The 72,089-nt window shown below is 38.3% G+C and overlaps 1 protein-coding gene across 1 annotated transcript; it reads left to right on the top strand.

Annotated features, from left to right (window-relative positions):
- Positions 1 to 35,699: 35,699 nt before the first annotated feature.
- SEM1 (SEM1 26S proteasome subunit) lies at positions 35,700 to 59,295 on the top strand. The gene is made up of 3 exons (XM_069587472.1): positions 35,700 to 35,911; positions 54,107 to 54,200; positions 59,098 to 59,295. Exons 1-3 carry the CDS (start codon positions 35,836 to 35,838, stop codon positions 59,138 to 59,140), a joined length of 213 nt encoding a protein of 70 aa, XP_069443573.1. The 5' UTR covers positions 35,700 to 35,835; the 3' UTR covers positions 59,141 to 59,295.
- The last annotated feature ends 12,794 nt before the right edge of the window (positions 59,296 to 72,089 follow it).

The following is a 72,089-nucleotide window of genomic DNA, read 5'->3' as shown; positions in this document are numbered from 1 at the left end:
AGGCTGTACATTAGATGATTAGAACTTATTCATAACTGGATGCTTGTACCCTTTGACCACCATCTCCCTTTCCCTCATTACTCTAGCATGTAGTCCCCACTCTACTCTTTGTTGGTATGAATACAGCTTTTTTAGATTTCATGTATATAATTGAAGTCACACATAATTTGTCTTTCTCTCTCTGACTTATTTTACTTGACATCCATGTTGTCAAGTGGCAGAATTTTCTTCCTCCCTTTATTTGTTCCCTCTTCCCAAGACTCCTGTTCCATAGATCTCAACTTTTTAAACAAATTTCTCTCTTCTGTATCTTATGCCTTTGCTTTATACCTTCCTGCCTGTGCTTCCTGGGAGAGTTCTCTATCCGATCTTCCAGTTCACTAAATCATCTTCAAGTGTATCGAGCTCTTTATTTTAACTCGTACGTTCTGATGTCCAAGTTTCTTCCACTGATTCATTCTTATAAAGATCTGTGTGTGTTTTGTGTTCCTAATAACCTCCCTTAATTTCTTCGAGGATTTTTATTTGGCTTCATCTTTCTCTTCTTCTCTCTAGTGCATTAGTTGTACTTTATCTAGTGCCAGTTGCTCAGTTTCTCTTCTTTTGAGGCTTACACCTCAAAAAATTACTACTTTAGCTGGCAACATCTCCAAACTGAAGGAGCAAAAGCCTAGACCCTACCTAGAACCTCACAGAGTGTATTTGGCACCAGGAAGGAGACATTTCTCAAGGAAGGTCTATGGCGTTATGTTACCCTCCTATCACTCACTCGGCTTGCTCTCCTGACCATCAAGCAGGCAGACTGCTCTGAAATCTTCCTGTGCCTTGGCTGATGGAGCTGCCTCTCTGAATTGCAATCACCTATTCTATGGAGAAGGCAATGGCAATCCACTCCAGTACTCTCGCCTGGAAAATCCCATGGATGGAGAAGCCTGGTGGGCTGCAGTCCATGGGGTCGCTAAGAGTCGGATACAGCTGAGCGACTTCACTTTCATTTTTCCTTTCATGCACTGGAGAAGGAAATGGCAACCCACTCCAGTGTTCTTGCCTGGAGAATCCCAGGGATGGGAGAGCCTGATGGCTGCCGTCTATGGGGTCACACAGTCAGACACGAATGAAGCGACTTAGTAGTAGTATTCTATGGGAAATAGGAAGTGGAGAGGGAGGAAAGAATATCAGCGTCCACCCTCAGCTGACTCTGATTCAGAGGACAGAATGGTCTTCTGCTCTAGGCTACCATGCTCCTCTTACCTAGGCCTAACCTCCCTCTGTCCTCCCAGGAGTTTCTCACACTTTGAATGTCGGGTTCTAGAATTCCTCAATCTTTTTCTTCTCCCTTGGTATCCTCAGGAGTGGGTCAGGGAACTTAGAGCTAGATCAATTTCTTGACCAGTACCAGCCAAGTACTTTCTGGGAACTCCCAACTGTATCCTCATTTATAAAATGTGTCTAAGAAAACATTTCTCCCAGAAATACATTCAGGCTGTCTTTCACCCAAGAAGTTTTACAGAGGTGACAGTTTTATGCCAAGGTGTTGGTTTCAGAAAGAATAGAGCCAGAGCAAGATGGTAGGCCTTGACAAGGCCTCAACCATATGAATTGGCTTCCAGAACCTCTGCAGAGAATTTCATTCATTTCCCCTTTTCATTCCTTCTTTTTCCCTTCTTCTCTCCCTGACCCCCACATCTCTCTCCCTCCCTCCCTCTCTCTCCTTTCCAGCCACCCCCCACCCCCTGAATGTAAAATAATCATTTTTTATTATTATTTTGCCTGGCAACATGAATCCACACAGTAGGACTCAGGTAAAAGCAGAGCTGCAGCAGGAAGTTTGGTGGAAGGGCAAAGAGAAACACTTTTGTCAGATGAGGGTGACTGATTTGACCAGAATTAAGGTGTTACAATATAAGTTCCCCAACAATAGGTGATTCTTATAAGGAGAGCATTATATGGTTCTTCTTTGCTCTTCTAATTATAATGTCCCCTCTGATTTCTACCCATTAATGTGTTTCTTGCCAGAAGCAAGCCAGATGATTGAGTAACGACAGCTGGATTAGTCACTCCAAATTACTTAATAGTTTATAAAAGAAAAATACCAGAAATCTGTAGTCAATTTTTATTTTCTCCCCAAGTGCTAAGTTGCATGGGGCTATCCAGAAAATGTTATTTTGTTTGCATTCTACATTTATGTAAATTTACAAGAGTAAATGTTTCTAATGATATTATCTTCCCTCCTTTGTAAGTAGATAATTGACTGTTACACTTTCCAAAGAAGGGATTTCACCAAATAAGGGCCTTTGCAAATGCAAGTAGCACACACTCGCTGAATAAAAAATAAATCCACCCCCAAAGAGAAAGTAACTGCTTCTCAGTAATGATAATGTTATTCATTTATCTCAGATTTTTTTCTTCAGATATTTTCAATTCATTCAATATAGAAAAAGGCTTTTAGAGTCAAGGTTTTGTTTTTTTTTGTTTGTTTGTTTTTGCAGTTTTTGACATCTAAATTTATTTCATTATGGCCAGAACCTGTTCTACCTATTAATCTGGCTTTCTAAGTATGTCATAGTCATTCCCTGCCTACTTTCTGTACCGCTATCACATCCTGCGGGCTTCCCTGGTGGTGCAGTGGTAAAGAATCCACCTCCGAATGCAGGAGACGCAAGGGACTCAGGTTTAATCTCTGGCTGGGGAAGAAATAACACCGGGAAAAAGACCCTGTTCCTGTCCAACATGACAATTTCTTAGGGCATGTTAGAGTGTGATAGAACTGTAGAGAGATGAACATAGTGGGTGCAGGAGTTCCCAGGACAGGCATTTAATCTTGTCTTGGGGGGACTATGGAAAGATATTTGAAGAACAAATTGTCTATTGTTAAATCAGTATGATTATAGGGAGTTATTCAGGTGAAAAAGGATTGGTAGGTAGCATTAAGGGTAGAAGGAACTAAGATGAGCAAGAAAGAGTCAGAATATTTGGAGAGTTGCCTGCAGTTCAGCGTGGCTGAGGCATTGAATGTGAGACAAAGAGGAGGGAGATAAGGCTGGAGAGGAAAGCTGTGTATATGAGCTGAAACTCATCTTGAAGGCAGCAGGGAAGTAAGTAGTATCTTTAAGCAAGGGCATGACAAATCAGATTATTGTCGGAGGCCTTATTTTTTTTTTTAAATTAAGATAGAATTGAAACATAAATATATTAGTTTCAGGTATACAACATAGTGATTCAATATTTGTATATATTGTGGAATAATCACTGCAAGTCTAATTAACATCCATCACCACACGTAGTTACAGTTTCCTTTTAGAATGAGAACTTTTAAAACCTACGCTCGTAGTAACTTTCAAATATATAACATGGTATTATTAACTATAGGCACCATGCTGGATATTACACCCCCAGAAATTGTTTAGCTCATAACTAGGAGTTTGCACTTCTCGGCTACCTTCATACATTTTGTAGCCCTTCTGGCAACCACCAATCTATTCTCTACGAGTTTGGCTTTTTAAAAAATTCAGATTCTACATATAAAAAAGGTTTGGTAGAAACCAACGCAATAGTGAAAACAATCATCCTTCAATTAAAATTAAATAAATTTCAAAAAAAAAAAAGGTCAGATGAAATTTGTCTTTGTCTTATTTCACTTAGCATGATGCCCTCAGGGTTTACTCAAGGTTTGTAAATGGTAGGATTTCCTTTTTTGTGGCTGAATAATATTACATTGTGTGTATATGATGTTATATAATTATATACTATACAATAATATAGTATATATATTTTTCCTTATTGATTTATCCATCAATGGACACTTAAGTTGTTTCCATGTCTTATCTATTATAAATAATGCTGCAATGAACGTGGAGGAGCAGATATCTTTTTGAGTTACTGTTTTCATTTTCTTCAGATAAGTTCCCAGAAGCAGAATGCTGAATCATATGGTAGTTCTATTTTTAATTTTTTGAGGAAATTCCATACTGTTTTCCATAGTGGCTGTACCAATATATACTCCCACTGTTAGGGGAAGCACACTGAAACCTCCCACCCTGGCCAGGCACCATAGTAACCATTTGCATGAGTTGTTTTATGACAGGAGATCCTGATAAGGAATATGGAACTAATAAGCCACCACCAACCGGAAGAGTTCGGGAAAGGTCGAAAGGAGACACCGTGTGTCTGTCCACTTCCCAGAATCCCTCTCGCTAGCATCCATCTTGGCTGAGCGATGCGTGTGCCACCAGGAAAGACTCTGAATTACAATGATTGGCCAAAGACCACCGGAAACTAATCCCATCACCATAAAACCCGAGGCCATTTCCCAATAAAATCTCTTGCTTTGTCAGCACATGTGTCTCCTCAGACAATTCACTTATGAGCGTTAGACAAGAGCCCAGTTTCCGGCCCTGGAAGGGGTCCCCCTTCCTGCAACACCACCAGTAGTGCACAAGTGTTCCCTTTTCTCCATATTCTCTCCTGTTTTAAATCTCTTAAAACGGATTAATTTTTTAAAAGATCACCTTGGCTACTCTATGGACCATAGGTTAAAGGGAGACACAAAGAGATGCAAGGAGACCAGTTCAGGAGGCTGTTGTAATAATCCAAGAGAGAGATGAGTGTGGATCAGACTAAGGTGGTGGAGAAAAGTAGATGATTTTCAGAGATATTTGGAAGTGAATTTAACAGGTTTTGGCTATTAAGTGAAATAAGGGTACAAAGCAAATATTAGTGTCACTAGTTTGGGGAACCTGGGAGGAAAAAGAGGAGAGAGAGGGAAGAGAAGAGTAGACAGGCGCTGGATGAAGACGTGGATGATGAAGGGTGGTCGGGAAAGGATGCCACACCTTGATGCTAATTAAACAAAAACGCTTGTACATATCACCAACCAGGCATGTAAGAAGGACCTTCCCAGGACCCTGAAATCACTCCACCATCGTGGCCATCTAGCCTGTTCATGTGATGTGATGGGTGTGGGGGCTAAATTCAAGCTGGAATGGGCCTAGGCGGAGTGCTAAGGCTCAGTGTTGCTTGAGACACAGATCAACCCAGCTGTGGTTACTACAGGCAGGACACAAAGCTGCTAAAAATAAGACTTTGGGTCTCTGTGCATTCTCTCCTAATTGAGCTTAGTATAGTGATAGTTGTTGCTGCTGCTGCTAAGTCGCTTCAGTTGTGTCCGACTCTGTGTGACCCCATAACAACTCCTTGTTCCTAAATACACAGCCACTGGTGGGGTTCCTGAGAGATGCAGCTCATCCCTACTTATTTGATGTTGCCAAACTTCCAATACTTCATTAAAAAATGAAAGAATTGAGTCTGAGAAGATTCAAGTCAGTTTAGCATTAAAAGAATTATCTTCCTGAACACAGAGTGATGATAAAGGACGCAGAGACTGCAGTAACGCAGCTGCAAGCCAAGGAACACAAGCATTTCTGGCCACTGCAAGATGCTAGAGAGAGGCATGAGGCAGGTTCTCCCTCAGTGCAGTCGCGCAGTCGTGTCTGAGTCTTTCAGACCCCATGGACTGTAGCCTACCAGGCTCCTCTGTCCATGGAATTTTCCAGGCAATAGTACTGGAGTGGATTGCCATTTCCTTCTCCAGGGAATCTTCCCAACCCAGGGCTCAAACCCGGGTCCCCCACATTGTAGACAGATGCTTTACCGTCTGAGCCACCAGGGAAGATTCTCCCTCAGAAGCCCGCAAAGAAAATCAGCCTTGCCAACACCTGGATTTTAGACTTCTGGACCCCTAAACCGAGAATATAAACTTCTGTTGTTTTAAACACTCTCTCTAAAAAAAAAATGATCTTCCTTTTGAGGAGACTGAAATTGATATTTAATCTGTATATCTTGAGAAATAAAGTTTCCTTTGCTGGAAGAAGAGTGAAAATATGTTCTTCATATTATTTCTTCATAACAACTGAAAACAAAGACAGACTTACAGAATGTTTATGTTAATATCAGTGATACTGGAAGGTCGCCCCGAAAGAAAATAGTGCCCACAGGAATGACAACTACATAGCTCAAGAAAAGCAACTGTGTACTTGATGGTTTGCCATGCGTTCAGTTCCTGGGTAGATCGGCAACTCAAAGTCCTTAGCAGTGCAAAGGGTATTAGATCACGCACCGCTTCTCAACTCCCCCAACCAGGGCAGGATTCTTTTCTCTGGTATGTTCATAAGGACTCTGTTCAGTCTCGTTTTAAAGGTCTTAAGCTTAGAGGTTTTAATCATCTCTTTTAAAAGACTCTTCCCTCCTATCATAGGAAGTATGTCCTTAAGGGAAATTCACTGATACTTAACCCATATTTTACTTGTTATAATTTCCTATTACCCTAATTAATACCTTTCTCTGAGCCTTTCCTTGTGACTCATTCAGCAGGTATCATCTCTTCCTCTGCGGAGTTTTTACCGTTCAGATCCCTTGCATGTGGACAGTTATCCCAAGTCTGTAGTCAGCTTTAATAGTTAGGAAATGTTTAAGCCTGTAGTACTAATAAATCAGCTCAAAGTATAATTAGAGGCTTAACTCTGTGAAGAGAAGATGTAACCCATTTGTTAATAACATCACTTAGGTCTTTTGAAAACATTCTTGCCTAAAATAACTGAGTCAAATTAAGAATGAGCCTTTAACAAAATGTCAAAATGATGGCCTTCTAGGAGAGTATGAGCCCAGTCCCTTCACTGAAAGTACAGCTAAGAACGCTCTGTAGCTTTCTGCTAGTTATTCCAGAGGCAAGTTGACTCAGCATCTCCAAAGCTGATTAAAATTCATATGAAATTAATATTCATTGATGTGCTGGATGCTTTTGTTTAATCCCCACATTACACTCATTGTATAGAGTACAAGGCTAAGAGATGTGAAGAAATGTGCCTGATGCCACACAGTTGGAAGTGACAGATTCAAGGTATAGACTCAGGTCTTTTGACTCCAAATCCTGAGCTCCTAAAGTGTCATTCACCTAACTGTGGGATGATAAGATGATTACTTAGTGGGCTTGAGTCTCTCCACCACACACAAGGCCTCAGCAAAATATCTGCTTTGTATTTTCTGTTGTGCCATAAAGTATATGGACATTAAGAACAAACATTTTTACAGATGTATAAGAGCCATGTAATTCATATTTTTCACCTTGTAGTAATCCATGTCTCCTTGCGCAACCTATTTCGCATTGCTCATTTTGTTTTCTTATACATATAGTCACTGACACTTTTATAGCCCAGGTGCTCCAAAAAGTTTTCCCAAAGAGTAGAAAGTGGCCAAATTCAAAATCATACACAAGTCTCTCTGACTCCAAATCTCTTCCTTTATTTATTTGTTGGAAGTGAATGAAGGAAGCCCTAGTTTGCTTTCTTATTAGGAGTGTTGTGGGGGAAAAAAAAAAAACAAAGAATGATTGCAACTTGTTTTCCAAAGTAAAACAGACCAGTGAAGAACCGAGAGTGTTGACCCATTCCTAGGTATAGTGCACGTGATGAACTGTCAGATTCACTAAACTGGTTTTTCTGTTGTGTAAATCCTCCCTCTGTCACTGTCTTAAATATGCAATGCCATCTCTTATGTATTGTAATCTGTACAGCTAGTTCTAATTCTATTGCTACTCAGATAAATTCTGGTTTAAAATTGAAGCCAATAATTTTTAATGAAGAGATCACTCTGTATAATCAAATAATATTTCAAAAGAGCGTGTAACCTGACAAACACTACCTCAGCCAGGGTGATCAAGGTCAACGTTAATGGTGATGTTATGTTGATAGCACGTTTGATGTCATGGGATGAAAATGGCACCTTATCACTGTGGTCTTGCTCTCAAAGGTGCTAATCCTAGTCTAATTATGAGAAAAACATTAAAAAAAATATCAAAAGAGAGACATTGTTAAAATATTAACATAAATATGCTGCTGCTGCTGCTGCTGCTGCTGCTCAGTCGCTTCAGTTGTGTCCGACTCTGTGCCACCCCATGGATGGCAGCCCACCAGGCTCCCCCGTCCCTGGGATTCTCCAGGCAAGAACACTGGAGTGGGTTGCCATTTCCTTCTCCGATGCAGGAAAGTGAAAAGTGAAAGGGAAGTCGCTCAGTTGTGTCCAACTCTTTGCGACCCCATGGACTGCAGCCTACCAGGCTCCTCCGTCCATGGGATTTTCCAGGCAAGAGTGCTGGGGTGGGGTGCCATTGCCTTCTCCGAACATAAATATAGATATAGTGAAAACCAAAAACTAAGCACTCCTCAAAATTATCAAGGTCATCAAACACTTAGAAAGTCTAAGTAGTTGTCCCTCTCAAAGAGGAGTCTAAGGAGACATGATGACTAAATACAACGTAATATCCTGGACGGGATCCTGGAACAGAAGAAGAATAGTTGGTAAGAACTAACGAAATTTCAATAAAATGTGGACTTTAATTAGCAATAAATGTATTATAATATCCATAATGTATTGATAAGGGTTCATTAATTATGACAACTATACCATACTAAGGTAAGATGTTAATGATAGGGGAAACTAGGTATGGGGTATATGAGACTCTCCTTAGTATCCTCATAATTTTTCTATAAATTTAAAATTGTTCTAAAAAAGGTTTACTTAAAATTAATACAAAAGAGCATGTACGTAGGTTCTTGCTTTGAACAAATTCCTTAAAATATGTATTCTCCTTCTCTTGTCTTCGTGTTTTTTAAAAAATTCTAAGAACACAGAAAGAATATCATCTTTTTTAATTCATAGGAAATAAGTTTATCATGGAAGTGTAATAAATTAGACTATTCCCATCCTTCTATCATGAACAGACATTAAGAAATTCAGGGCCATTTTTCTTTAACTTTATTGCTAATTAATTATGATTATAAAAAATCATTTTTTCCATTTGTAAAACAGATAAAATTCTGCCATGCGGGAGACTTATAAAATTTAATGAGATGAAATAAATAGATAGTGCATGAAAAGAATTACTTTAAGCACTGAAACATACACATTACCATATATAAAATAAATAGCTAATGGGAAGTTGCTGTATGATGCAGGGATCTCAACCCAGTGCTCTGCCACAGTCTAGAGGGGTGGGATTGTCGAGAGGTGGGAGGGAGGCTCAGGAAGGAGGGGACACACGTATACTTATGGCTGATTTACATAGTTGTATGGCAGAAACCAACACAACACTGTAAAGCAATTATCCTCCAATTAAAAAAAATTATTACTTTAGTGCATTCTAATATCAGAGCTTTTAAAAATAAACAGTTTTCATCCATTTCTACAGCTGACCAAAGGATTTTACTTTGCTGTCAGCAAAGAAGCCTATAATGATTTTATTCCTCTGTTGGATTTTCTTCACACAAATGAGCATGCACTTACACTGCTTAAATACCAGGACATGCTGACACAAGGATTGCATGGGCAATCCACACCCTGGCTCCTGCTCAGTTTTTAAAATCCAGGACACAGTGTAACCCAGCAAGGCACTGTTTCATGAATCAGCCCCTTGATGCGAGGGAAAAGTCCTTGGCCACCTGGCTGTGCTGTTCTAAGGTAAGAGAAGTGATTGCCTAGGGAGAAGATATCAAGGCCACCACATGTACACGCTTACTCTGCCCAGGAAATGGGGAATTTTGCTTTGCTTAGAATCAGCTCTAGAATTCAGAATTAAGCTAACTACAACTTACTTTTCTAATATCCTAAAAATGCATGCTTTTCATAAGACCCTAGGTGCTGGCTTTCGTATTTGTGCTTACTTCGCCTCTTCTCACCAGCCCGGTGCCCTTGAAGTTGATACACCATTGCTTGATCTCATCAGGCAATACGAGGTAGAGTGAGGCAATCAGCTGTTCAATTCAGTCACAGGTATGAGTGTGGAAACAACCCCATGTGTAATCAGAAGTCACAAGACAGTAAGGGCAACTGCAGGTTCTGAAAGGAGACCTGATTGGATCTATGCCAGAAACGAGGCAGCCTAGTTTCTGGGGTAGGGTATGGTCATCAATTCTATGCTGTCTGTTGTTCTTAGGGTTTCTGCTACCACTGCCTGATTCAAGAGAACATCACCTGGTGGGACCAACCAACAAATTACCTCCAGTCTCTGGCCCACAGTAATTTGCAAGTGCACTTTTTGTTCCTCATGTAGGCCTGTGGAACTCACGCTGATAAAGACTCATGACTCATGGTAGCTACTGACAAGAATTCTATGGAAAATAAATTCACCCAGTTTGGTGGCTTAAGTTTTAGTGTTACATGACTTGAAAGTTATAATACTGAATTCTACAGCCTGCATTTCTTTAATACTGTTCTTACCCATCTAGAGACTCCTCTCTCTTCTCATCTCCAAGACTTCGAGTCTGTGAGTGAATCATGTACTCTTTTGTACTTTTTTGTGAACTGTATAGACAATGGACACCATTTCTGCTTTAAAAGTTTAGACTAAGTACTACAGGAATGATGCCACCAGAAAAGAATGTAATAAGCATGGAGAAAGTTGTAAAAACTAATAAATTATATCAAATTCTTCCAGTCAAAGTCCCTTTGGCTATGATTACACTATTTGGCTTTCAGTTCTTATTTATAAGAATCAGGTTCAGAAGAAATAAGGAAAAGTATTGACTGAGTTCCTATTTGTGGGTAATAGTTATTTTTCAGGAAATCTCATATGTATATTACCAAACTCAGTGGGCATTTTCACAACACAGGAATCAAGTCCTATGAACATACTGGGATACTCACATCCCTTCCCAGAATTTTCTGAATGCTAAGGAGTTATTCAATCAATATACTGAATAAAGAAGAATTTGACTTCAAATTTTATTTTTATCATTTGACTCATAAGAGCAACTAACCAGAATTTTATTAAATATAAATGTGATTCTGAAACAAATGCACAAGACTGCATGGCTTGGTTTCCAATTTCATTATCATATCTCTGCTCAGCAATGTTATGTGGGCTCAAAGATGGTCTAGGATCTTCTTCTTCACTTAGTCCTTAGATTCAGAATGCCATTTAACAGAGGCTTATGTTCCATAAAGTCACCAGATAATGCAAAATATTTACACTAAGAAAGTTTATTTTTTTCCTCTAGATATGGAACCCATGAACTAAGGACAACCTTGGGTTTAATGACTATGGAATCAGAGAACAAAGCAAAGAGAATGTTTTGAAGCTGAGACAGCTAGCTGAAACTTCCTCTCACAATTGTGACATGACAGAGTTATATCTGCCCAGGATCCTAAACAATATCATCAATGGTCCAGGAGTTCTTGGTTTAAGGATATACCAAAAAATTCATACTTTACAATTTTCATTTTTCCAGCTGCCTTATGAACCCACATCTTTTGAATTCTATAGTTTCAATCCCACTGCAACTCTCTTTATAACATTTGGATAATGTGTTTTACATTCCATTTACCTGAAGGAAGTATCTATGTATATTCATTTCTGTTAGTCCACAATAGGACCCACCTTTTTTCCCCAATTACTTTCTAGTTTATTTTGGTCTGTTTTGTAGATCCAGTTACTTTAATAGCATATAAGAATAACTCACCACATTTCAAATTTGTATTTATATCATCAGTTGAATGGGTGTGATAAGCACAAATGAGGAAAATAGTGTTATAAAATCACAAAGAACCAGCATCTAGGATAAGCATTGCTTTGGTCCTCATCCTATATGTGTGAATGGGAGAATCAATATAGGATAATTACACTATCCTTAGTACTTTAATATACAACAATAAGTGAGGGTGTATAGTTGAACAAACCTATCTTGTGGTCAGTCATTATTGACTTGAGGTTTTAATTCAGAAGACATTTGTTTTGTTCTAAGTACAGTGTTTACAAAGCGTTGATAGATTGGCAGGAAAGCACCCAGAGAGGAAAAATTGTATTATAACATTAATAAATATATTGGAATAAACATAGCCTCTGAAGTATTTTTACCTAAATTTTAAAGCGCTCCTAGAATCAAGAAATGGTGCTGGGATAACTGCATATGCATGTTTTTAAAAGAGAATGAAGTTAGACCCTTATTTTACACCAGATACAAAAATTAACTCAAAATGGATCATAGACCTAAATTTTCATGACCTTGGATTAAACAATGGTTTCTAGATGAGACTCAAAAGCACAAGAGACAAAAGGAAAGAAAAAGATAAATTGGACTTCATTAAGATCAAAACCTTTTTAATGGTAACTATATGAGATGATATGCTAATAAACTTACCTGTGGTAATCATGTCAAAATGTGTGTGTATATATATATATATATATGTATATATATATATATATGTAAAATCATCACTTTGTGCACCTTAAACATATACAGCTTTTATATTAAAATTTACAAATAAGGAAGATTTAAAACTTGGCTTCAGTGGAATCATCAAGAAAATGAAAAGACAATCCACAGAATGGGAGAAATTGCAGATCATATATCTAATAAGTGACTTTTCTCAGAATATAGAAAGAACTCATAACAATAAAAAAGAACTTAAAAAGCTTTTGGCAAAGTTCAACACCCATTTATGACAAAAAAAAATCTCCAGAAAGTGGGCATAGAGGAAATATACCTCAATATAATAAAAGCTATATATGACAAGTCTACAGCTAACATTATACTCAGGGTATTGGAGAAACATTTCCTCCAAGATCCACTCTTGCCATTTTTATTCAACATAGTTTTGAAAGTCATAGCCATGCAACAGAGAAGAAAAAGAAAGAAATGGAGTCTAAATTGGAAAAGAAGTAAGACTGTCAATGTTTGCAGATGACACAATATTATACATAGACAATCTTAATGAGGCTCTAAGGAAACTACTAGAGCTCATCCATGCATTTGGTTGAGTTGCAGGATACAAAATTAATACACAGAAATCTGTTGCACTACTATACATTAACAACAAAAGATAAGAAAGAGAAATTAAATAAACAATCTCATTTACCATCACATCAAAAAGAATAAATTATCTAGGAATAAACCTACCTAAGGAGACAAAAGACCTGTATTCTGAAAACTATAAGATGCTGATGAAAGAAATCAAAGATGACACAAAGACATGGAAAGATATACCATGTTCTTAGATTGGAAGAATGAATATTGTCAAAATGACTATACAGCCCAAGGCAATCTACAGGTTCAATGCAACTCCTATCAAATTACCAACTGACATTTTTCATAGAACTGGAAGAAAAAAAATCTTAAAATTTGTATGGAGACACAAAAGACCCCAAATAGTCAAAGCAATCTGGAGAAAGAAAAACGAAGTTGGAGGAATCAGATTCCCTGACTTCAGACTATACCACAAAGCTACAGTCATCAAAACTGTATGATGCCATCATAAAAAGAGAAATATAGATCAATGGAACAGAATAGAAAGCCCAGAGATAAAACCATCCACATCTAATCTATGACAAAGGAGGCAAGTATGTACAATGGAGAAAAGAGAGTCTCTTCAACAAGTGGTCCTGGGCAGGGAACTCTACTCAATATTATGTGGCAGCCTGGAAGGAAGGGGAATTTTAGGGGGAGAATAGATACATGTATATGTATGGCTGAGTCCTTTTGCCGTGTATCTGAAATTATCACAGCATTGTTAACTGGCTATAATTCAATATGAAATAAAATGTTAAAAAAAAAAAAGTGGTGCTGGGGATTTCCTTGGAAGTCCAGTGGTTAAGACTCTCTTTTTCCAGTGCAGGGGGTATGGGTTTAGTCTCTGATCAGGGAACTTAGATCCCACGTGCTGCGGTGCAGCCTAAAAAACAAATGGTGCTGGGAAAATGAGACAACTACATGTAAAAGAATGAAATTACAACATTCTCTAATATCAAGCTCAAAAATAAACTCAAAATGGATTAAAGACCTATGTAAGGCTGGACACTGTTTGACATAAATTACAGCAAGACCTTTTTCAAGCAGTCTCCTAGAGTAAGGGAAATAAAAATAAACAAATGGGACCTAATTAAACTCAAAAGCTCTTGAAGAGCCAAGGAAACCATAGACAAAACAAAAAGACAACCCTCAGACTAGGAGAAATATTTGCAAATGATGCGACCAATAAGCGATTAGCCTCCAAAATTTACAAACAGTTCATGAGGCTCGATATCAAAAATCAAACAACCCAATCAAAAAACGATCAGAAGACCTAGATAGACATTTATCCAGAGAAGACATACAGATAGCCAAGAGGCGCATGAAAAGATGCTTAACGTTGCTAATTATTAGAGAAATGTAAATCAAAACTACAATGAGATATTACCTCATACCAGTCAGAATGACCATCATCAAAAAATCTACAAACAAAATGCTGGAGAGAGTGTGGAGAAAAGAGAACCCTCCTACACTGTTGGTGAGAAGATAAATTGGTACAACCACTATGGAGAATACTATGGAGATTCCTTAAAAAACTAAAAATAGACCTATCATATGATCCACTAATTCCACTCCTGGGCATACATCCAGAGAAAAATGAGGTTTGAAAGAACACATGCACCTCAATGTTCATTGTAGCGCTGTTTACAAAAACCAAGACATGAAAGCAGCCTAAATGTCCATCAACAGATGAATGGATAAAGATGTGTTACATATATACAATGGAATATTACTCAGCCATTAAAAAGCATGGAAATAATGCCATCTGCAGCACCATGGGTGAACCTGGAGATTATCATAAGTAAGTGAAGTAAGTCAGAAAGAAAAAACAAATATCATATGATAATGCTTATATGAAGAATCTTAAAAAATGATACAAATGAACTTATTTACAAAATGGAAACAGACTCACAAATTTAGAGAACAACCTTATGGTTACCAGTAGAGAAGAATGATGGGAGATAGATTGGGAGTTTGGGATTGACATGTACACACTACTACATTTAAGATAGATAACCAACAAGAACTGACTCTATAGCACAGGAAAATCTGCTCAATATTCTATAAAAACCTAAATGGGAAAAGCATTTGAAAAAGCATAGATATGTATAACTGAATCATTCTGCTGTATACCTGAAACTAACATAACATTCTTTTTATTAATTGTTTTCTGTCAAACCTCAAAATGAATCAGCCATAGATATACATCTATCCCCTCCCTTTTGAACCTCCCTCCAGTCTCCCTCCCCACCCCACCCCTCTAGGTTGATACAGAGCCCCTGTTTGAGTTTCCTGAGCCATACAGCAAATTCCTGTTGGCTATCTATTTTACATATGGTAATGTAATTCAAACTAACATAATATTCTTAATCAACTATGCTCCAATATAAAATTTTAAAAAAACTTACTGATCAATAAATGTCTAATCTGAAAAGCTAAAAATAAAGATAACTCAATTTTAAAATGGAGAAAGGATTTGAATAGATATTTCTCCAAAGAAGATATCCAAATGTCCAATAAGCATTTGAACAAGTGAACATTATTAATCATTAGGGAAATGCAAATCAAAACCATAATGAGATACTACATCAAAACCATGAGAATGACTATAATCAAAATGACAATGACGAGTGCTGCCAAGATTGTGAATAAACTGGAACCCTCAAACATGGCTGATCGGAATGTAAAATGGTACTACCCTTTAGAAACAGTTTGATAGTTCCTCAATAAGTTAAAGAAAGAGTTACTACATGAGTCAACAAACCTACCCCTACAGAATCCACTCCTAGTTATATCCCAAGAGAAATGGAAACATAAATCCACATAAATTTATAACACCCCAAAAGTGAAAAACAACACAAATGAGCATCAATTGATGAATGGATAAACACAATGTGTTGTGCTCAAGCAATGTTATATTTTTGACCATACAACGGCAGAAAGTACTGATACATGTTATAACATGGATGAACCTTGAAAATGTTATGCGAAGGGAAAGAAGTCAGACCAAAACCCATACACTGTATGACTCCGTTTGTATGAAAAGTCTAAAATAGGCAAATCTATAGAGAAAGGATTAGTGGTTGCCAGGGCCTGGTGGAAGGGGAAATGGGAGTAACTGCTAACAGGTATTGGGTTTCTTTTTGGAGTGATGCAAATGTTCTGAAATTAGTGGTGATAGTTGCGCAACTGTGACTATACTAAAAACTTGTGAACTGTACACCTTAAAATGGTAACCTTTGTGGTATGAGATAGGTGTACAAAGTCCCCACACTTTAAGGTAAAGAAATTATGGTTTAAAAAGGTTGAGAACTTTAAGACTGATTAAACCCATAGGTCTCAAAATGTAGCCTGCAAGTCACCAGCGTCAACATCACCTGGCAACTTGTTAGCGATGCACGTTCTTAGGTTCCATGCAGGTCAAATGAGTCAGAACCTCCGAAGGCTGGGTTCAGGACTCTTGTTTTAACGAGCTCTGCAGGTGTTTCTGATGAACACTCAGGTTTGAAAGCCACTGGGTTAGTTACAATTGTAAGGCCTCATTGCTCTTCCACTCATCAGATTCGTAAACTTTGTTTTGGCAAGTTTCTTGACCTTTCTGTGCCTCAAATTATTCATCTGGAGAAATGGTTCCTAACGAAGTTATTATGAAGATAAAATATTTAAATACAAGTAATGTGCTTGGAAGACAGCTTGCCACTTAATGAGTTGAATACTCGGTAAGAATCAGCTATTATTCTATCAATCAAATGCAGATCCCCTAATTTGGTGGAATTGAGCCACATACATGTTTAAATTTTCTAGCAGCGACATAAAAAGGTAAAAACAAAATAATAATAATATAATTTATTTCACCCAATGTATTAAAAATATTAGCGTTTCAACAAGCAATCAATGTAAAAAATGTTTAGGATAGTTTACATTCTCTGTTCCAAACAGAGTCAACAAAATCCAGTGTATTTTATACTTAGAGCATTTTTCGATACAGACTAGCCACATTTCAGTTGCTCAATAGTCACCTGTGGCTGGCGACTATCATACTGGACAATACCATTCTGACACAAATGCTGAGCGGTTTATCCTCTCTAAAGTTCCTATGCCTTCAGCACATAGTCTCTGCCCGAGGATTTTCAAGGAATGGATGGCCAGGTGGGGACAGGTCAAGAAGCATCTTTTCCTGACCATGTCTCATCTTAACAGGTGATGCTGGGTTGCAGATAAGCCTTCAACACATGCTTTTTGCCCAAAGGTGGGCACAATAAAGGACAGAAATGGTAGAGACCTTGTAGATGTAGAAGAGATCAAGAAGAGATGGGAAGAATACACAGAAGAACTGTTCAAAAAAGATCTTAATGAACTGGATAACTATGATGGTGTGGTCAGTCACCCAGAGCCAGACATTCTGGAGTGTGAAGTCAAGCGGGCCTTAAAAAGCACTGCTGTCAACAAAGCTAGTGGATGTGTTGGAATTCCAGGAGAGCTATTCAAAACCCTAAAAAATGGTGTTATCACAGTGTTGCACTCAATATGTCAGCAAATCTGGAAGACCCAGCAGTGGGTCTTTTCCACTTGACTGGAAAAGGTAAATCCTCATCCTAATTCCCAAGAAGAGTAATACTAAAGAATGTTCAATTCATCAGACAGTTGCACTCATCTCCCATGCTAGTAAGATCATGCTCAAAAGATTCCAGACTAGGCATCAGCATTATGTGAACCAAGAACTTCTAGATGTCCAAGCTGGGTTTAGAAAAGGCAGAGGAACCAAAGATCAAATTGCCAACATTTGCTGAATCATGGGCTTCCCTGGTGGCTCAGAGGTTAAAGCATCTGCCTGCAATGTGGGAGACCTGGGTTTGATCCCTGGGTCGGGGAGACACCTGGAGAAGGAAATGGCAACCCACTCCAGTATTCTTGCCTGGAGAACCCCATGGACGGAGGAGCCTGGTGGGCTACAGTCCACGGGATCGCAAAGAGTCGGACACAACTGAGTGAGTGACTTAACTTGAGAAAGCAAGAGAATTCCAGAAAAACATCTATCTCTGTTTCATAGACTACGCTAAAGCCTTTGACTATGTGGATCATAACAAACTGCGGAAAGCTCTTAAAGAGAAGGGAATACCAGACCATCTTACCTGTCTCCTGAGAAAACTGTATGTGACTCCAGAAGCAACAGTTAGAACCCTGTATGGAACAACTGATTGGCTCAGGATTGAAAAGGATCATGACAGCGTTGTCTGTTGTCACCCTGTTTATTTAACCTATATGCTGGGCACATCATGAGAAATGCTGGGCTGGATGAATTACAAGCTGGAATCAAGATAGGTGGGAGAAATCAACAATCTCAGATATGTGGAAGATAGCACTCTAATGGCAGAAAGCAAAGAGAAACTAAAGAACCTCCTGATGAGGGTGAAAGAAGAGAGTGAAAAAGTGGGCTTAAAACCAAATATTAAAAAAACTAAGATCATGGCATCCAGCCCTGTTACTTCATGGCAAATAGAAGGGGAAAAAGTGGAAGTAGTGACAGCTTTCCTTTTCTTGAACTTTAAAATCTCTGTGGATGGTGACTGCAGCCATAAAAATCAGAAGACAATTCCTTCTTGGCAGGAAAGCTATGACAAACCTAGACAGTGTCTTGAAAAGCATAGACGTTACTCTGCCTACAAAGGTCTGTAGAGTTAAGACTATGGTCTTCCCAGTGGTCATGTACAGTTATGAGAACTGGACCATAAAGAAGACAGAAAGCCAAAGAATCGATGCTTTCAAACTGCGGTGCTAGAGAAGACTCCTAAGAGTCCCTTGGACAGTAAGGTCAAACCAGTCGATCTTAAAGTAAATCAACCCTGAATACTCATTGGAAGGACTGATGTGAAGTTGAAGCTCCAGGATTTTGGTCACCTGATCCAAACAGCTGACTCATTGGAAAAGTCCCTGATGCTGGGAAAGATTGAGGGCAGAAGGAGAAGAGAGTGTCAGAGGATGAGATGGCTGGATGGCATCACCAATGCAATGGATTTGAACTTGGGAAAATTTCAGGAGATGGTGAGGGACAGGGAGGCCTGGCATGCTGCAGTCCATGGGGTCCCAAAGAGTTGGACACAACTGGGTGACTCAACAACAACAACAACAAGTTCTCAACTACATATTATTATACAAGAATGATCATGTAAACTGCCTGAGGAGAATCTTAATAGAGTGGCAGATTACAGCTTTTTGCATGTTATTTGCTGTGGTATTCACAGCGTCTAGAAAACTGGCACAGAGCAGGCACTCAACAGATTTTTTTTTTTTAAACTAATAAGTGAACAATGCTTTTCTAACTTAACCTTTTAATTTTATTACCATTTTTTCCAAATATCTGAAAATATCTAATAATTCCTTTAATATGCCCTTATTTCTCACAAAGCAGATCCACTTTCATCTTCTAAATTGATTTTTAAGCTCTTCCTTATTTTAAAATATTTATCAAGCCCCTAGTAAAGATCAGGTTTCTTAGAGTATGAGCCCATAATAGAATTGCTGATACTAGGAGTTTATTTTCCATACCAGAATACATATTTCATATATGTACAGACATCATACAAAAATTACAAACAGAATTTTGTTTGGATTTTTCTATTGCTGGCCTAAGAACAAATGGAAGCAAGGAAGCAAATGTCTTAGAGTTTCAATATTGATGAGCGTTCTTTATTCTTAGTATAATCTAGGACATATTTACACATTAAGGGCCCACACAGCTGGATAATGCTGACGTTATTATAAATGTATAGAAACACTGTGGATGTGGTTGGGGTGGAGTGGTTTCCCAGGGAGACCAGTATCTGCTCTGAATTAGTTTCTTCTCTGAGTTCCTAGGAGTCATGAAGCAAGTTGGTGTGTGAAGTTTACTCAGAGTAAAAGATGAGGTCCTAAAAACAACCTATAAGGCCTCCCAGACCTCTCTGCAGTAATCTTCTTTAAGCTCACTCCCCTCCAGCCACACTAGCTTCCTTCCTGCTACTCAGACACACCAAGTTTGCTGCAACCTTCCTCCTGTGCTTTAGGCTCCCTTAGACTGTACTGCTCTTCCCCCAGTATCCACTTAGCTGCCGCCTTTTCTTCCTTCAAGTCTTGTTCGGACGTATTTCCTTCACAAATTCTACCCGAGTTTACACATTGAGTACAGTAAGCGCCTGGATTCCACCTCTGCCGCTCATTTTCCTTACCCTACGTTTCATCCCCCTTAGCACCTACCAATCTTTAACTTATATCATACTATGTTGTTCATTGTTCCTCACACTACTATGTATTAATAAAAGCCACAGGAGCAGAGATCTTGTTTTTTTGTTGTTGTTATTTGCTGATGTACCCTATCCTGGAGCAGTGGCTAGCCTACAGTAGGGGCTCATATCCTTGTAGAATGAGTAAATGAATTAGTTCTCTCATAGACCAGGCTCTTTAATAGATTTCCTTTTCAATTTTTGAGGCTGCTCTAGCATTAAGATCAGCTGGGAGGTTTTGCGAGCCTGTCTGAAAAGTTGAACTCTCCCAACCTGTTGGCTGGGCTTACTCACTGAAATTGTCTCTGAAATTTTTTCTGTTGGGCAAGTTGCCAGAGCCTGAATTTGTCCATCTTAGGTTCTTTTTCTCTTTTTTCTTTTTTTTCTTTTTGGATGGGCCTGTTTCAATTTTGACTGACTTTACTGTTTTGTCTGGGGCTTTATTCTTCTATTGAGTTTTATTTTTCTGTGTTGATCAAGCAATTTAGCAACTATTCTTCTCAGGGCTATGGAATAGTAGAAATTAGAGATGGAAAAGAACTCACAGTTGATCCAGTCTATCCCCCTTGCCATTGAAGTCTTGCTTACCACAATACAATGTCCACAGCTTTGTTGAATGAGGTTTTAAATGTCCTCAGAGATTCCTTTGGGCGCCTACTCAATTAACCTAATACTCCTAACAATTAACAAAAATTCTCAATGTTTGTCTAAACTTTCCCTTTCATATTTTCATTTTATTTTTCCTATTGGTAGTCCAAGGTAGCAAGCCCTTTCTCTTTGGGGATTTTATACCTTTCAGAGAAGTGTAGACTTACATTTCTGCTCTGTTCCTTAGCCAATCTAATACAAGTGTCCCTCCCTTAATCTTTTTTATATTCTCTTTAATTGTATTTTTGCTTACTGAACTCCTTCAAACTCTTCATCTTAATTATTAGTATGTGTACTTTCACTAGTCATCCATTGAACTACTGTAACAATGCTTTTCCTTCTGAAACCTGGAAGACAAAGCGCTGCCATCTACCATGTGAAATTACAAATATATACAATTCATTGCCATAATCAACTAGGGTGTATTTATTTCCCAGAATATTAAATAATTTCTGTGCAATGCTGTTCACTTGACTTTAAAATTTTGATGATAATTGTGCAATATCAGATATCTCATTGAAGCCCTTTGAACTTTTGTTTTCATATCTGCAAAAGGAGAGAATGTCTGCTTTAGCCTCCTTTGCCATAATCTTATAATAGTAAATATATGACTATAGGACTAGAAAGAGATCTTTCAGAGATAAAAAAGCTTTCATTTCCCAGCTTTCAGACATAGTCACACAGGTTAAATTATTTTCATTACTATGAAGTTCAAATGGCACTCTTTTTTTTTTATTTGTTTACAGTAATTTATGCTAGATCAATGTATCTGTAACTAATTCTACTAAAGTGAAAATTTTTTAAATTGCCAAATGCCATGGACTGAGTTTTGTAAAATATAAAATTACAGGTTGGGTGAAGTAGTAATGTCAACTGCTCTAAAATTTTCAAATTTATACTCTGTTTTTATCTTGTCTCAGATGGGCGCTGGTCCCTGGACCTCATTTTGAGTAGCCTTGATGAACAATTATACTCCTTACATTTAGATTCTGATGCTTTTCAACATAAATATGTCTCTTCTGATGGTTAACATAATACTTGCTTGTACTATTCAGCTTGTCTGTTGCTTCCCTTCAAATTCAACTTTTAAAAAATAGAAGAGTCAATTATTTCCCCCAAACATCCGGTAATGTGTTTTCCATTTATTTGTGTTACTTTTTCAACATGTAGTAATCCTGAATTTATTTCATAAAATCAAATCTGAATGAAAAATACCTTTAAGAAAGAAAAAAGCAATTTCTTGGAGTTTATTCCAGGTCAGTGAGTTATAGGATGGTCTCTTGGTCACAAATGCAAGTAGCTTCATTTTCTGTAACTCTCACTAGTCTCTAGCAGTCCTGACCAAGGCCACACTGATAGTGGGCAGAAATCCATCGATCCAGGAAAGATTAAAAAACACTCTCACTTATTTCACCCTGTCTGGCACTCTGCCATCAATCTGTACCTTTTGGATTTAAGACACAGATTATATGTCAGCAATAACCAGAGTAGCTATTACATAAGCTGGTTATGGGATGCCATGTGCTTTCAACTGGCATCTTATACAGTTTGGGTATAACAAAAATTTAGTTTTAGCACACTTTTCTGAAATAAACTTCTCTTACTTTTAGTGGGTTTTAATTGCTTTTAGAGGGAATTAAATAAAAATATACTAAACTATCATTTTGCCAGGGAATTAAAAAAATAAAATTTATGGGAAAGCATGAAATGTGGGGAAATATTACAGTAAACTGCACAAATGTAATGCATAAGTTAGACACTGAGCTTTTTAGGATCTAAGAATCTATTCCAAGAAAAAGAAAACTGAAATTTGAAGACTTATGAGCTTGTTTGAAAAACAGTAAAAAATAAGTTTCAGCTGGTCTGAGAACACAGGAAAGGCACAATACAGCACCAGGGTAAATAATAGCAAAGGATGAGTGAGGTCCTGGCAGTGGAAACCTTTAAATACAGGACATTTTATACTTCTTTTTTAAAGGGATTTTTACAAAGGTAAGGAAAAAGTACACACACATAATATATATCAATATCAGAAAAGTGAATTAAAACAATGTATCAGATGAAGTTTTCTTTACACAGTTTTCTAAGAGCAAGCATATGGCTAATGTGGATTAATTACTAATGAATTTAATAAAGTGAACAGATTATTAGCTCTTAAAGCTAGTTATTTTGTTTTCAAATGTTCCAATGTGCCAGATGTTTCATAAAAATAGTTTTCATTATTTAAAATGATTTATGAAGCTAGATGCCTAACTTTTATTTCTGTGTTAAAATTTAAGAGTTAAAAACCATTTAACAGACAAACGGAATTTGCAGTTCAGTTAGCAGTCACTGAATGTGAAAAGAGTTCTTAAAATGCTCCTCTTCACAGCCATTCTCGTTCCCATAGAAACCAATGTGAGATCCAGGAAAACAAGGTAAGTTCTAAAATAATCACCATTATAAATACCCATTATATAAATGTAAATACAGGCAATTGAAATGATTTAGATGATTTTGAAATTGCATATCATTTCCCAAACCATAATGATTCCTTCAGAGTGGTTCTTGTCTGTCATATAAATACAGCATTTACAAAATTTTAAAAATTCTTATGATTTACTTGTGAGACCATAATTGCCTTTTCAAACAAGTCTTGGGCATGCAAATATCAATTTTTTAACATGTATTTTGGTGCAGGACGGATCTTTTATTGGCTAGGCCTTTTTCTTTATGGTAGATTAAGTACTTATCATTACCAGCATTTGAATTTTACGTAACCATTTCTCTATTCATTATTAATTGCTCGACAACGAGATCTAGATATTTTAGAGAGTTATTTTACAACTACGATTTTTCACGTTTTTATTCGTCCAAGAATTTTGTCATGATAAAAGAATCAAGAAATCTTTTATTGGAATTGTAATTCTTCTCAAAGTCCAGAACCAATCCTTGAGTATAGAGTACTCATAATATTAATGAAGATGCGAATGTGAGCTGTTCACAGAGATATACCTCCCTCTAAGAAGAGCTAAGTCTCCTAGTGTTTAAGGAGCAAGAAAATTTCAGAGGGAAAGTCCCAACAATGAGAAGGAAACACTTGAATTTAGTGTAGCTGTTGAAGGAGTTCTGGACATAACACCGTAAAATATGCTGCTGCTTTGGTATATTGATTTTAAGCTTGAAGTCACATGAAAAATGACAAGACAATGGAGAAGCTTTCTTTGAACTTTACCTGCCTAAAGACACATCCTCCAAAAGGAATTCAACTGTCATAAATCTTCTCCCTAGGATTGACTCTCATCACCTGGGAAGAGACTAGATGTCCAATTCAAACCCAGACAAATTGTCACAAACTATATCTCCCATCTATTCTTCAAAAGCCCATTTATCATTCTTAAAAATCATTTATTCTCTCCTTGGTTGCCTATGTCCCCCACTTTCCCCTACTATAATAAGACAGTATGCTGCTGCTGCTGCTGCTAAGTCGCTTCAGTCGTGTGTGACCCCATAGATGGCAGCCCACCAGGCTCCCCCATACCTGGGATTCTCTAGGCAAGAACACTGGAGTGTAAGCTCTCAAATCTCAGTGCTTTTTGAGGTGTTCCTTTTTTTCCCTGTGATGCCCTGCTGTGTGTTATAATAAAAAATAATAATTTTGTTTATCTTTAATGCTATTAAGCTGCCTGTCATAAATTTATTTTATAGACCCAGCTATTGAACCTAGGAGAGTAAAGGGAAATTTTTTTCTCTCCTACGAAGTTAAAGACACCACAACAAGTTATGGACTAGTCACACAGTATTGATAACTGGATCAATTTTCAGAAACTTAGATATTTTCCCTTACATTTCACTGAAACACTTGATTCTTAAAAGGTGGCTCCCAAACCAGCAACACTGACATTGCCCGTGAGCTTGTTAAAAATGTAGACTCTCAGGCCCTAGGCAGACAAGATTAACACAGCTAGTCCACGTATTTGCTCCAGAAAAATTTAGTTTTATTCTAGTGGACTGATGGAAGCTACTGAACAGGATGCAAATCTAACAGAGGAAAGACCATGTCTGCAAGTGGCATCTGCATAGCAGGTAGCTCAGAGCAGAATCCATAACCAAAATTAAATAAGTTTGATAAAAGAGAGTGGAAATTATCTCCTTAATTTTGAAACTGGCAAAACTCCTTAATTTTGAAAATTTCAAAAAAATTCTCAAGTTTTGTTTTTAAAAGAAAACATTCTCTTATTTTCACCCACTCCCCATAAGCCAAGCCATTAAAATATATTATGCATACAAATCAATTCAAAATGGATTAAAGATTTAAATGTAAGACCTGAAGCTATAAAAAACTCCTAGAAGAAAACATAGGGAAGAGCATCATGACATTGGTCTAGACAGTTTCTTGGATATCACATCAAAAAACACAGCCAACAAAAGCAAAAATAGACGAGTGGTACTGCATTGAACTAAAAAATTCTGTACAGCAAAATAAAGAGTAGAGTGAAACCACAACCTACAGAATGGGAGAAAATATGTGCAAACTATATATAACTAACAAGGGGTGACTCTCCAAAGCATACAAGGAACTCCTACAACCCAACAGCAAAAAACCCCAAATAACCCAATTTAAAAATGGGCAAATGACTTGAGCAGACATTTCTCCAAAGAAGACATACAAAAGAGTGACAGGTATGTGAAAAGGTACTCAACATAATAAATTATAAAGTAAATTCAAATCAAAACCACAATGAAATATTCTCTCATATCTGTCAAGATGGCTCTTATTTAAAAACCCTCAAAAAGTAACTTGTATTGACAAAGTTGTGAAGAAATTGTAACCCTTATATAATACTGGTGGGAATGTAAAAGCTGCATCCACTCGGAAAAAGAGAATGGACATTTCTTTAAAAAATTACAAATAGACCTACTATATGATCCAGCAATCCCACCTGAGGACATTTATCTGAAAGAATAAAAAATCAGGATCTGGAAAAGATAGCTGCACTTCCACGTTTACTGCATTAACCACAATAGCCAAGATATGGAAACAACCTAGACGTCTATTGATGAATGGAAGAATAAAGAAAGTGTAGTATATATGCACAATGGAGTATTATTCAGCCTTAAAAAAGAAATTCTGCCATATTTGACAACATGGATGAATCAGGAAGATATTCATGCTAAGTGAAATAAACTAGTCTTAGAAGGACAAACACTGAATGATTCCACTTATATGAGGTACCTAAAATAGTCACACTCATAAAAACAGAGAATAGGTGGTTGCCAGGAGCTGGGAGGAGACGGAAATGAGGAATTGCTTTTCAATCACAAAATTTCAGTTATACAAAATCAGTAAGTTCTAGAGGTCTGCTGAATAACACTGTGGCAATAGTTAACAATACTGTATTGTGCATTTAAAATTGTGTTAAGTTAAACAAAAACACCCAACATAGATCACAGCAGGGTTCAGAGCTAGCTGCAAGTGTCCAGTGTTGTAACCCAGAGATATCCTCATCTTTATTTTCTAATATCTCATCCTTTCTACACTTCCCTTGCTTTATTTCCATGGCTGCAAGTGGTTTGGTTTGACCCACCTCCTTTTATATTTTCGTTTTCTCATAGAGTTACATTTGCATTTATTACCAATGTATGTAAAATTTCATATATTATGAATTTGGTGGGGAGAGGAGGGTCCTAAAGGTGTGTTTCATAGATTTAATCTCATCTAGAACCTGCCTTTTGAAGACAGGGAGAAGCTGCAGCAAACGGCTGTGTTCTGGTGGTTAGAAAAGGCAGGTAAAAAGATAGCTACAACAAGGCAAAAGTTCATTACTGAACTTTGATGTCAAACATGGATGCTGTTTGAAATAAACTTTTCTTCTAACCTTGAGGAGTTTTATGCATTGATATAAGATGGGAATCAGCATTATTCTCCTTTCTACTTCAAACGATTACTATTTATTGTCTATATACCATATGCCAGGCACTCTTCTGAGTATTCTGTATGAAATAGATCATTTAATCCTTACCACAACCTTATGGGGAAGGTAATATATTACTCCCACTTCCAAGATGGGTAAACTGAGACTCAAGAAGGAAAGTAATTTTCTAGGACCTCTCGACTGATAAGTAGCAGAGCTTGAGTTTGAACTAAGTTAGGGTGACCTTGTAGCCAAAGCTTTTTGCATACTTTGAACGGACGTCATAGACTTGAAGTATATGTTGGCCTCTTCAGTTCTTCATGGCTGGTCACTTAGCTGTTATTTCCTAAAATCAAAAGGAAAGTGCCTTTGAAATCGGTCCTTCCTTTAAATATTAGCCATTTGATGATCCCTCACCTGGAAGGAAATACAAAAGGACAATCTTGATGATCCATTCTGCCCCGTTACTGGTCAACTCCACAGCAGACTTAGGCATTCAGGTATTTGTGATTTAACTTTTATAATGTGCATCCCATTTGCTTCTCCAGTGGACCACATTTGTTAGAACTCTCCACCATGACCTGTCCATCTTGGGTGAGACAGACTGAAAACCACAATCACAGAAAACTAACCAATCTTATCACATGGACCACAGCCTTGTCTAACTCAATGAAACTATGAGTCTCATCTCATTCTCCTCAAATTTCCTAAATTGTTGGTCATGTGCTGAATATGTTAGCTTCTTCTGATATTAGTCAATTTCCGGTTCCAAGTGATTTAATCACTGTCTAAGGATCAGTTTGGTGTTCCAGTCATACAATGTCACGGTGGAAAGACAGTATCATTTAAGCCAACTCACACTTATTATGAAATTCCTAAAGACCACATATCCAAGAAGATGAAACATATTATTTTGTACTCATTTCTCAGCACTCACTTCTTTTGAAAGATTTCCTTGGCCTTGTTGAGGTCCCCAGAACAAGCCACCAAGCTGTGTTGCCCTGTCTACCCAACTCGGCCCCATCTCATCCAAACACTGAAGTTTCTCTGGGCATCATCTTCTAACAGCTGAATCAGATTAATACTCGCTGTTGAACTGGAGATAAGTCTGATTGGGCATGACATCATAGACACCATTTCCTTCACAGTATACATGGGCCTTTCCCACACTGGCTGTGCACTCTGGGTCCACCAGAGCTTTGCCCTTTAACAGCAAGCTCTTCAAAGACTCTTGCTTGTCTTCAGTCCTGTCATTACTTGCCTTTCCTTCAGCCACAGACTCCTTTTTCACTCTGTGACATTTCTGAATTTTCTTTGCAGGAGGGTCTTCTGTAACTGTTTTGCCGTTATTAACACTTTCAGCTTGCGATCTGCCGCCAGCAGTCCCCCTCAGCTGAGCTGCCATGGATTATACAGTGGAAGTAAGAAATAGATTCAAGGGATTAGATCTGATAGACAGAATGCCTGGAGAAGTATGGACAGAGGTTCGTGACATTGTACAGGAGACAGGGATTAAGATCATCCCCAAGAAAAAGAAATGCAAAAAAGCAAAATGTCTGTCTGAAGAGGCCTTATAAATAGCTGTGAAAAGAAGAGAAGTGAAAAGCAAAGGAAAAGGAAAGATATACCCATTTGAATGCAGAGTTCCAAAGAATAGCAAGGAGATATAAGAAAGCCTTCCTCAGTGACCAATGCAAAGAAATAGAGGAAAACAATGGAATGGGAAGGACTAGATATCTCTTCAAGAAAATTAAAGATACCAAGGGAACATTTCATGCAAAGATGGGCTCAATAAAGGACAGAAATGGTGTGGACCTAACAGAGGCAGAAAATATTAAGAAGAGGTGGTAAGAACACATGGCAGAACTACAAAAAAGATCTTCATGATCCAGATAATCATGATGGTGTGATCACTCACCTAGAGCCAGACATCCTGGAATGTGAAGTCAAGTGGGCCTTAGAAAGCATCACTGTGAACAAAGCTAGCGGAGGTGATGGAATTCCAGTTGAGCTACTTCAAATCCTAAAAGATGATGCTGTGAAAGTGCTGCACTCAATATGCAAGCAAATTTGGAGAACTCAGCAGTGGCCACAGGGTGGGAAAAGGTCAGTTTTCATTCCAATCCCAAAGAAAGGCAATGCCAAAGAATGCTCAAACTACCGCACAATTGCACTCATCTCACACATTGCTGCTGCTGCTAAGTCATGTCAGTCATGTCCTGACTCTGTGCGACCCCACAGATGACAGCCCAAAAGGTTCTGCCATCCCTGGGATTCTCCAGGCAAGAACACTGGAGTGGGTTGCCATTTCCTTCTCCAATGCATGAAAGTGAAAAGGGAAAGTGAAGTCACTCAGTCGTGTCTGACCCTCAGCGACTCCATGGACTGTAGCCTTCCAGGCTCCTCCGTCCATAGGATTTTCCAGGCAAGAGTACTGGAGTAGGGTGCCATTGCCTTCTCACACACTAGTAATGCTCAAAATTCTCCAAGCCAGGGCTCAACAGTACGTGAACCGTGAACTTCCAGATGTTCAAGCTGGTTTTAGAAAAGGCAGAAAAACCAAAGATCAAATTGCCAACATCTGTTGGATTATCAAAAAAGCGAGAGTCCAGAAAAACATCTATTTCTGCTTTATTGACTATGCTAAAGCATAGTGTGTGATCCACTGTGTGGAAACTGTAGAAAATTCTTAATGAGATGGGAATATCAGATTACCTGATCTGCCTCTTGAGAAATCTGTATGCAGGTCAGGAAGCAACAATTAGAACTGGACATGGAACAACAGACTGGTTCCAAATAGGGAAAAGAGTATGTCAAGGCTGTATGTTGTAACCCTGCTTATTTAACTTATATACAGAGCACATCATGAGAAAGGCTGGGCTGGATGAAGCACAAGCTGGAATCAAGATTGCCGGGAGAAATATCAATAACCTCAGACCTGCAGATGACACCACTCTTATGCCAGAAAGAGAAGAAGAACTAAAGAGCCTCTGATGAAAGCGAAAGAGGAGAGTGAAAAAGTTGGCTTAAAGCTCAATATTCAGAAAACTAGGATCATGGCATCTGGTCCCATCACTTCATGGCAAATAGATGGGGAAACAGTGGAAACAGTGAAAGACTTTGTTTTTGGGGCTCCAAAATCACTGCAGATGGTGCCTGCAGCCATGAAATTAAAAGATGCTTACTCCTTGGAAGAAAAGTTATGACCAACCTAGACGGCATATTAAAAAGCAGAGACATTACTTTGCCAACAAAAGTCCATCTAGTCAAGGCTATGATTTTTCTGGTAGTCATGTATGGATGTGAGAGTTGGACTATAAAGTAAGCTGAGGGCTGAATAACTGATGCTTTTGAACTGTGGTGTTGGAGAAGACTCTTGAGAGTCTCTTGGACTGAAAGGAGATCCAACCAGTTCATCCTAAAGGGAATCAGTTGAATACTCATTGGAAGGACTGATGTTGAAGTTGAAACTCCAATACTTTGCCCACCTGATGCAAAGAACTGACTCATTTGAAAAGATCCTGATACTGGGAAAGATTGAGGCGGGGGAGGAGAAGGGGACGACAGAGGACAAGATGGTTGGATGGCATCACCGATGTGATGGACGTGAGTCTGAGTAGGCTCTGGGAGGTGGTGATGGACAGGGAGGCCTGGCATGCTGCAGTCCATGCAGAGTAAGACATGACTGAGCAACTGAACTGAACTAACTGAACTGAATGTGCATCCCAAAAGGAACTTTAGGTTTCATTTTCTTGAAATAAATGGAATTATCCACTGTAAAATCTGCTTCTGACTTGACTTTCTGTGAAGCTTACCAAAATACAAGTCCGTGTGCTTGACACACAGTGAAGCCAAACAATACCTTTAATACTATTAATGGTCTTGCAGTAACATTTGCCTGGCAAGAGCATAGGCAATAACAGCACACAGTAATGGCCACGTGGAACAGAGAAAGGTGTACTGAAGGCCCTGCAAGGAGATGGGTGGCTCATGCCTTAAAAACCCCAAACTCTCAGAAAGTTCTCAGCAAAGCAGTTTCCTAGGAAAGGTTAGGGAGGGTGTGAGGTTAGGGAGGGAGGTGAGGGAGGTTAGGTGAGTTGCTGCAAACTTCCTGGTGTCAGAACCTGCGTGCTTGAGGTCAGGTAATGGTCAGGTAATTTGCATGTTTGCTCAGCTGCTCGGTCATGTCTGAGTCTTTGTGACCCCATGAACTGTAACCCACCAGGCTCCTCTGTCCATGGGATTTCCCAGGCAAGAATACTGGACTGGGTTGCCATTTACTTCTGTAGCAATGTTCCCAACCCAAGGATCGAACCAGCATCTGGTCAGGTAATATGTTCCTGCCAATCTCCACCAAACAAATGTTATTTTCTGTTCTGACAACAAAGGGCCAGGTCCCCAGACACAACGTTCATCCTCCAAAGTCCATGTCTGGCTGAGAGGAGGCAGATCTCAGCTGGCAGCTCCCTCAGGGCCAAGTCCCCAGGCCCCACCCAGCCATTATTGCTGAGGGAGCCAGGTACCCAGGACCCAACTGGCTCTCAGCCTCCTCAGGCTGCCCAGAGGGCAGGGGCTGGGCCCACAAACCAGGTGCCTGGCAGACAGCTCCCACCATTCGGTTGCAGAGGCGGGGACAGGGAAGAGGTTCACCACTGCCTCAAGGCCTGGGCCTGGCCAGTGGGTGGCCTTGGTGAGGGCTCTGGAGACCTGCAGGACACAGCTTCAGTCTGTTCCCTGGGCCCCCCAGGTCAGCTGCCAGCCATAAGCCATGTGAGCTGGAGAGTCCCTGGGAGAAGGCCAGGAGGCACCTCTTACCTCACACTTCCAATCCACCACTCCACCAGCCAAGTGGAACGGCCCCAGTAACGGTTGCACAGTGACAGTTGCTCGTTTGGGGGAGGCACCCACTGTGGTGCCTGACCAATGGCTGAGTGACTGCTATCAGTCTTGTGGGTAACTGTTGCCAGGTAACTGTGAAAGTTGAGAGTGAAAAAGTTGGCTTATAGCTCAATATTCAGAAAACTAAGATCATGGCATCTGGTCCCATCACTTCATGGGAAATAGATGGGGAAACAGTGGAAACAGTGGCAGACTTTATTTTTGGGGGCTCCAAAATCACTGCGGATGGTGACTGCAGCCATGAAATTAAAAGACGCTTACTCCTTGGAAGAAAAGTTATGACCAACCTAGACAGCATATTGTAAAGCAAGAACATTACTTTGCCAAAAAAAGGTCTATCTAATCAAGGCTATGGTTTTTCCTGTGGTCATGTATGGATGTGAGAGTTGGACTGTGAAGAAGGCTGAGCGCCGAAGAATTGATGCTTTTGAACAGTGGTGTTGGAGATGACTCTTGAGAGTCCCTTGGACTGCAAGGAGATCTAACCAGTCCATTTTGAAGGAGATCAGCCCTGGGATTTCTTTGGAAGGAATGATGCTAAAGCTGAAACTCCAGTACTTTGGCCACCTCATGTGAAGAGTTGACTCATTGGAAAAGACTCTGATGCTGGGAGGGATTGGGGGCAGGAGGAGAAGGGGATGACAGACGATGAGATGGCTGGATGGCATCACTGACTCGATGGACGTGAGTCTGAGTGAACTCTGGGAGTTGGTGATGGACAGGGAGGCCTGGTGTGCTGCGATTCATGGGGTTGCAAAGAGCTGGACACGACTGAGCGACTGAACTGAACTGTGGCAGACACAGCAACAGCCTGCACTCGTGGCGGCACCTGGCCCTCCTCTATGATAACATCTTCTGATGTGTAGGTAAAGGCATAATTTTAACTGTTAATACGATGCTTCTCATTAGAGTTGTGAAGGGTTTCCCCTCCAGAGAGCTGAGTCAATGCTGAGGATTGTTTTCTTCTTCACTCTACTGCTTGCCCTCTGCAAGTCTACTTATATTTTATGTTTCTGCCATTTTCCTACACGTGTCTATGCTTAGTAGTGGTAGAAAGAAATGATTCCAGGGGTTCTTGTATCAACTGTTGACCTCTTCACACATTGAGATAGTCTGTTTCCTATCCTTATGAAAACCCTTTAGCACTTCACCACTTCTTAGCACTGTGAGTTTGGCCACATCACAATCTCTCTGTGCCTCAATTCCTATAAGCATAAAAGGGATTTTTTTCTACTTACTTCATAGGGCACTTGTGAGGACAATTCAGTAAGTAAATACACAGATAAAGACTTTGCACAATACTTGATACTTGTTGAAATCTGAAAGTGTCAGTCGCTCAGTCTTGTCTAACTCTTTGCAACCCTATGGACTATAGCCCACCAGGCCCCTCTGTCCATGGCATTTCTCAGGCAAGAATACTGGAGTGGGTTGCCATTTCTTTCACCAGGGGATCTTCCTGACCCAGGAATCGAACCCAGGTCTCCCACATTGCAGGCAGATTCTTTACCGTCTGAGCCCACAGGGAATACTTGTTAGCTATTATTATTTTATTATTATCATTATAATTGACTTTTGGAGGACCTGACTTGCAAAATATCACCAAAATATCATCTAAGAAACAAAACCCACATTCTGAGACTTTTAAGGTTGGTATGGAGAACCTGAGATATTTAAAATGTCCCCTAGTGGCTCAGCTGGTAAACAATCTGCCTGCAATGCAGGAGGCCTGGGTTTGATCCCTGGGTTGGGAAGATCCCCTGCAGAAGGGAAAGGCTCCCCACTCCAGGATTCTGGCCTGGAGAATTCCATAGACGGTATAGTCCATGGGGTCGCAAAGCGTCGGACACGACTGAGGGACTTTCACTTTCAAAGAAACTAAGTGATTTGACTAAACTCCTGTTTAGTAGGAACTGGTCCATCAAATACATATTCTTATGTGTTCAATTAAACTAAGTAATAATGGTGCTTATACTTTATTAATAGCTACCATTTTCCAAAGTTTTTCCACATGCCATGACCATTAAAATAAGAAGTTGTTCATTGTGCCACATGCCATGATGACCAAAATGAAAAGTTATTTCCGTGGTTCCAGCATTCTGGATTTAACAAATCAGACAAAAAATTTAACAAATTAAACAAATTAAACAAATTTAACAAATTTTTTTTAAATTGGAGATTTAACATAGGGTTGTCTTTTAAAAATTAATTCCTTTAAATTGAATATATTCTATTTTAGGAGAGAATCATCATATGTCACTCATTATTTTTTCTCTGGTTAAAAACTGATATAAATGTCATGATATATCAGATTAAATAATAGGTCCAGGAACTAGAAACTCTTGACTTCTTGGTCAAAAATTTTATAGCACTTCAAAAACGGAGATAGATATACATCCTATAACACAAAATTCACCATTTTAAAGTGTACACTTCAGTGGATTTTAGTATATTCACTATACTGCAACCATCATTACTATACAGTGTGGACTTTTATCATTCCACAAAGAAACCTTCCACCTATCAGCAATTAGTCCCAAATCTCCCTTATCCATTTCTTAGTGGTCATTAATGTTTCTATCTCTTCAGATATGACCTTTGGAATATCTTTTATCTATGCACAAAATGGCTGTCTCAGATATGTGATCTGGTTTTCATTCTTTTCTGCCTAAATGAAACTGCCTGCCCAAAACTTCACCTTGCTGTGTGGGTTGCCAGGGGCATATGTAATATGTACAACCGAGGGTACAATAGAGAGTATGAAACTCTAAGAGACCTCACTCTAAGAGACCTTTACTTTCAATTTTAAATTTTCCTCATCTTTTCTTTCATTAATTTGGTATTTAGTTATATAACATGCCAAATTACATACACTTTGAACTTAATTTGAAGACAACTAATGTTTTCAGTAATCAGTACAAATAAAAACAGTATTATAAGAACCGATTTAAAAAAAATTTACATCTAAGTTCCCAGATTCTGGTCCAAATATGTGCTCTTACTTCATTCCATTGTCTGTATGTGCACACATTCTGTTCATTTCTCAGACAATTTTACTTTAAAATAAAGATTCAAATGTATTACATTTCACTATGATTTACCTGTTTACATGTCTCTGAATGGAATATGAACTCCTTGAAAGAAGGCCTTTGTCTTTGTTTGATTTTCAGCACACTGCCTGGTACATGGTATAAAATAATGTTGAATGAAGGAATGAGATTTAAATACATTAACAATGCATCAAAACCTACAATAATACCCCATTACTAATTGGGTATTACAAAACAAGTCCTCTATACTACTACCTGTGTCAGTCGCTTAGTTACATCCACTCTTTGCAACCCCATGGCCCGGGCTCCCCTGTCCATGGAATTCTCCCGGCAAGAATACTGCAGTGGGTAGTTACTCCCTTCTCCAGGGGATCTTCCCAACCCAGGGATAGAACCCAGGTCTCCTGCATTGCAGGCAGATTCTTTACCGTCTGAGCCACCAGGGAAGCCCAATATTGTATACTACATATACACATATCATCATAAAGCTATATGTAGTTCACAACTATATTTAAAATAATACTCAATATTTGAAAATTTTTAAATGACATATTTAGAAATCTCACATGTATAGAGTTTTACATAGTATTCTAATACCTTGTAAATTAGTTATTACATACACATATACACAGCACACTGTTTAGCAGGGTATTTACCATAGCTTTCGCACAAGACAAGAAAACTGAACAATGAAAAAGCTTGAAGATTAAAGGCAGGCAAACAAACTTGCCTTTGGATTGTTTAGCACTACCTGAGTGATGCAGGCTATTCTTTCTGAATCTGAATTTTCTGTGATGTGGAGACATTTCATTTCATGGTTAGGGAACTGGTTTAAGGATGGAGTTAATCTAATTTAAGAACCTGCACTCGGCCGACCTTTGACGAACTTTAGCCGATACTTCATCCCTCAGCCTAAACCAAGTAACGGTGTTTATTTTTTCCACACATTATGAGCCTTTTCCAGTCAGGGAAACCTACCCTGTTTCTCAATTTGTCAAGTCAGAGAGTCCTGGTAAAATGGTAAAGGCACAAAACAATCCATCTTTCTAACTGAATAACTGCTAAACCCTCAGGAAGCGCTGGGCGGACCTCCAGTATCCCAGCATTCCTTGCGTTACCCGGTTGCTCTTCTCCCGTATCTCTATGGTAGAGTCAGCCTAGAGGCGGCAACGGCGGAGGCGGCTGTGGTGAGGAAGAACGAGGGCTCGAACTTTCCTACTGGCCTGAGAGCTTTTGGGCTCCTGGGGTCACGATGTCAGAGAAAAAACAGCCGGTAGACTTGGGTCTCCTGGAGGAGGACGACGAGTTCGAGGAGTTCCCTGCGGAAGGTAGGCCGCGGCCCCTGGGCCTCGTGGACCGTGACTCAGGCCTCCGAGTGGAGGCGGTGCGAGTAGAAGGGCCCGGCCGGGGGGCGCCGGTGGGAAGTGAGGACCGTGCTATTGGGACTCGAGGCTCTCTGCTCGCTCGACCCTTCACGGCTGGCTTCGGGACGGAGTGTCACGGTGGGATTCACCTCAGCAGTGAGGCTAAATGTTCTGTTTCCTCACTGGGAGGAGCCCCAGTGGCTCCCCAGCCCAAATCCGGGGTGGTGTGTCCTATTACGCTTCAGCTCGGTTACCCGCCACCTCGTTCGCATCTACGGAATCTCTTTTCCCTTTATTTATTGTTGTCGTTACTGTTATTATTTGTTTTAGCAGTCTTCCTTTGCCTTGAACCCTTCCACAGTTAAATTGTTCCTAGTTAGACCAGTGCTGCTTACTTTCAGGATTTCACACATGAAGCCTGTTGAGTAGAATGGGAGGATCAGGTGTTGGTGCTTAATACCCGTCATTGCCTTTCTCTTGTTCCTCATTCATTTTTGATCACTTAAAGTTTTAGGATTTATAAAATCCTAAGCCGTCTGCATTTTTGTTAGCTTCTTGGTTGCCAAGAGGAACTTTAGTTATCTCATTGTAGGTAATAGCAAATAGGTAACAGTGATTGAGTGGTTGCTTGTCTTGAGTGTTTTGCTTGTATTAACTTAATTCATTTTCACAAGTCTAGTAAGTAGTAACTGTTATTAACATTTTTCAGATAAACGAACAGAAGCTTAGAAAAGTTAAGAAACTTGCCCAGTGTTGCATAACTGGCTCGAAAAAATGGACAGCTGGTTCAGTTGACACTAGCACTCTTTAACTCTTTAGCCCTATTGCTTCTGTTTGTTAGATCGTTGTTTCCAGTTAGATTTCCAAAATTAATTGGTTTTTATGGACTAATTGTTAGGCATAGGGTAAATATTTGTCTCCTAATGAAAGGAGTGGCTTTTCTGAAAGTGGTAGAGAATTGGGGTTGATGGTGAACAAATCTGTTACATTAAACAGTTATTGAGTCACCAAAATCTTCCTAAGTTGTACTCCTCCTGTGCATAAAACCACATAGCTGTAACATTTGTTATTTTTATTTATAGTGTGTTCTGTTTAGTGGAAGAAGACATTAGAGCCTATACTACACAAACTCATAAACTAAAAAGTACATTTATTTTCAGTTCTGGGATTCAGTTTGTATTGTTTTTTGTTTTGGTAGTGGATTTTTCTGTCCAGACATATTTTCTTGATCTCACTTTCAAGTTGGTTCATAATCCTTAACTGTTAGCTGCCTGGTAGAAAATTGGCTTATTGAGATTAGTATCTGCTTATAACTCAAACTTAATATTTGATATAGTTAGCGTTTATTCATTGTTTATCAGATACAAGCTACAATATTAGGCACTTTATCTACATTTTATACTCTTAATTTTCACAACTCTAAGGAAACTGAGGCTCAGAGATTGTAAAAGCGTGTCATTAAGTGATTGTCAGGATCTGAAAGGTCTTTGAGCCCCCAACCCAAGCAAAGTTCAACCTAAATCTCTTAACGTTTAGCAAAGTGCCTGGGACATGGTAGATGGTCAGTAAATGCTTGTTGAATGAATGAACCTGTGTTTAAGATAAGTACTTGAGAATTGACTGCTTAAAAAGTATGGTGGCTCAGATATTAAAGCATCTGCCTACAGTGCAGGAGACCTGGGTTTGATTCCTGGGTCGAGAAGGTCCCCTGGAGAAGGAAATGGCAACCCACTCCAGTACTCTTTCCTGGAAAATTCCATGGACAGAGAAGCCTGGTAGGCTGCAGTCCGTGGGGTTGCAGAGAGTCAGACAGGACTGAGTGATTTCACTTTCACTTTTTCAAAGATAATTGTGTATCTGATGATACATATGATGTTTCAGCAACTTTGATCAGTTTTTGCAGAATATGTTATTCTTGTACTAAGTTTATGTTGTGAGCATCAATTTATCCAAAATATTGGTAGTTACATACGTTTAAAAAATCTTATTAAAGTTAAAAGGAAAAGCAAAAGAATTTTTTCCCCTCTAAACAGACTGGTTTTCTCTCTCACAATAGACTGGTTTGTTAGCATTAGTAACTCATCATTTATTGGTCACCTTACAGAAAATTTATCATCTTCAGGTTTGAATATGTAGAACTTAATTCATTCAGTAAACTTTCTGTTGAGAATGAGAAATAACATTTGAAATGCCTTTGCATGTTCAGATTTTTGTATGTTCTCCAGCTTATATTTCAAACAGGTAAAGTTAGAGAAGTACTGTTCAAAGCAGTACTTTGAAACTGGCCCACTTTGAATCTTTCAGTATTTCAGTTTTCAGATCAGCTACTAGTGCCCTGAATTACTTTCAAGTCTTTTCCTTTCTTTGGAGATTCTTTTCCTTGTGATTGTGTTTATGGTAAATATGCCATTGATAAACTTGCTAGCAGGTAATGCTTAAAATTGCATATAATCATCTGTGTGGTTTGGAGGAGGTCTTACTTTCAATGGCCTGTTGGGTTCTATGCTCCAGAAAGTGGATGATGTCCATTATCTAGCGTAGCTTTCAGTTAAGAGCCTGTTTCATGAAAGCCATTACTGAAACTGTATCTTTGGTTTGACTAAAGGATTGTAGGTCTTTTGAGGGTGGTGGTGTTTCATCTCATTCTGGATAAGAATGTGTTTGGTAGGGTGTCAATTATAAGGAAAGGGAATTTCTGTTCTAGAAAGGAAACTAAAATAAGGTGTTTTCATGGAGACTTCTTTGTTTCTTCTGAATAGGTCTTCTTCAGGGTGAGATGTAACATGTAGGGTGATTTTCTGAAGGTGCAAGGGAACAGATGCTCCTTTTTATAATTTAGAATGAAAATAAAAATAATCCAATGAGGTCTAATTAAACTGAAAAGCTTCTGCAGCAAAGGAAACCATAAACTAAACAAAAAGATTACAGATGAGAAAATATCTATAAATGAAGGGACACACAAGGGATTACTCTCCAGACTATTTTAAACTTTAAAACTGTGGATTTGTATTACATTGTTAGTCCTCAGGATTCTAATTGTTGGATATGTAATCTGGTCATAAACAGGAACTGTTAAAAATCACGTTTAGGATTTTTGTGAGTTCTGCAGCTTCTTGACTATTTAAACTACTTGAGTATAGGCTTTATTGGAGGACTTTCTACATTTTGAGAATGATCATAATAGTTTTGGAGGCTTGGAATGGTTAGAATTTTAGAACTGGAAAGCAACTTAAAGTCCAGAGAACCTAGCACTTGTTAAGACCTTATATAGCTAGGTTAGTAGTAGCAGCATGGCGCCTAAAATTGAACTACTCTGTAATATATTTGAAATTTTAAACAATCTTGCAAATCAGACATAAAAGCTATTAAAATATTTTCATTAATCTCATTTCTCTAACAGTGAGAAGTGGGTGTGAATAAAAATGGGAAGAGCAAGTGGGCCTTTAAGTTCTTTTATTCACTTCTTCCTGTGCCAGAATTGAGAGGCTTTTTTCCCCCTTTTTTGAGGGAAAAGAATATTTAAAATGAACCTGATTTTGCCTTCAGAAGCAATGATGTTTATAAGAAAATACTGTTATGCTTAGTAGTCTGTACCTTTTCTATAAATCAGTGGAACTGCTGTGCTAGCTGAAGCAGACTGTGTGCTAAGTCGATTCAGTCATGTCCGCCTCTCTGCGACCCTATGGACTGTAGCCCGCCAGGCTCCTCTGTCCATGGGATTTACCAGGCAAGACGACTGGAGTGGATTGCCATTTCCTCCTTCAGGGGATCTTCCCAACCCAGGGACTGAACATGCGTCTGGTGGTTCTCTAATGCTAGTATTAGCATTGTGGAATAACTGAGGCACTTTGGCCTGTGCCTAACAAAATAGGATATCTTACAGTGTGGTTCTTAACCAGGGGAGTATTTTTGGATATCACATTCACTTGTCTAGTGAGAAAGTAAAATAACTGTTAGCATATAGTGGGTAAAGGTCAAGGATTTTAAACACCTGCTATGCATAGACCAGTCTTGCACAAGGAGGAGTTATCCTATGAAAAATGTCACTGAGAAATGCGTATGTGAACATTGGATACCAACTGAGCTAAATCCTCAACAAGAAGGTTCCTTAAAATCTTAAATGTTACAAGTAGATACAGCTAGTACCATGCCAGTTACTATACTAGTCAGTTTACCTAGAACCAGAGGGGCTTTGGTATAGCAGACACATAAATTAAATCACATTTAAATTAATTGCATGGTAGTAGCAAGAAACATAGAATTATGTTAACTAAAATCTTCCAAGAAAAAAGATAAATAATAGTGAGGGACTTCCCTGGTAGCCTAGTGGCTAAGACTGAGCTCCCAGTGCAGGGGGTGTGGGTTCCATCACTGGTCAAGAAACTAGATCCTGCATGCCACAACCAAGAGTTCCCATGCTGCAACTAAAGATCCCGCATGCAGCAACCAAGATCCGGCACAGCCAAAGAAATAATAATAATAAAAAGAGTGGGCCATGCCTCGGCCTTTTTTATATATATATATATATATTTTTTTTTTAATATAATACATGCTAAAGTATGTATGTGATTTCTGTACGTGGAAATCATATACAAGAAAAAAGTTTTGAGCCCCATGATGGAATCTAGGATCAGACTTAGGTTCAGAATCCACCATTCATCAACTTTTAACTTGTCAACTTGTAGTAGTTACTTTAATTCTTTAAAATATTTTTTCAGCAGAATATATAGGATGATTGTATAAGTAGCTGTTTATTTAAAAGTTAAACCTATAGAAAGATATAAATTTAAAAGTGAAAGCACTGTTTCTCCTGCTTTCCCCAAAAACAACTCCCATGCTTCAGTATAACCAGTTAAACGGTTCTTTTAATATCCTTCTAGAGTTTATATATGAAATATATGTGTGTGTTTGTGTATTTCCTCACAAAGGACAGTATTTTATAAACTGTTTTTCTACTTGCTTTTACGTTATATATTTTGGACATGTGTCACATTAATATAAACATCTATCTCATGCTTTTTAATAGTTGTGTTCTACTAGTCCATTGTATGCACATTAAATCTATAAATATCTATTGATATCTAGTGATTTTAGGTTTTTTGTATGCTTGTTTTTATGTTGTTTTTTTCTGTTACAGGATATATTGAGGTAAATATTCTTACGTCTTTGCTTTTGTTCTTATTTGTAAGATAAATTCTTAGAAGTTGTTAGATCAAATAATTCATTTTTAATTTTGAAATAGTTATTTTAAAAAATTACAAACTTACAGAATAATTGAAAGTATAACACAAACAACTCCCCCCGCCCCAGCTACTTGAGAGTAAGTTGCCAACCTGATGTTGATCACCTCTACATATTTTAATGTGTATGTCCTACAGAGACATAACCTCAATACAATATACAAAATTGGAAATTAACACACAGCTGTATAACTATCATCTAATCCACAGGTACCTTTCAGGTTTCTCTAGTTGTAGTAATATTTTGATTAAAATCATGGGTTACATTCAGTTGTCTCTTCTTCTGTGTACCTCTTTTTCAGTCTACAGCAGGTGTCTCTTTGACTTTTATGATTTTGATATTTTTGAAGGTTATAGGCAAGTTATAATATGTTTCTCAACTTAGATTGGGCTCATATTTCTATATGATTAGATTTAGGTTCTATACTGTGGTAGGAGTATCATAGTAGTGATGTTGTGTTTCCATTCCATCCTATCAGGTGGAAAATGATAGTTATTCCAACTAACATGGAATAGTTGGAATAACTATCCAACATGATAGTAATCAGTTCTGTTCTACTAGTTCATGGTATGCACATTAAATATTCTATAAGTATTTATTGATATCTAGGTGGTTTTAGATTTTTTTGTTTGCTTGTTTTTATGCTTTGTTTTTTCTGTTACAGAATATATTGAGGTGAATATTCTTATATCTTTGCTTTTGTTCTTATTTGTAAGATAAATTCTTAGGATAGTTGGATAGTTATTCCAACTGTCATTCCAGCTATTAACAGTGGAATAAATTAACACTCATTCCATTGTTGATAATCTCTTTATTAAGTTAGTGTCTGTGATTCTTTTCCATTGTTAGATTACACATTTTCCCTTTGTAATTAATAGATATTTTACCGAGAGGGACTTTGAACCTATGTAAATACAGTTTTCCACTCATTATCAGACTTTCAGTTTATTCGTTTGTGTATTTGAATCAGTACAGATTCATGGATTCTCATTCAGTGGGTTATAATTTGTTGCTATTATTTATTTTGATCTTTAGATTGTCCCAAATTTGAACATCAGAAATCCCATCAAGCTGTCTTCTGTGACCTTTTGATGTCACCATCATTCTTTGTGTATTTCATAACATTCTGATACAACAAAGTATTTCAAGCTAATCTTATCTCTTCCTGTTCCAGTCCTGGAATCAGCCATTCCTTTAAGCTGCATTCGTTTTGGTGGAGAATGATACTTAGATGGCAAAGTCTTACCTCCAGTTGTGCTAATGACTTTTGAGACGCTCTCAATGGAAGGAGCTAGGAAATACACAAGTGTGTGTGTGTGTTGTGTGTGTGTGTGTATATATATATACACACACACTCTTTTACGTCTATTTGTAAGTATGTGCTTGTATAAAACCAGGAGTTCAGATAGATATCTCTAGTTTACAATTCAACACCATAGAGCTCATTCTAGTTTATTCCCTTTCCACATTTGTGACTTTCTTCCCCAGTAGTGAGAAACCTGGCTCCTGTTATCATAAATAATTGTCTCGTGGGCGATTGTCATTCCTAACCAATGTTTGTTGCCCTCTCCACCCCACACATCCCCTTGTTCTCTCACTTGGGCTTCAACATTTTATGCCAGGCCACTGTCACCTCTCCTTCCTCTAGTCTTAGATGGTTTCTTTACTCTGTCTTGACTATGACACAGCAACCACACAACACTGCCCCTCCACGGGAATGCACTCCTGGCTCTGCTTGGGCCCTGACGCCTTATTCAGAACCAGGTACCTTTTGAATTTTGACATAGTCTCAAATTGCCATTTACGAGTGTTAGTTGCTCAGTCGTTTCAGACTCTTTGCAAACCCCCATGGACTGTAGCCCACCAGGCTCCTCTGTCCATGGGATTCTCCAGGCAAGAAGACTGGAGTGGATTGCCATTTCCTTCTCCAGCTATAATTCACCTTTTCCCTCAGGTTGCCTACACTCCATATTAAACATTTTAGTCTTTGCAAACCTGAGGGATGGAAATGGAATTGCATCATTTTGATTTGGGTTTATTTCTTTGAGTGACATTAACCATTGCATTTTTTTCTTGAATTGTTACCTTCTTAATCCTCAGTTCCTTCATGTAATTTGTGTATAATAATTAGAGTCATGTAAGGATTATATGATTGTATTAGTCTGTTTGAGCTGCCATGACAAAATACTGTAGGTTGAGTGACTTAAACAATAATAATTTATTTTCTTGCAGTTTGGATTGTGGGAAGTCCAAGATTAAGTTCAATACCTGTTCAACCTGGCAGGGGTTCTCCTCCTGGCTTGCAGATTGTTGCCTTCCCACCATATCCTTACAGGATAGAGAGAGCGAGCTCTTTGGATTCTCTTCTAACAACACTAATTTCATTATGAGGATTCTACTCTCATGATTTCATACTACCCTCATTACCTTCTAAAGTCCCCATCTCCAAATACCATCACAATGAGAGTGATTAGGGCTTCAACATATAAATTTCAGGGTTTGACACAAGCATTCAGTCCATAAGAATGATATATTTTCTGTACAGCATAGAGTTTGGCACAAAGTTGGTATTCAGTGAACATTAGTCCCCCCTTTTTTTCTCCCTCCTAATCTTAAGGATTTGGATTTTTGCATGTTTGGTATTTATTTAACTTGAACCATTTGTGACAAATATTTTGTAATTTTAGATGTATCCAAAATTAAGCTTGTTGAGTTTGTAGGTTATTTGATTATTTTTTAGTATTAAAAACTTACTAATTAAAAAACATTGTGAAAAGTTTTTCCAAAAGTACTTTAAAAATAGTTGGTTATTTACATAAAATATGAAGATATATACTGGCACACATTGTTTTAAGAATGTGTACGGGAGATATAAAGAAATACAGTGGAATGAAAAAACCCCAAGTCAAGATACTAGTGCTTGCCAGAGCTTTGTGAGAGGTATGACTCAGGATATTAAACAGTAAAACTACTTGGAAAAACTATTTGCTTATTTATTTAACTTAGTGGAATGAAGAAGTATTAAGCAGTTGTGATTTAAATAGCGTTCAGTGTTATGTAGTAATGTTTTTAAGCATAATCCATTGAAAGATGTGATGAACAGTGAAAACGAGGAAAAAATAGAAGTTTCAAAAACTATACTTATACTCTTCTGAAGTATTAAAAATTCACCAAATACTTTTTTCCCCAATTTTCTGTTCTATTATTGATGTAATGCTTGGTAGAAATAGTATTATCTTTATTCTGGACCCAGATTCTCTTTTTTTACCTCCATCACCCCTTAAGTTTCCTTGCAATGGTTAGCACATAATAAATAACTTACTAATTGGATATATGTTTGTAGAGTGCTTCCTATAAATCTGGCACTAAAAGGTGCAGAATGAGAATGATTCTAGCTGCCAGTTATCAGTCTTGTGTAATCCCCATAGCAGCCTAATGACAGTTTTATAATTGGGGTTCAGCAAAATAACTTAACCAAGGACAAAGTTAACTAGAAGCTGCACTGAGTCAAATTTGACTCTTTAGGTAGATATTTGTCTTTGAATTCAGTGATATAAATGTCAGTGGAGATACGGATCAGTAAGTTTTCATGCCAGGCTTGCGCTTTTTAGTATTTTGCAGGTGCTTATCCTGTGGGGAGGGCTCCAAGCCTTTCTCTCCCCACCCCCAATTAAACCAGAACACCTTTGCTTTTGACTGTGTTCATCTGTTGGATTTTTTTTTTTGCTTCGTTTCCTTCCAGTGAAAGGGGAATTACTGGTGGTGTGGGGATTAAGCCATTGATAGTAAAGTGCAGCAGCAGGTTAAAAGAAGGGGAAATTATTTCCAGTTGTGTACCACGTGAGGCAGCAACATTTGAACAGAGCTTTCAAAATGTAGAAATGTAGGAAAGGGATTTCCAGAAAAAAAAGAGGAGTAGATACTTGGAGGTAGAAAATCAGTGTGTACGTGTGTTTTATTTGACTGTGAAGTAGTTACACATGCAGGTAGTTTGGGGCCTAATCGTGGAAAGCTTTAAGCCACATGACCAGTGTGGACCTGATCCTTAGGTAGATGAGGAGGGGGGAGGATTGTTTGTTTGATATGTGTAAGTTTCCTTAGGCAATAGGCAGTTTAGGAAAAATTAACCCAGCAGAATGAATTTGAAAGGATAGAAAGAAAGAGTCAGGGAAGCTAATTAGCAAATTGTTCAAATAGCTTAGTTAGGACTAAGGGCCTGTAGTAGGTTGTTATTAGGAAAGAATGATGCAGAAATAGCAAGGAAGCTTTGGCAACTGGTTAGATACAGAGTGTGGGAATAGGAAAAATCAGGGATTGTGATTTTTCACTTCCATGACTAGTGGAAAGAGTGATAGTGGAAAAGATAAGACTAGTTAATGGCTTTGGGGAATTTTATAGAATTAAAGAGAAGTAAAGCACTAATCAACAAAGAGGACCAAAGTCAGTGTGTTTGTAGTGAATCTGATACACACACACACACACACACACACACAACATAGATTGTTGTTGTTCAGTCGCTGTTATGTCTGACTCTGATCTCATGAACTGCAGCATGCCAGGCTTCTCTGTCCTTCACTGTCTCCCAGTGTTTGCTCAAACTCACGTCCATTGAGTTGGTGATGCCATCCAACCATCTCATCCTCTGTTGCCCGCTTCTCTTCCTGCCCTCAATCTTGCCCAGCATCAGGGTCTTTTCCAGTGAGTTGGCTCTTCGCATAAGGTGGCCAAAGTATTGGAGCTCCAGCATCAGTCCTTCCAATGAATATTCAGGGTTGATTTGTTTTAGGATTGACTGATTTGAACTCCTTGCTATCCAAGGGACCCTCAAGAGTCTTCTGCAGCTCCATAGTTCAAAAGCATCAGTTCTTCGGTACTTAGCCTTCTTTATGGTCTAACTCGCACATCCATACATGACTACTGGAAAAACCATAGCTTTGACTATATGTACCGTTGTTGGCAAAGTGATGTCCCTGCTTTTTAATATACTGTCTAGGTTTGTCATAGCTTTTCTTCCAAGGAGCCAGCGTCTTTTAATTTCATGACTGCAGTCACAGTCCACAATCATTTTGGAGCCCAAGAAAATAGTCTGTCACTGTTTTCATTTTTTCCCCATGTATTTGCCGTGAAGTGATGGGACTAGATGCCATGATCTTAGTTTTTTGAATGTTGAGTTTTAAGCCAGATATGTTTAATTATTGATGAAAGGAATTATGTTTGAACTTCCTTTTTTAAAAAATGTAAGAAAAATTACAGATGATTATGTAAGTTATCTTGGGCCTCTGTTTCAGATTCTGAACCACAAACAGTTGAAAGTTCACCAGTAGTCTGGTAGCACCATCGTTTAAGACTTGCTTTTGGTTGTTTGCTCTGAAGTTCTCCACTGACATTTTTGATCCTTGTTGGAGAAAATTTAGGTATAGTACAGTGGTACTATGCTGCTTTTGATTTCCTAGCTACTGGGTATGTAGATGTTTTTGTATCATGATAACCTACAGAACTGAAATTTTATTTTAAAAAGTTTGATACATTTTATGCAAGTTAAGCAGGAACATGTGTAAATTTATCTCAGAATGACTAGATATAGTGTGGCTTTATTATCATATTTATGACTGTAATGATGCCATTTGCAACTATTGGTGTCTCACCTATGGTGGTGAATGTACAATTTAAAACTTTTTTGAACTTTCCTTTGTTTCTTTTATATTTTTCTTCTTGTAATGTTCTGTATATACATGCACATTTTTTATTTGAAGGAACTTTGTTGGAGATTAGTTTGTTTATATTCAGAGTAGTCTTACTGTTAAGGAATAAATGAGAGTTTGATGCTCCTGAAAAGTGCTGTAAAATAGAACATTTGCAACCCTCTTTGGTATAAATAGAATTTCCTCTTTACTTTTCTCCAAAGTGGTATACTTCATACTTTGAAGAAATTTCAGAATGTATGTTGGAGAGTGGGGAGAGTAAATACTTTTAAAAACATTGAGAGAAAAACTTTTTCATACTTAAATGTCAAGGTGATACGTAGATCAAGTATTGGGATCTTTGATAACTATGATTTTTAAAATCTAAAGCTAGTCAAAGATATAATTCTCACTGGCAACTGTGAACAAAGCCAAATTTGGGGCAAAGTCTCAAATAATTTAAGATTGCTAGAAACTTATGTATTAGGCATCTGTTATTGGTTATTTCCAATTCTGACTTCTTAAAATATGGTAATTTTTTACCATTACACATCTGGAGGTCTGCACACTGAAGTAAACACAGCTGAGGTTATTTAAATGATTAATCACAACCTTGGCAGTGCATTTAGTGTTGAAGATACAGTGTGTACTTTATAGTCATCTGCATAGTGAAGGAGGGCATTAGATATAAATCGGGTATCCTTGTTTAATTTTTATTATTTTGCCTTTTAAAAAAAAGTATTTCTGAGTTTAATGCTTTAAAAGTAGTTAAGATTGCTTGGTTATCAATGCAGTGTTATAATGGAAAAGTAAACACAGTTCAGAGATGTTTTGCAAGAGAAGTCTGACAAATTCAGAGGTTAATCAATCACGTTTTTATGTTGCATACTCATTTAGTTGCATTGACATATATTGTAGTTTATATATATTGTAACATGTATAGTATGGAGGACTTATAAGAGTTGGAAATAAATTTGGGGATATTATACTCTAAACGTTTTATGTAATATAGTTCATTCAGTACATTCCTAGATAATAAAGAAAATCTTTATTTACAGTTTTTGTTTAAAATAGGTTATAGATTCTGGTTTGTCTTTGTATGCTCCCTAGTGTCATAATTATGAAGTACTATATAATAATACCTAAGAAATATAGAGCTATTGTCATGAGTCTTTTTGTGTGTGTGTGTTCTACCTAAAATCTTGCTTGCAATACTGTTTTTTCTCCATTCGTGAGCCAGTTTCTTTTTCTTGGGACTTTATTTCTACTTTCTTTCTTTTCCTTTTCTTGCCATTAAAGTTACATGAAAGGGTTGCAACAGAGAAAGAGATGTGTGACTCTTATGCTAAATGATCATCAGACTTCAACTTGATAAAGTGAAATTGTGCTAGTCTTAAAATTTTTTTAAAGACACTGTTCAGGGACTTCCTGGCAGTCCAGGATTTTAGACTCCATGCTTCCACTGCAGAGAGTGTTGGTTTGATCCCTGGTCGGGAAACTAAGATTCCTGCATGCTGCAGTGACGCTCTCCCCCCAAGAAAGATAGTGTTCAAACTAGTATTTCCCATATTATTAATATGTGAAAGAGTTAAGAATTGGACCTCCTACAAAATAAGTTATCAAATCTTTTATGTTTCTTATTCTAGATTGCTTCTTATCTGAAACAATAAAGTACAAATTAACAGTATTTTTTTAGTCGCTTAAGGTTAAAAGAATTAAAGCCAACTTGAAGATATTTTAATGACACAAGTAATAATAATATTAAAATCAGTGTTTTATTTTATTTTATTTTTTTTTTGGTCATACCTCACGGCTTGTGGAATCCTAGTTCCCCAACCAGGGATTGAACCCAGGCCTTTGGCAATGAAAGCATGAAGTCCTAACCACTGGACTTTCAGGGAATTCCCTGAAATCAACATTTTAAATCATCTCATAATTAGATTAAAAGTTCCTGTGGGCCCTGTATTTTAATTGTTCTCGAAAGGGTAAACTTACAAGAGGTTTGGTGTCTTGGAACCTTAAAGATCAGTTGTGACTTGAGCCTATGTCATCTCTTTTACTCAAGATCATGTATTGTATTCTAATTAATGTATTTATGTATCAAATTAATCAAATCATAATATACTCAAATTAATTTTTGGAATATTAAACTATTAGATATCTTTATAAAGATTCTTTAAAATATTAGTAAAATAGACGCTTCTTTTGACAGTTCCCATTTCTATGCTTAACTCAAATATGTTTAAAATCTGGAATTTGAGGTCATGAAATAATGTTAGAAAAAAAATCAATAAACATTTTCTTGTAAAATAGTCTTCTCTTTCTCTCTCTCTCTCTCTCTCTTTTTTTTGGTAGAGGTAATGGTGGTGGTTTCCAAAGAGGGGTGTACTATATAGTGATCTCTAAGGCTTTCTCTGTTTCCAAAACTCTGAAATTTTAAATAATCTTCAGTCATTTTATAAAAACTTCAGGTATAAAGCCAGACTTTGCTATTATGATTTAATGAAATGATTTTGTATGAATTTTTTATACTGGACGGTGTTAGTGTAATTAAATCAAGAAACAAAAAATCCTAAGCCGTCCATTAGTACTATTAGATAGCTCAGGGCTATAGGTTATAGGAAGACTGGAGGGGATGAGGATGAATAACATTTTATAGTCATTATTCACTTGCTGTAAAAAGGATTTTGGTGTTTTTTAATTGCCAAGTCATGTACGACTCTTCATGACCCCATGGACTGCAGCATGCCAGGCTTCCCTGTCCATCACCAACTCCTGAAAGTGGCTCAACCTGATGTCCATCGAGTCAGTGAAGCCATCCAACCATCTCATCCTCTGTCATCCCCTTCTCCTCCTGTCTTTAATCTTTCCCAGCATCAGGGTCTTTTCCAGTGAGTCAGTTCTTCACATCAGGTGGCCAAATTATTGGAGCTTCAGCATCAGTCCTTCCAATGAATATTCAGGGTTGATTTCTTTAGGAATGACTGGTTTGAACTCCTTGCAGTCCAAGGGACTCTTAAGAATCTTCGCTAGCACCACAGTTCAAAAGCATCAGTACTTTGGCAGTCTGCCTTCTTTATAGTCCAGCTCTCACATTCATACATGCCTCCTGGAAAGACGATAGCCTTGACTAGATGGACCTTTGTTGGCAAAGTGATGTCTTTGCTTTTTAACACACTTGTCTAGGTTTGTCATAAAAGAGATAATGGATTGCATTTTTCCATTATAAGTTCAACATTCAAGAATTTGAATTTCTGTGATTTGAAGTGGCTTATTGAATTTTAATTAAAAGATAAAATCATGAGGTTGACTTTTGGTGATTTAGTATTAGAGAAATATATCTACTCTTGAGCTCCTTTTTAATTTAAAATTTGATCTCAGCCTGCAACCCATACCATCTTAACGTTCCTGTTGTATACTTAATGCTGCAATTTGTGTCCCCTTTATTTTTGCCTTAAAACAGCTTCCTTCTTTCTGAGATTTCTTTGCTCTTAGAAGAACAAAAAGAAAATTTGTATATAACAATTTAGAGAGTAAACAGTTTATTATTGATTGCAATGACAGTATGAGAATAACAGTACTCTTTTATCCCTATACCTAACGATTAACTCTTAACTAAGTCAGTTTGCTTGTTTATAAATGTTCAGAAATGTTATTATTTAATCTTTAACCCTGGAAATAGATCGTGTTTTGTGTTTTTTTTTGATTTTTGGCCAAACTGTGTGGCTCCCAGGACTTTGTCCTCTGACAAAGCATGGAATCTGTGCCCTCTACAGTGGAAGCACAGGGTCGTTAACCACTGGACCTCCCGGGAAGTCCCTCGATACACTTTTTTTTTTTTTCAAATTTGGTTGCATTAGCTTTCTGAGCACTCTTCCCATAGACTGAAGGAAATCCTGAATGTGATTTTCTTTTCTCTTAACTTCTTAATCTGTACTCACTATGAACTATAGGTGGATCCATAAACAGAATAAAAAATTTCAATTTGAAAGGTACTTCTCTAAGAAAGGAGAACATGTAAAGGTATCTCAAGCCCAGTCAACTTAATTTTGAGGTGTAGTTAATATTTAGTATTGTTGTTAAGGACCTCAGAGAATAGTAATAGGATTTGAATTTAGATCATTAAAAATATTTCCTCCTTGAGAATAATAATTATTATTGGAATATACAAAAATATTTATGCAGATAAAAATCAGTATTTTCGATTATTGAATGTTTACTAATGAATGCCTTATTCACTATCCTATACAGATGATTGAAACACAAGTGAGCACACACATTGCCATTGCCAATACATTTGCCTAAGCTTCCTAGGAACCTGAAATAAATTGCCTGAGAGAAACTTCCATCTTTTCAGGCACTGATATCGTAAAGAAATTTCCCACATGATCTCTCTTCAGGGAGCACTCAAAGAGATGATCATGTATTCTTAGTGTAAATATGGTTGAGAATTTTACATGACTCATTCACAATACATGATATTATTGATCTCTTCTGTGTTGAAATTTATACTCTTGATTCTACTGGAACCACCCACTGCCCTGAGATTGACCACTTGAAGGAAGAGAACTTGAGAAACGTAGTTCTACTTACCCAACATTTTTTTGAGTGCCTACTGTGAGTTTTCCTGGTGGCTCAGATGATAAAGAATCTGTCTGCAATGCAGGAAACTCGGGTTCAATCCCTGGGTCAGGAAGATTCCCTGGAGAAGGGATTGGCAACCCACTCTAGTATTCTTGCCTGAGAAATCCCATGAGCAGAGGAGCGTGGCGGGCTAGAGCCCATGGGGTCACAAAGAGTCCGACATGACTGAGTGGCTAACACACTATGTGCCTAGTACTCAGCTCTAGATATTAGAGTTCCAAATTTAATAAAATATGCTCCTACCTGAATGTTTTGAGTAGTTGCTTATGGAAATAGTGGTAGTCATTTTGGGCATCAGTGGAAGATAAGTATAGAGTAGGAGGAACAGAAAAAGACCACTAATAATTCATGATAGTAGTTACTTATTAGAAACATAGCTAAGAACATTTCAATCTTAAAAATCAATAAGAAAAGGAATGAGTTAGGCTTTTCTTATAAAGCACATACAGATTTTAAGCTATTCAGCAATGGTTCATATTGGTATTTATTTATCATATTATGTACCTAACAAAATATTTTAAATGCCATTTGTCAACATCATGAAAATCCTTTCATGATGAACAGAATACTTAACATTTACCTGGTTTTCCAAACCAGAAACTTGGGAGGCATCTTAGCTATCCCTTCTCCTTCAACTCTCAAAATTATTCATTAAGTCCTTTTCATTTCAACTCAAAAGTCTAGTTATTCTCCCCCTCCCTATTATTACTGCCATTATGTTAAAAGAGATTAGTCCCTTCATGAACTATTGAAAAGTGTTACTATGCTGTGTCCAACTCTCTGTGGCCCCATGGACTGTAGCCCACCAGGCTCCTCTGTCCCTGGCATTTCCCAGGCAAGAATACTGGAGTGGGTTGCCATTTCCTTCTCCAGGAGATATTCCTAACCAGAGATTGAACCCAGGTCTCCCACATGCAGGCAGATTCTTTACCATCTGAGTCACCAAGGAATCCCTACTAGGACACATTTAAGCATGTGACACATGCTTACTGTTTTTGGAGGGGATGGGATCAAACAAAAATATGCAAGATCTGATTTAGTTCTTTTGAATCTTTCACAACCAGTTGTGCATATGCACAACAGGTATTGTGTAGCTTAAGAGTATAGAGATAAATAAAAGTTTTTACTCTTAAGGAGCTTTAGATACTCGGAAAGGATATAGACATATAAACTGAGAATTAGATTGTACAGTATATAGGTGTTGTGATAGAGATATACATGTAAGAGGGGACCTTATAGCTGAAGGAAGAGAAGAGAGGGAATTAGGAAGGCTTCCAGAGGTGATATCCAGACTGGTTTTTTTAAAAGCTGTTTTTCTCAGATTTTGAAACTTTTAACCCTGTAGAAGTTTTTGAGGGCACAAAAAGGGGTTGTATAATGGGTGAAGGGATCAAAAGATACACATTTGCAGTTATTTAAGTCATGAGAGTGTCATGTATAGCATGCTTACTGTAGTTACTAACACTCTGTGGCATGTTTGAAAGATGCTAGGAGAGTAGATCTTAAAAGTCCTCATCACAAGAAAAAAGGTTATATATGCTGGTGATGGATTTTAATTCGACTCATTGTGGTGATCATTTCTCAGTGTATACAAATATCAAATAATGTATGCTAACACCTACTGTTATATGTCAATTACAATGTTACATGTCAGTTATACTTCAAAAAAAGGGCAGCAAACACCCACATTTCATCAGCTAACATTTTGTCATATTTACTTTGTTTCTATCAAAGCATGATATAATGTATATATGTGGATATATATTATATATATTTGAGAAGCATTTGCAAGTAAGCACAACAAAATGACACTTGGTTCTTAAATATTTCAGCATGCATGTCTTAAAGAATAAGACAATTTTACAACCATATTTAAGAAAATATTCTGCTTTTTACTATTTGTGTATGAGTTATCTTTTAAAAAAATAATGTTATTTATTTATTTTTGGCTTTGCTAGTTCTTCAGTACGCATGCCCTTTTCTCTGTCTGTGGTGAACAGGCTCCTCATAGCAGTGGATTTTCTTTTGTGGAACATGCTGGGGTGTGCAGGCTTCAGTAGATGCAGCTCCGGGGCTGCAGAACACGGGCTGAATAGTTGGGGCTCACTGGTTTAGCTGCTCTGTGGTATATGGGATCTTCCCAGACCAGGGGTTAAACTCATGTCTCCTTCATTGGCACTGGCTCACCACTGAGCCACCAAGGAAACCCTGAGTTATCTTTTTTTTTTTTTAGCAGTTTTGAATTCCAGGCTGATATCTTCCTGCTGCTCAACTTACTTTAGTGTTATTGGTGCTGTGTTTTGAACGACTGTGTAATAGGCCTTATAAAAATAAGCCAAAGGAAAAATCAACAGTGAAATATCCTCCTGAAGTTATAATGAATTTTCATGGCAAATAGAATGTTTTGTATTAACTACTATTTTAGATTATCTGCAAATTCAAAAATTGAGAAGACAAGATAGCATCAATTGAGATGTAAAGAGGAAGATTAGATGTTTTGAATTGAGAGATTCTTAAGTAACAAGTTTTCTGAAGCTTTGTCTTTATGGAAATAATGTATGAGAAATACTTAGCCTCTGTTTCTGTTTTTTAGACTGGGCTGGTTTAGATGAAGATGAAGATGCACATGTCTGGGAGGATAATTGGGATGATGACAACGTAGAGGATGACTTCTCCAATCAGTTAAGGTAAGTTTAAGTCAAAATTTATATAGCTTGGTATTGTAAGTACGGAATTTGTAAAATATATGACAGTTGACCTTTGAAATATTTTTGAATTATGGAAAATAAGATACATTGCCTTCATCTCTTGTGTTTCTAAACATGAATTCTTTGGGTAATTGCAGAGAACTTTTGTTCTTTCTGGTCTCTTTATAAAGGTAGTTAAATTGAAGCATATTTGTCTTTTTCATCCTGGTAGGTTAAATTCTGTCACTGTTAATTTTCTACCAATATTGAACAACTCAGCAGAAATTAGAATCGTGAATTACTCAGACTCAATATATTAGTGATTCTCAAACGGGGATGGAGATTGAGGTGTTGGGAATGTACTTTTTCATATTCATGTACAGTTCAGTTCGGTTGCTCAGTCGTGTCCGACTCTTTGCACCCCCATGAACGGCAGCACACCAGGCCTCCCTGTCCATCACCAACTGCCAGAGACTACCCAAACTCATGTCCATTGAGTCGGTGATAACCATCCAACAATCTCATCCTCTTGTCATCCCCTTCTCCTCCCGCCCTCAATCTTTCCCAGCATCAGGGTCTTTTCAAATGAGTCAGCTCTTCACATCAGGTAGCCAAAGTATTGGAGTTTCAGCTTCAGCATCAGTCCTTCCAATGAACACCCAGGACTGATCTCCTTTAGGACGGACTGGTTGGATCTCCTTGCAGTCCAAGGGACTCTGAAGAGTCTTCTCCAACACCACAGTTCAAAAACATCAATTCTTCTGCACTCAGCTTTCTTTATAGTCCAACTGTCACATCCATACATGACCACTGGAAAAACTATAGCCTTGGCTAGACGGACCTTTGTTGGCAAAGTAATGTCTCTGCTTTTTAATATGCTATCTGCTGCTGATGCTGCTAAGTCACTTCAGTCGTGTCTGACTCTGTGCAACCCCGGAGAATGCAGCCCACCAGGCTCCCCCGTCCCTGGGATTTTCCAGGCAAGAACTGGAGTGGGTTGCCATTTCCTTCTCCAGTGCATGAAAGGGAAAAGTGAAAGTGAAGTCACTCAGTAGTGTCTGACTTCTAGCGACTCAATGGACTGCAGCCTACCAGGCTCCTCTGTCCATGGGATTCGTCAGGCAAGAGTACTGGAGTGGGTTGGTCATAACTTTGCTTCCAAGGAGCAAGCGTCTTAATTTCATGGCTGCAGTCACTATCTGCTGTGATTATGGAGCCCCCCAAAATAAAGTCAGCCACTGTTTCCAGTGTTTCCCCATCTATTTGCCATGAAGTGATGGGACCAGATGCCATGATCTTAGTTTTCTGAATGTTGAGCTTTAAGCCAACTTTTTCACTCTCCTCTTTCACTTTCATCAAGAGACTCTTTAGTTCTTCTTCACTTTCTGCCATAAGGATAGTGTCATCTGCATATCTGAGTTTATTGATATTTTTCCCAGCAATCTTGATTCCAGCTTGTACTTCCTCCAGCCCAGCATTTCTCATGATGTACTCTGCACATAAGTTAAAGCAGGGTGACAGTATACAGCCTTGATGTACTCCTTTCCCTGTTTAGAACCAGTCTGTTGTTCCATGTCCAGTTCTAACCGTTGCTTCCTGACCTGCGGTCTGGTATTCCCATCTCTCTCAGAGTTTTCCACAGTTTCTTGTGATGCACATAGTCAAAGGGTTTGGCATAGTCAATAAAGGAGAAATAGATGTTTTTCTGGAAGTCTCTTGCTTTTTCGATGAACCAGCAGGTGTTGGCAATTTGATCTCTGGTTTTTCTGCCTTTTCTAAAACCCACTTGAACGTCTGGAAGTTCAGAGTTCACATATTGCTGAAACCTGGCTTGGAGAATTTTTAGCATTACTTTACTAGCATGTGAGATGAGCGCAATTGTGTGGTAGTTTGAGCATTCTTCGGCATTGCCTTTCTTTGGGATTGGAATGAAAACTGACCTTTTCCAGTCCTGTGGCTACTGCTGAGTTTTCCAAATTTGCTGACATATTGAGTGCAGCACTTTCACAGCATCATCTTTTAGGATTTGAAGTAGCTCAACTGGAATTCCGTCACCTCCATTAGCTCTGTTTGTAGGGATGCTTCCTAAGACCCACTTGACTTCGCATTCCAGGATGTCTGGCTCTGCGTGAGTGATCTCACCATCGTGATTATCTGGGTCGTGAAGCTCTGTTTTTGTACAGTTCTTCTGTGTATTCTTGCCACCTCTTCTTAATATCTTCTGCTTCTGTCAGGTCCATACCATTTCTGTCCTTTATTGAGCCCATCTTTGCATGAAATGTTCCCTTGATATCTCTAATTTTCTTGAGATCTCTAGTCCTTCCCATTCCATTGTTTTCCTCTATTTCTTTGCACTGATCGCTGAGGAAGGCTTTCTTATCTCTCCTTGCTGGAACTCTGCATTCAAATGGGTATATCTTTCCTTTTCCCCTTTGCTTCCCTTCTTTTCACAGCTATTTGTAAGGCCTTCTCAGACAGCCATTTTGCTTTTTTGCATTTCTTTTTCTTGCTGCTGCTGCTGCTAACTTGCCTCAGTTGTGTCCCACTCTGTGCGACCCCATAGATGGCAGCCCACCAGGCTCCCCTGTCCCTGGGATTCTCCAGGCAAGAACACTGGAGTGGTTTGCCATTTCCTTCTCCAATGCATGGAAGTGAAAAGTGAAAGTGAAGTCACTTAGTCGTGTCTGACTCTTAGCGACCCCAGGGACTGCAGCCTACCAGGCTCCTTTGTCCATGGGATTTTCCAGGCAAGAGTACTGGAGTGGGTTGCCATTGTTTTAATCCCTGTCTCCTGTACAGTGTCACAAACCTCCGTCCATAGTTCATCAGGCATTCTTTTTATCAGATCTAGCGCCTTAAATCTATTTCTCATTTCCACTGTATAATCATAAGGGATTTGATTTAGGTCATACCTGAATGGTTTAGTGGTTTTCCCCAGTTTCTTCAGTTTAAGTTTGAATTTGGCAATAAGGAGTGCATGATCTGAGCCACAGTCAGCTCCCAGTCTTGTTTTTGCTGACTGTATAAAACTTCTCCATCTTTGGCTGCAAAGAATATAATCAGTCTGGTTTTGGTGTTGGCTGTCTGGTGATGTCCATGTGTAGAGAGTTTATAAATCTAATTGGTCTCCACCTCCTGTCATGAAGGAAGAGAGACGCACAAAGCTGAATGAATTTGGTGACTTACTACCTAAATCTTAGATTGAATCTTGGGTGTTTTTTTTCTTGTTGTTGTAAAATAAGGGAGAATGAATAATCTACATTGATTTTGTTTAAAGGCAGTAGAAGTTACTGTTTAAGATACTACATCCATTTTAAATAGGAAACATGTGAAGGACAGGTATTACAATCTTCAGTTTCCTGGAGTGGGGGAAAATGGAAACATTTTAGTTAAATTTAGGGAAGGAAGGGATAGAATCAGAAACTTGTGCTGATCTCTTGACTCCTAATCCAGTGTTTTAGCACCAGCCCATACCATCCTCTACACCTGAGCAGAAGACAAAGATGATTCATATGAATAAGCTCTAGCGTTAATATTATTCATGGACGTTAGGTCAGTATTTATATTATAAATACCTAAAAATTTTTAAGAAGTGAAAGAGTTTGGGGAAATGAATAACATATATCATTCCTACCATGTATTTTTTTTTCCTAATATGTAATTTTTGCATTGCATTTACATTAGATTGTGTGATAGTGTCTAAGCTAGATTATGCTTGAGAACTAATGTCTTTTTATCTTAGATATAATGATATAGTTGTGCACATTAATCATACTTAACATTTATACAGTGTTTTATAAATTGGCCCTCACATAATTTTGTTGTGAACTTTTATAAAATCTAAATTGTAGCAGATCAGTTCCTGGTGATACTTGGAATGGTAGTTTAAATAACTGAAATTGATTATATGACTAAAAACCTTTTTATGCAAATGTTTATACAATGCAGATCAGCAGGACTGAAATTTCAGGCTGAAAAAATTACTTACAATTGTAAAAAGTATCTTTTAAAAGTGTTTGTACCAGTACACGTTTTTGAAATTTTTATCCGTATTTAAAGTTAGGAAAGGGAAAGGAGATGGTGGAACAAATGGAGTGAGTAGCATGGAAGCATATACCGTATGTAAAATAGATAGCCAGTGGAAAAATGCTGTATGACTTAGGCAGCGCAGACCAGGCTCTGTGACATCCTAGAAGGGTGGGAGATGGGAGGGGGAGGTTCAAGAGGAGGGGGACATATATGTACCTGTGACCGATTTATATTGATGTATGGCAGAAACTAACACAATATTGTAAAGCAGTTATCCTTCAGTTAATAATAAGTTAAAAATGAAGTCTTATTTAATATTTTGTATTACTGTATTTATTTTGCTTACATATAATTAATACAGAATAATTCTCACACACCCTTAAATTTGCTTAATAACTTTTGGTTAGGGTGATACATATGTCAGTGTGAAAAGTAATCTCTTTATTCTTTATGTATAAATAACAGTACGATTATAAAAATACCTGAAAGTTTGGTAGCAGTGTCTCGTGTTCTTAGCCATATGGTTAATGATACTCAAAGTTTATGCTTTATATTTATTATGAACAGAATAATTACATAGTATTTGGAAAATATCACTAATTCCCTCACATTTCTTCCATAAATAGATTTATCAGAAAAATAAGGAATAAAAACATAGGTTTATTAATGGGAAAGCAAAGTTTCATTGTCATTATGTTGATACACATCCAGTTTCCTTCTTAAGGACTAAAGTAAAACTATTTGATAGTATTTTAAATTGATGTTCAGGCTGTTAGCTCATTTATTTATTAATTGTGTTATTTTTAAAAATCTTGTTTCTTTATCATGAAGACTGCCTAGTGATATTGTTCTTTTGTCTTTCTTATAGAGCTGAACTAGAGAAACATGGTTATAAGATGGAGACTTCATAGCATCCAGAAGAAGTGTTGAAGCAACCTAAACCTGAACTGTTGACTAAATTCTAGAACAGAGAACCCAGGATGGGATACTTAAAAATGTTTATTTCATTACCTGCTTTGATTTATTTTTGTTTTTGTAACGCAAAAAAATAAATGTTTTGATCTAATTTTGGTTTGGTTCAGAAGTCTTCATCTTTTGACTGTAATTATTAATTTTCTCATTGTGCTTTTTTCAGAACTTTATTATAAACAGCAAGATTTTCTTGTAATGAATTTTTTTTTTTAATGTTAACTGAGGCTCTAAGAGGTTAAGTGATTTTGAGGCTAGAATTCATCTGATTGCCAATTCAGTACTTCTCTTAAACCACGTAGATTAAATGTTGGTCTTATTTATAAGGTACTTCTTTTAAGTTACATTTAACCTTAATTTCATCTTTATTTTGAAACCTTAGGCATTTACTGACATTTCTAAGGTGACCCTTCATAACCTGTGTTTTTAAAATATTAGTCATTTTAAATTGCTGTAATTAGTTTCTGAGCCATTAATAATATTAATAGTTGATAAAATATTATTAGTACTTAACATGCAGAGTGGTTTGACCACAGTTCTAAGAATGATGTCTCTGTCAAAACTGAGGAAGTGGACTCAAGATATTTTGTTAACATATGTACATTCTTAAATACTACCTAATAGATTCACTTAGTACAATTAAATTTCTGCACGGGGTTACTATTGCCACATCAACTTTTGTGAGTGGGGAGATTTAATTTGGTAAAGGATTCTTATAACATTCAGAATGGAGCTAATATATATAGCTTTTATTAGGAATATTTTCAAATTTTAATGTGTTATTTGTTTATAAGTAGAATCATTGGTACTCTTGAGTAGTTTAAAATCTAAAATTTATGTATCATGAGATAGTATTGACATGAAAAAGAGGGTTGGACACTTGAAATATCATTTGAGGTGTGCCTTGAAATTATTTTGGACATGGATAATTTTATTCTTCTAAGACAAGCATGCCTCTGCTTTGTCTACTAGATGGAACTACTAGATGAACAGATGGAATAAAGAATAAGAAAGAACTTTGGAAACTATTTTTCAAAATGATATTTTTAATCATATAATGAGGCACAGGCAGCCATACTAATGTAGCCTGTGAAGAAATATGTACGGTGTTCTCAGTATTATGATCAGTGATTACAAGGGCATCATTAGACTCCATGTCACCCTGATAGTGTACACAGAGGGATGGCCATCTCCTATGCCTTGCATTTAAATTGGTGAGGTACAGTTTTGAAATTTCATAGGATTTGGACAGAGATTTTAAATGGGTTGCCTCTAGTTTCTCAATGTTTTATTCTTAATAAGTTTTCAAAATTCAGTTTAGGTGACTTTCTCTGAGTACCTGATAATTGGTATTTGGCATCCGGATGATGAAGCACATCAGTGGTTGAAGATTAGACCAGCCAGACAGCTGAAGAAAGTTCTGTTTATGGATTTTATGGTTAGTTGATATTCTTTAACTTTGGATCTTCACAATGAGTCTGTGAAGCAAGCAAGAAGGGCCTGTTTATTGTAAACATTTTATCAAATAGAAAACTGGATCTCACTGAAAAATAAGAGGTGAAAGGGTCCAAGGTTGCTTTTGAATTGTCAGATATAGACTTGAACCCAGGTTTTTAACCTTATAATTTTTCATAATCACTTAATTCTAGTTGAATCATTTTAAATTAAAACTGTAGGTATAATAGTGGTCCAGTTTTTTGTTTGTTTTTTTTAAAAGAGTTTTACTCTTCTATTTTTTCTAAATTTTATCTGTTTTTTGGCCACACTGCAAATACCTGCGCCCTATAGTGGAAGTGTTGGAATCTTAACCACTAGGCCACCAGTGGAATCCCTGATGGTCAGTAATTTTCATCAGGCCTTGGATTAGTCATGCTACTACCACTGAATATTTAACTTAGAGGACTATGATAATGAGCCCTCTTTTTTTAAAAATAGTGTGTTAATAATGCTTTTTTTGTGTTTCAAGATCTGCCTCATTTTTTAAAGGTACTTGTATCTTATCTCGCCCATGCTTAACCTTAAGTTAAATGATGGAACATTATTCACTCATTGGCAGTGAGCTGACAGTTTGCACTACTTATAGTCTACCCCAGTGGCTCAGCAGTAAAGAATCCGCTTGCCGCTGCAGGAGATGCAGGAGACTCGGGTTTGATCCTTGGGTCAGGAAGATTCCCCTGGAGGAGGAAATGGCAGTTTACTCCGGTATTCTTGCTGGGAGGAGAAGTGCCATGAACAGAGGAGCCTGGCAGGCTACAGTCCATAGGGTTGCTAAAAGACAGGACTGAATACGCATGCAATCCACTCACATATATGACAGTAAGGAGTTGGGCTAGAGTTCCAGAGTTCTCTAGCTGCCTTAGTGGCTTCTGTTGCACTCCACTTTTAAATCTTGGTATGGGTCCAGACCCTGCCCTAGGTCCACTTCTTGCTTTATCCATAAATTAATAATCTCATCCCGTCTCAGGTGCTTAAAACAACAAAAATCGCTCTATGATTTGATTCTCTATTCTCGGTCTTGGCCTCTCCCTTAAGCCCCAAGCTCATATATTCAGCTGACATATATTCAAACTCAAACTCATATATTCAGCTGACAGCTGCATCACCTCTCCAGTGTCTAATGGGTATCTTAAAGATAACTTGGTGAAGAGAGAAGCCTTGATAATCTTAAACCTGATCTTTCCTCTAGTCTTCTGCAACTCAGTGGCCCCTTAGTCCCCATGCTGAAGCCAGCACTGTTAGAACTTTTCTTGAATCCTTTTTTCTCCCAGTATTCAGTCCATTGAAAAAAACTTGTCACTGTCTCCAAAGAATATCCTGTGTAGTTGTTACCATTGCTTGCCTACTAGCAGCGTCCATTTCCCTCTTCCTCTTCTAACAGATACGCATTTCCCCCTCCCTCTTCTAACAGATACGCATTTCCCCCTCTCAGATATCCATCCTTCATTCACAGAGACCATGTGACTCAAGGCAAGCCAACCCCAACCCCAGTTCATCTGTATGAATGAATGAATGAGGGATGGACTGACTTTCAAAGTGTGAGCTAGTGAAACAATGGACCAGAGTCAAAATTGCAAAGAGGAATTCTGGCTCTTGAAATAGCACATAAAGGGAGGCTCTTCCTCTGCATATGAGTAAAGTGAAGTCGCTCAGTCGTTTCTGACTCTTTGTGACCCCGTGGACTGGAACCTACCAGGCTCCTCCTCCCATGGGATTTTCCAGGCAAGAATACTGGAGTGGGTTGCCATTTCCTTCTCCAGGGGATCTTCCTGACCCAGGGATTGAACCCGGGTCTCCCACCTTGCAGGCAAAGGCTTTACCCTCTGAGCCACCAGGGAAGGGAGCATCTAATCTGTTGGAAGTGGCCGTCATCTAGCAACCATACCAGTTTGAGGGTTAAAGTGATTAGAAAGCCTGGAGAAAATGGTTCTTTGATGTCATTGAACCTGCTCTAGCACTAGGCTTCCTGTAAAAGAAGCCTACAAATTACCTGGACATTTAAGACATCTTAGGTTGGAGATTTGGTTTCTAATGTATGTCCAGAATCTTATCTACTTCCACTTACTAGTCTAGTCTACCACCATTGTTCACCAGGACTTACTGCAGTGGTCACCTAACTGGTCTCTGCTTCTGCTTTCTCTGCCCAGCAGTCTTGTGGGGAAAACATCGTGGTCTTGTTAAAATTTAGATCATGCTACACCTTAAATACCATCAGGGGCTTCATAATTTGGCTTCTCCTTATCTCAACTTACATCACTTAATTTTCAGTAATGTCATATTTTGGTCACTTAATGAATTTTAAAAAAGCTCACCTTAGCAGAAAATGATTATATTACACGTACTTGGCTTGAACAGGGGAGGGGCCTATGAGCTGTCACCTGGAATGCTTGCCTTCATCATCCATACAAGTCAGGCCTTTCCTAGCCACTAAGTCTAAAGTTAGTTCCGTTACTCAGGAGTGTCCACTCTGCAGCTCCGTAGACTGCAGCAGGCCAGGCTTCCCTGTCTATTACCAACTCCTAGAGCTTGCTCAAATTCATGTCCATTGAGTCAGTGATGCCATCCAACCATCTCATCCTCTATCCCCTTCTCTTGCTGTCTTCAATCTTTCCAGCATCAGGGTCTTTTCTGACGAGTCAGTTCTTCGCATTAAGTGGCCAAAGTGTTGGAGCTTTTGCATCAATCATTCTAATGAATAATCAGGACTGATTTCCTTTAGGATGGACTGGTTGGATCTCCTTGCTGTCCAAGGGAATCTCAAGAATCTTGTCCAACGCCACAGTTCAAAAGCATCAATTCTTCAGTGCTCAGCTTTCTTTATGGTCCAACTCTCACATGCATACATGTCTACTGGAAAAACCATAGCTTTGACTATATGGACTTCGTTGGCAAAGTAATGCCTCTGTTTTTTAATATGCTGTCTAGGTTTTCATAGCTTTTCTTCCAAGGAACAAGTATCTTAATTTCATGACTGCATTCACCATCTGCAGTGATTTTGGAGCCCAAGAAAAAGTCTGTCACTGTTTGCATTGTTTCCCCATCTATTTGCCATGAATGATAGGACCTGATGCCATAATCTTCATTTTTTTGAATGTTGGGTTTTAAGCCAGTTTTTTCAGTTTCCTCTTTCACTTTCATCAAGAGGCTCTTTAGTTCTACAATAAGGGTGATGTCATCTGCATATCTGAGGTTATTGATATTTCTCTGTATATCCTGGCAATCTTGATTCCAGCTGTGTTTCATCCAGCCTGGCATTTCACATAATGTACTCTGCATATAAGTTAAATAAGCAAGGTGACAACAATATACAGCCTTGATGTACTCCTTTCCCAATTAGGAACCAGTCCGTTGGTCCATGTCTGGTTCCAGTTGTTGCTTCTTGATCTGCAAACAGATTTCTCAGGAGGCAGGTCAGGTGGTCTGGTATGCCCATCTCTTTAAGAATTTTCTATAGTTTGTTGTGACCCACACAGTCAGAGGCTTTAGCATAGACAGTGAAGCAGTAGATGTTTTTCTGAATTCTCTTGCTTTTTTTGTGATCCAACTGATGTTGGCAATTTGATCTCTGGTTCCTCTGCCTTTTCTAGTTCAGTTCAGTTGCTCAGTTGAGTCCAACTTTGCGACCCTGTGAAGCACAGCACACCAGGCCTCCCTGTCCATCACCAACTCCCAGAGTTTACCCAAACTCATGTCCATTGAGTTGGTGATGCCATCCAACCATCTCATCCTCTGTTGTCCCCTTCTTCTCCAGTCCCCAATCTTTCCTAGCATCAGGGTCTTTTCAAATGAGTCAGCTCTTCGCATCAGGTGGCCAAAGTATTGGAGTTTCAGCTTCAACATCAGTCCTTCCAATGAACACCCAGGACTGATCTCCTTTAGGATGGACTGGTTGGATCTCCTTGCAGTCCAAGGGACTCTCAAGAGTCTTCTCCAACACCACAGTTCAAAAGCACCAGTTCTTCTGTGCTCAGCTTTCTTCACAGTCCAGCTCTCACATCCATACATGACCACTGGAAAAACCATAGCCTTGACTAGAAGGACCTCCAGTCTAAATCCAGTCTAAAGTAGTTGATCCATAAGAGGTTACCTGCTTTAAAAAAAAAAAAAGCTCTTCAATAATGATTTTCCATTAATGTTGCAATGAAAATGATTAGAAATGTGTGTTTTCAGAAAGTAATGGTGAACAATGACCAGAATATTGATTTGGCTTTGCTCTCTTATGTAGTTGCCTTGGGTGGGATTTCATTTTATAGTAGCTGTAGTTTGAATCCACTTGTCAGGTGGAATCACTGTATTATTACTCTTTTTGTTCCACAGATGTCATGGAGTTAAATGAAGTTAATATTTCTGCCCTCTTTGTTATCCTTCGACTACTGTTTATTATTCAGGAAGTATTAGAACAGTATCAGTGATGGCAATAAGGTAGGATGACATCTTAGAGTAAGATGACTATTAGAGATAGTCTTGTGATTCCCCCCCCCACCATGGAGATTATAGTTGTAGGTAGGACCATGAGCTAATATGGCAGTGGTACATGGGAAATTGAAAACTCTAAATTGATATCTTCACCTGGGCCAGCACACCTTTATTTATAATGTAATATTGTGTATTTTTCCTCTTGTTGTTTTTGTCCTTTGTTTATTTTTGATCTCCTATTCTAGGTTGTGAATTCTTTAAAGATAGAACCCCTTTTGTATTCATCTTATACTTCCTTGTCTTAGTTTGGCTTCTCTCAGAAGCAGACCTAGAGATAAGGATTTGAATGTGAGTAGTTTATTACAGAAGTCATGAAAAACTGGGGGAGTAAGGAAAGAAATGGAGGGCAGCTAATAAAGAGTATTTATCAAGCAAATTACCACAGTGACCAAATAGACCTTAATTCTACCTGGGAATTTTGGGAGGCTGTTTGCAACATACCTCAGTTACTTGAACCTGGAGGCTGCAGGCCAGCTATTTATCTATCAGTTCCAGTCCATCATTGGTTGAGGGTTAGTTGTTAATTTCCCAGTAAATCATGGTTTAGCCCATGTGCATGTTGAGTAGATTTCTGGCTGCCAGGGAAAGATTTCAGGCAGAATCATAGCTGCTGACAGTTAGAAATGGGGCTGTCATCCCTGGAAATGGTAAGTGATGAAGGAATAAGGGTGTGGGACTTGACAACAACTGCACATCCCTCGGCTGTACCTAATGTGTCTTAAGAGGTTTACTAAAAATCTTGAAAACCATTGATTCCGATAGAAGAAGAAGGATCGGCAGAATCAGCATAGACCAGGAAGTAGAGTAGAGATACTGTATCTTTTAACAATAAGAGATAACTTTTGCCAGCCTTCTGGTTATCAGACACAAATCTTTATAATAAGTAAATAGACATTTAATTGCTACCTTCAGGAAAATACATTGCAGAAAAATTTTCATAACATTTTGCTTTGACTAAAATATGGCATCATTGAAACCCAGTAAGATTCAATAGATTGAACTGTGTTTATATTTTCAAGATTAATCTCTTGTTTAAGGTGAAATGATAAGCTTTTTTCTACATTAGTGTTAATAAGTAAATAAAGATTTTGCTTAGAATGTTTGAATTTTATGGTTGGCATTTTATGTGTAGAAACCTGTGGTCCAAGGTAATTGAAAGTATCTTCATGATTTTGATATATCTAAGTAGAGGAATGGACAGAACACTGATTTTATGAGAAGAGCAATTTTTCTTTGCTAAGGTCACTATCACTAACTACAAAGATGATAATTTGTTTATGTCATTTACTATTTGTCAGTAATTGCCCCTTTGGTAATTAAAAAATGGATAGATGCTAAATTACTTTAGCTTTGGAGACATATTTATCTTTCCTCTGAAGCAATTCTATAGAAAAAAATTATACAGGAGAAGAATGTCTTGCTGAAATTTATCAGTTATAAGCAAAATGTTAAATGCTATGATTTATATATTGGAGAGTTTTCTTCATATTTTGCAATTTAGCTTGTTAAAATAGTAAAATGTTTTGGAAGCTAAATTTCCACTCTTTGACCCAGTAGTCTTTGTCTATATATAGTTACTAGTTGTCAATAGTGTAAGGGATTGATTTCTGTTTGATTTTATTGTTTTTCAAATTAAAATTGATTATTGATAGACTAATAAATAATCCAAGTATTTTTAAAGTCACTAGAAGAGAGCATATATGCTTTTCCTTGGGCATTTTTTCCCCCTAATTTTTCCTGTTTGAATGAAATTAGTAGTCTTGTTTTTAGGTCCTGGGAGCCTGCGTGGTGTGAGGTTTGGAGATCCGCACATCCCTCTTTGTTTCAGTCACAAGTTTTTTTACCTTTTCCGCTTTAGCCATTGGGATTCAATGTAAGATTTTACTTGGCAAAATTGATTCTGCTGCCTTTCTTCTAACGTTTGATAACAGTGATCTCGATTTTCTACAATATTGGCAGTTTCTCCTAAATACTACCAAGTAAGTTAGATTTTACTTTCTGTCCAGATTTAGGGTAGAGCCACTTCATACTGTGAAAATTATGAACATTTTTTCTAAGTTTGCTGAGTCTCTGTTATCTATATATTTGTGACTGTGATTTTAGGTCTGTAGAATTGGACAGATTCTTAAAGAGCACCTACCTCTACAATAGATGAAGATATAAACCCTAAGCAATTGTGACCTGTCCCCAAGGTCACGTTGGACAGAAGCAAGAAAAGATTCTGTTCCAATATTCTTTCCACTGCATTGAATTTTCTCTTTTAGAGGTTCTATTTCATCAAGACTTTTTTTTTTCCCCCAATATATGTATTTTCTCGGTCATACCACAGGGCATGTGGAATCTTAGTTCCCTGATCAGGGATGGAAACCGTGTCCCTTGCATTGGAAGTGCAGAGTCTTAACCATTGGACTGCCAGTGAATTCCTGTGTGTGTGTGTGTCTGTATGTTGTTTAGTTGCTAAGTTGTGTCTGACTTTTGTAATCCCATGGATGGTAGCCCGCCAGACTCCTGTCCATGGGATTTTCTAGGCAAGAATGCTGGAGTGGGTTGCCATGTCCTTCTCCAGGGGATCTTCCCAACCCAGGGATCAAACCCATGTCTCCTGCATTGGCAGGCTGATACTTTACCACTGAATCACCTGATAAGCCCCTTGTTAAATATTAGGAAATATTAATGGCATACAGGGAAGGATGAGAGCAAATAATATTGCAGAAGAAATTTATCCATTCAAAAAATATTGAAGAGCTACCATGCATCAGGTTCAGTTCAGTTGCTCAGTAGTGTCCAACTCTTTGGGACCCCATGGATTGCAGCACACCAGGCCTCCCTGTCCATCACCAACTCCCTAAATTTACTTAAACTTATGTCCATTAAGTCAGTGATGCCATCCAACCATCCTCTGTCGTCCCCTTCTCCCACCTTCAATCTTTCCCAGCATCAGGGTTTTTCCAGCAAGTCAGTTCTTCACATCAGGTGGCCAAAGTATTGGAGTTTCAGGTTCAGCATCAGTTCTTCCAATGAATATTCAGGACTGATTTCCTTTAGGATGGACTGATTGGATCTCCTTTCAGTCCAAGAGACTGTCAAGAGTCTTCTCCAACACCACAGTTCAAAAGCATCAATTCTTTGGTGCTCAGCTTTCTTCACAGTCCAACTCACATCCATACATGACTACTGGAAAAACCATAACCTTGACTAGATGGACCTTTGTTGACAAAGTAATATCTCTGCTTTTTAATATGCTATCTAGGTTGGTCATAACTTTCCTTCCAAGGAGTAAGTATCTTTTAATTTCATGGCTGTAGTCACCATCTGCAGTGATTTTTGGAGGCCCCCAAAATAAAGTCTGCCATTGTTTCCACTGTTTCCCCATCTATTTGCCATGAAGTGATGGGACCAGATGCCATGATCTTAGCTTTCTGAATGTTGAGCTTTAAGCCAACTTTTTCACTCTCCTCCTTCACTTTCATCAAGAGGCTCTTTAGTTCTTCACTTTCTGCCATAAGGGTGGTGTCATCTGCATATCTGAGGTTATTGATATTTCTCCCAGCAATCTTGATTCCAGCTTGTGCTTCCTCCAGCCCAGCATTTCTCATGCTGTACTCTGCATCTAAGTTAAATAAGCAGGGTGACAATATACAGCCTTGACATACTCCTTTTCTTATTTGGAACCAGTCTGTTGTTCCATGTCCAGTTCTAACTGTTGCTTCCTGACCTGCATACAGATTTCTCAAGAGGCATTGGGTAGCACGTTCCTTATTGAAATGAGGCTGTTAACTTACATATGAAAACTCTACATATGCTCTCTGCAGTGTGTAGTGTTCATGTAAATTAAGTAGATGACTCCTGGCCTTGAGGGTTAAAATAATTTCTGTGTTAACACTGTGTTGCACATTGGTTTCATCTTGACACCTAGGATACCTTGCTCTTTGTATTGATGACATCCAGATTTTTTATAGGTAATTAACACCACCACCTCCTTACTCCATCTCTCCTCCCAACTCCTCCACCTTCAGAGGGCTAAAAATCAAATTCATCCATCCAGTCCTAAGCAAATGGGTGAAAACATGCGGCCAGTTCTAAGCCAGTTAAACTCTTTATCCTAGGACCTTCTGTCTCAGAGAGAGACAAAGATGTCAGAATTCATTCTCTCCTGACCACAGAATAGTTCCTGTTTCTGAGATCCTTTCCTTGACAGAGCATCCAGATTCTATCCTTCTGAAGCCTGGCGTTTCAGGCTTATCTTTGATTCTCATAACTTTAATGTCCTTTCATTAAATTCCCTTGCATGCTAAGTCACTTCAGTTGTGTCAGATTCTTTGCGACCCCATGGACTGTAGCCCACCAGGCTCCTCTGCCCATGGGATTCTCTGGGCAAGAATACTGGAGTGGGTTGCCATTTCCTGCCCCAGGGGATCTTCCCTACCCAGGGATCGAATCTGTGTCTCCTGTGGCTCCTGCGTTGCAGGTAGACTCTTTACCACTGAGCCATCAGGGAAGCCAAACCTATGTTAATTAACCTATGTTAGTAAAGTTGGTTTCTAGTGCTTATAATTGTTTAACCCCAACTGATATCTTTGAACATGACAACGGAAATAGCTAGAGAAGAACAGGAGCTACGGATAGTTAAGTTCTTTGTCTCAAAGTCCAAATCCTGAGTCATTGTAGGAAGAAGTGACAAGTCTAACTGCCTGAATGAACCATTTAGCTCTTTGTTACATTAACAAGCTTGATATCAGGAGAACTGTTATACAATAAAGATTATTCCCTTCTCTCACTCATCTCCCATCTCATTTAAAGGCTGCTTCCTAAGGAGTGGCACTGGGCCTCTTAGGCCTGTGAAGCACTGTCATCCTTTTCTTCATTTTGATCTGTTAAAGTACCATCTCACCGGCCCTCTGCTGAGGGCTGTTGACTTTGTTCGCTGATTGCTTTTAGTGATTCCCTTCAGTGACTGATGAGATGACTGGACAGTAATGAAAACAGAGCTGATTCACTTTATCTTCGCAGGATTAAAGCCTGGAAACAAATCTAATTTTCTTTTATGGGGAGGGGAAATAGGAACAAAGATTTTGATCAGCGTCTTAAAGTAACATGAAAGGAAGACTGGTGGACTTCACATGGTAAAAGGAAACTTTGTAGAGGAAAGGGAACGTGACTGTTAGGTTCCTAATGGAAGGAGTGGTGGTGGTCTAGTTTCCTTTCCAACAGTAAATGCCATTCACATGCTAGGCATGGTGTGCCTACTAGCTCACAGACCCTCCAGATAAATTTGTGATCCAAATTGGGAGAAAAAAGACATGTGGGAGACATAAAACAATGATGGAAAAATCAAAGAGATTAGAATGGAGCTTTTGTCAGCATAATTTGATCTTTCCCTCTCCATGATCTCTGTAAAACTGGGGAAATTAACTTGTAGGAAATTGAGATATGTATAAAGTTCTCAAGTTCTCCTAGTCTTTCCCACCCCCCTCCCAGTGGTGATGAATATGAAGGGTTAAGTATTAAAAACTACATCGTAGCACAGAATGTTAGATATATGTACATATTCTTAAAATTCTGATCCTTTAATACTTAGAGGCAAGTTACAGGTACCCATGATTGTGTTAGGCCTTGTCATAGAAAGATGGACCATTACAAGAACATTCCTCATTTCAAATTTTGCAGCAGTAAATAGGTAGTTCAATCTGTAGATAGAGAAAAGGGCAGCAGAATAGGCCAGTGCAATATCATTGCATTATTGTAATCACAGTTTACACGTCAATGACTTAGTCTCTAGGCCTCTTTTATAACTGAAGTAAGTTTGGATGTATCAGTCAGGTGCAAGGCCACTACCTGTCTCTACAATACCTCAGTGGAAATTGGAAAATGTTACCCTTTCCTGCAGTAGAATACAGCCCCCTGGCAAGTGGAACACAGGCTGGATTTCAGCTCTCCTGGTTTCTTTTGCTAGGTTCTTTTATACAAAGTTACAGCCTATATAGCTATATATAACAGCCCTGATTTGAATTTTTGGTTGTGTGCAACAGAGATTAACCCTAAATATCTTAAGCCAAAGGGGAATTTACTGGGCAGGATACCAGGGGCAGCAGGAATCTGAGAAAGTGACAAGAGTTAGGGCTTCTCTGGCATCAGGAGTTAAGGCTTCAACTCAGTAGCTTCCTGGTCCTTGGGTCCCAAGTGCTGCAATGAATTTGACCTTGGCCTGTGCGCTCTTCTTTTCTATCGCTCACTTGGGATTTACAACCCCAGGAGTGGTATGTGATTGCCTGGACCCTGGGTATACCAGGGAGCTGGTGGAGGAAGGAGCAAGCTCCCCACTTCCTGAAATGGGAATTGGCAATGAGAGGTGGCACTTAGTGACCTCCCACTGATACTACATACCATTCAAACTATCCCCAAGGGGAGGCCTGGAGGCTATTAGGAAGGTGTGTTATATATGGAGAGAGCTGGGTCCTGGATAACTACAAAATAATATCTGGTGTAGGGCTTAGGTGATAGTATCTGATTTTTTTTGTTACCTAATAAAGTATTATCTAGACCAAGCAGTTACAAAACCGCTATAAGGACGGCCACATAAAAAGCGTGCTGACTAGAGGCACAGAGGTAGCTAGTTTTCCTGACCCAGTGTTGTAGTGCATGTCCTTTTCTCTGTGTATAGACGTGATGGCAGAAATGGATGACCCAGAAGAGAAGAATCTCAGGTGAAAGTGTGTAGTGAAATACTCGAGAAGTAATCTTGTGAATTCATGATTCCTCTCGGGTCTTTGTCGTCTGCCTCAGAGGCCAGAAGACAATTATCTTCAAGAAAGATCCAGAATTTCTATTATCTCCTCTCTTATAGATAGAAATGCTTTTTTTTTTTCTACCTTTCTTTCTGTTTTTTTCCTTTCCTTTCTCCATCCCTCCCTTCCTCCC

Source organism: Ovis canadensis, chromosome 4 (assembly GCF_042477335.2).
Source record: "Ovis canadensis isolate MfBH-ARS-UI-01 breed Bighorn chromosome 4, ARS-UI_OviCan_v2, whole genome shotgun sequence".
Lineage (NCBI taxonomy): Eukaryota > Metazoa > Chordata > Mammalia > Artiodactyla > Bovidae > Ovis > Ovis canadensis.
Note: the sequence above shows the minus strand (reverse complement) of the source record. Positions and strands in the feature narration are given on the sequence as shown.

Bases quoted from the DNA above. Each gene is read 5' to 3' on its own strand.
- SEM1 (XM_069587472.1), top strand. From the start codon at position 35,836: ATGTCAGAGAAAAAACAGCCGGTAGACTTGGGTCTCCTGGAGGAGGAC. The intron at 35,912-54,106 runs GTAGGCCGCGGC...TCTGTTTTTTAG, and splicing joins CGAGGAGTTCCCTGCGGAAG to ACTGGGCTGGTTTAGATGAA. The intron at 54,201-59,097 runs GTAAGTTTAAGT...TCTTTCTTATAG, and splicing joins GACTTCTCCAATCAGTTAAG to AGCTGAACTAGAGAAACATG.